Raw genomic sequence first — 72,089 nt, 5'->3', positions numbered from 1 at the left:
TGTCACCACACACGTTGCATTCTTTGGTAAGGAACAGATTCAGGTCTCCACTATTTTAACGTTCCTCAGGCATGGTGGGAAACCTCCCTCACAAAGGCCAGTAAACAGACCTCCTTCCTCAACTTGGGCGTTGGAACAAGTCACACGCAGGTGTTTTCTGTGCTGTCTCCAGCTCTTCCTGCATACTAGATCTCACAACCTTCAGCAACAACGCAACAAGAAATGGCTCAATTGTCACAAAATGGTGGGCATGGTGAGGAGCAATGGGCCCCCAATAGAAAACCGGATAGATGACTTCTCTTTCTGTCTAGTGGAAAACATACCCACTGAAGATGCATCGACAGGTGTAAAAGTTTATGATTTCCATAAATCCTCCACACCAGGACTGTCAAGACTCCAGGGGCGTGCGTGCTGCCAACATGATGAGGCGGGAAAAAATAGGGGCCGCCGCTGGTCATCGGTTCCTTGTTCAAAGAGATTAGCAGAGGCATTGTAAGTGTATCCGATGAGTGGCCTGGAGCCCTGGTCTGGAAGCCGTCCAGTTCATCTTTTAGTTGCTCCTTTTCCATTTTTCTCTTGGGTTTCTCATCACTGTGGGCAGGGCCACCATGCCCAGGAAGAGGGCGGCCTCGTGGCCTCAACACTGTAGCAGCAGCAGCACCAGCACTGGAAACCCAGGGTTTCCACGTGGATCCCTTAGCTCCCCTTACAGCCGCTCTGTGAGGGGTCTGCCCTTCCCTGGGATGCTGCCCGGGCTCATGACTGGGTCCATAGCCCCCTGGTATCCACAGACCCTCCCCTACCTCCGCCCCTTCCCAAACACCCCTTCCCAATTGTCTATAGGAACACTTTTCTCTCACTGCCTCTTTCAAAGACCTTCTGTGGAATTTAGCTTTGGAAATAAAAGTCCACAGGCTTCTTCTGCTTTCATCTGCAAAATGTCTTCCAAGAGATCAAGAAGCATAGAATGGATAATCTGAGGGAATGTGGGGAAGAGACAGGAGAGATTTCAGGAAAACCATCTATTATGAATACCATCGGTTTATCAAAGTCATTCTTCCTCCTAATGAAGTATTTGTTGCTTCGTGAAGAGAACGACTGATGTCTATTTTGTTCATCTCCCCGGGGGCTGGTGGCCAAGCCACAGAGCCTGATGTGCATTGGGAGAATGTCCCACAAATCCTCATGAGCTTTTCCTGTTGCAGGTTGACAACCGTGTCGTGCTTCGTGGTTTGGGAAATTAAAAAAAAAAAAAAGAGCTACCACTTCACATCCTCTAGGACCGCTGTAACAATAACAGCAACGACAGAACTAGAAAATAAATACCGATGATGATGTGGAGACACTGGAACCCTTGCACGCTGCAGGTGGGAATGTAAAATGGTGCCGCCATTTTGGAAGAGTTTGGAGTTCCTCCAAATGTTAAACATAGAATACCCATCCCAGCAATTTCACACCTAGGTATATACTCAAAATAATTGAAAACACGGACTCAAACAGAATATTGAACATGATGGTACATAACGGCATTCTTCACAATAGCCAGGAGTCTGACCCTTAACCGACTGAGCCACCCAGGTGCCCCAAAAAGGAATGAAATTCTGATAATGCTACAACCCTTAGTAAACCTTGCAAACATTATGCTAAGTGAAAAAGACACAAAAGGACAAATGCTGCATTATTCCACTTATATCTAGAGTAACTAGAGACACATGTAGAGTAGGTAAGTTCACAGAGATGAAGAGTAACTTCTAGTTACCCGGGGATTGGAGGAAGGGGGAAAGAAGGGTTTTTGTTTAATGGATCCAGAGTTTCTGTTTGGGGAACTGAAAGAGTTTTGGAAATCGATGGTGCTAAATGGTCTCACCACTTTGTGAATGCAATTAGTGCCACTAATCTTTTCTAAAAATGATTAGAATTGCAAATCTATGTTATATGTATTTTACACCCCCCCCCCCGAAAAAAAAAAAAAAAAAAAAGGAGTGAGGATTTTTGGTAAGAAAGCACAGTGATAGGAGGTATAGAAAGTCTATTTCCCTGAGAATGGTTAATGGTGGCCCGGCTGTCATTCAGTTTTCCAGGAAAGCACCAGATGCATTTTCCAAGTACTTGCTTAGTATTTTGTCTGGTTATCATTTTGCAGCCAGATTATCAGCGATTTATTTTTCATTCACTGGTAGTTTACAATATTTTTCAAATAGTTTTTTTTTTTTTTTAAGTTTATTCATTTTGAGAGAGAAAGAGAGTGAAAGTGAGGGAGGGGCAGGGAGAAAGAGAGAGAAAGGATCCCAAGCAGGCTCCACACTGTCAACATGGAGCCCAGCTCAGGGCTCAATCCCATGAACCATGAGATCATGACCTGAGCCAAAACCAAGAGCTGGATGCTTAACCATCTGAGCCACCCAGGTGCCCCCTAATAGATTTTTATAAAAGGAAAAATATAAGCCTGAGGACTGAAGGTGACATTTCAAATGGAAGAGGAAATCTTAGAAATTATGGCAAATTCTTTATCCTAATTGTTGTATTAGAGCTTTTTCCTGCACAGAGCCCCTTGAAAGGAAGTCCTGTCAACAATCTGAGCACAGTGGCTATTATTTTTAAAGTCACAGCATTTAAAGCATGATTCTATTAATTACCTAAAAAGAATCCCTGGGGGGCCCCTAGTGGCTCAGTTGGTCAAGCAATGGACTCTCTATTTTGGCTCAGGTCATGATCTCCCAGTTGTGAGATCTAGCCCTGTGTCTGGCTCCACATTGGGTATGAAGTCTGCTTAAGATTCTCTCTCTCTCTGTCTCTCCCTCCCTCCCTCTGTCTCTCCCCTGCTCACACAAGTGCTCTCTCACTCTCGCTCTCGCTCTCTCTCTTCAAAAAAAATATAAAAAGAATTCCCTGGAATCTAGACACAGGTTCCTAGATCAAAGTGTCACCTAAAAGAAGCACAGCTAATTCATAAGCCAAAAGATGACTTTACAGGATGGCATGGAAATCTCTCCTGAAAGAGGTGCTCAGGGGGCGCCTGGGTGGCGCAGTCGGTTAAGCGTCCGACTTCAGCCAGGTCACGATCTCGCGGTCCGTGAGTTCGAGCCCCGCGTCGGGCTCTGGGCTGATGGCTCAGAGCCTGGAGCCTGTTTCCGATTCTGTGTCTCCCTCTCTCTCTGCCCCTCCCCTGTTCATGCTCTGTCTCTCTCTGTCCCAAAAATAAATAAACGTTGAAAAAAAAAAAAGAAGAAAGAGGTACTCAGTACTATGATCTCAGCAAGAGACAGGGAGAGAAACTGTCCAAGACAATAGCCACAGTCTTTGTAAATCCTAATCCAAGAACTGATATCCCATCACTTGTGTCTTTTTTCTGTTTATTAGAAGTTAATAAATCCAGAGAGCACATGCTAAGAGGGAAGGGATTTCATAAGAGTGTAAATATCAGGAGGTGGAGGTCATGGAAATTATTTTGGGGCCTGCCCACTATAACATCCAAGTGGAGAATTTGATCAGGTAGTCAGACAAACAAATCTGGAATTCAGTGTGTTAATTCAGCCTGGAGATTAAGGTTTATCATCAATCCCTGAAGACACATATTGAGTGTGGAACTGGATGAGATCCTCGAGGAAGTAAGTATAGACTGAGAAGAAGACAGGTCCAACTACTGAGCTCTGGGGCCCTCTTATTTTTTTTAACTTTATTCATTCATTCTGAGAGAGAGAGAGAGAGAGAGAGAGGGCACATGAGCAGGGGAGGGACAGAGAGAGAGTAAGAGAGAATCCCAAGCTGACAGCGTGGAGCCCCATACAGGACTCAAGATCATGACCTGAGCTGAAATCAAGAGTCAAACAGTCAACAGACTGAGCCACCCAGGCGCCCCCATTTCCTCCTTTCTTTTTCCCTTGTTGCCTCTTCAACTCTTCCGTAGCACCTCAAGCCTTTCTCCATGTACGTATCTTATAATATTGCCATGTGTCTCTCTTTTTCTCACTGATCACAAGTGATCCCAGTTTTACACATTGCTGTATCCCTAGCGCTAGCACAGTAGAGATTCTCAAAAAATGTTATATAAATGATCAGTACTCTGAGGAAATAAACTCCTATGCCAGTTTACCACTCCTTTTGTCTTTGTCATTCACTCCTGTCCCCCAATTCAGGGACTGAAATGTCTGTAAGTTCCTGGTGTGATTTCACCCAAGACAGAAGGTCAGTTAGCAAAAGTTAATGTTTACACTGAACAATCCACTTGGTTTTAATTTAATCTAGGGTTGTGTTCATCAACTCCCCCCCCACCCCCCCCCCCCACTGTCTCTCCCCTTTTTTTGAAGATCCAAATCTAACCTCCTTGGGTGCCTGGATGGCTCATTCAGTTAAGCATCCAACTCCTGGTTTCCGCTCAGGTCGTGGTCTCACTGTATGTGAGTTCCAGCCCCACATTGGGCTCTGCACTAACAGTGTGGAGCCTGCTTGGGATTCTCTCTCTCCTTCTCTTTTTATGCACCCCCCACTCGTGCTCTCTCTCTCTCTCTCTCTCTCAAAAGAAATAAAAATAAACTTAAAAAAAATCTAACCTCCTTAAATCACTTCATCACTTTTTTCAAGATGAATAATTTTAGATTTACAAAAAAAAAAGTCCCCAGATAGTACAGTCTCAACAGATCACACATCCAATTTCCCTTTTTGTTAACACCCTACCCGAGTCTGGTGTATTTCTTAAGATTAATAAACCATTACTCCTCTCTCTTTACCCCTCCACCACTTGTGAGCTCTGTCTGTCTCTCTCAAAATAAATGAAAAACTTGAAAAAAAAAAAAAAGGTCGGGGGGGGGCCCCTGGGTGGCTCAGTCAGTTAAGCGTCTGACTCTTGATTTCAGCTCAGGTCATGGTCTCACAGTTCTTGGGGCCCAGACCCACATCAGGTTCTGCCCTGACAGTGCAGAGCCTGCTTGGGATTCTCTCGCTCCCTCTCTCTCTCTCTCTGCCCCTCCCCTGCTTGGGTGCTCTGTCTCTCTCGAAATAAATGAATAAACTTTCAAAAAAAATTAATAAACTATTATTACTATATTGTGGTTAAAGTCCATATTTTATTCACGTTTCTTTTGCATTCACCTTTTTCTATCGCTAGATCCAATCCATGAGACCATGCTCTATTCAGTGGTTATGACTCTTTATGATCCTCTCAACTGTGACACTTTCTCAGGCATTTCTTGTTTTTGATGACCTTACCAGTTTTTAGGAGTACTGATGGAGAATTTTGTAGAATACTGGAATTCATCTGGCATTCTTCTCATGAGAGTACTGGAGATATGTTTTTTTTTTTTTTAAAGAGTAAGAAAACAGATAAAGCATCGTTTTGGGGCCCCTGGGTGGCTCAGTTGGTTGAGCGTCAGACTCTTGATCTTGGCTGAGGTCATGATCTCATGGTTTGTGAGTTCCAGCCCTGAGTTGGGCTTTGCACTGACAGTGCAGAGCCTGCTTGGAATTCTCTCTCCCTCTCCCCCACTCATGCTCTCTCTTTCTCAAAATAAATAAACTTAAAAAAAAATTTTTAAGTACCACTTTCATTACATCTTAGCAATGGCACAGACTATCGGTATGACCACTGCATTTGCATGTTCTCTATCAGTCTAACTAAAAGGGTGTCAAGGAAGATGGTGGCATAGGAGGACGCTGGGCTCACCGCATCCTGTTGGTCACTTAGATTCCACCCACACCTGCCTAAATAACCCAGAAAACCACCAGAAGACTAGCAGAACGGATTCTCTGGAGCCAAGCATAGACGAGAGGCCCACGGAAGAGGGTCGGAAGGGTGGAGAGGTGGTGCACGCTACACGGACTGGCGGGAGGGAGCCGGGGCAGAGGGGCAGCCTGCCAGCCGAGCAGAGCCCCCGAGTCTGGCTGGCAAAAGCAGACGGGCCAGACGGAGTGTGTTCGGAGAGCAAGCGGGACTTAACATCTGGAAGGTTGTAAGTTAACAGCTCTGCTCGGAGAGCGGGAGGGCTGGAGGACAACGGGAGGGAGAGTTGTTGAGCCCCGGACGACAGAGCTCAGCTTGGCGGGGAACAAAGGCGCTGGGAAGCGCCATCTCCCTTGCCCATCCCCTAGCCAAAATCCCAAAAGGAGCCAGTTCCTATCAGGGAACTTGATTGCACCGTGCAAACACCCAACTCTGTGCTTCTGTGGATCCATCCCTCCGGCGGTGGGTCTGACTCCCTCCCGGTGCTGCAGGGCCCCTCCTGAAGCGGGTCTCTGAAGGAAAAGCGAGCTGAGCCTGCCCCTCCCTCCCCTGTGCACCTTGCCGATCCACCCCAGCTAATACGCCAGATCCCCAGCACCACAAGCCTGGCAGTGTGCAAGTAGCCCAGATAGGCCACGCCACCCTACAGTGAATCCCGCCCCTAGGAGAGGGGAAGAGAAGGCACACACCAGTCTGACTGTGGCCCCAGCAGGGGGCTGGGAGCAGATCACGGGTCTGACTGCGGCCCCGCCCACCAACGCAAGTTATTCAAGACAGCACAGGGGAAGTGCCCTGCAGTTCCACACCACTCCAGGGACTATCCAAAATGATGAAACGGAAGAATTCGCCTCAAAAGAATCTCCAGGAAATAGCAACAGCTAACGAACTGATCAAAACCGATTTAAACAATATAACAGAAAGTGAATTTAGAATAATAGTCATAAAATTAATTGTTGGGTTGAAAACTGTATAGAGGACAGCAGAGAATCTATTGCTACAGAGATCAAGGGACTAAGGAACAGCCAGGAGGAGCTAAAAAATGCTATTAATGAGCTGCAAAATAAAATGGAGATGACCACAGCTCGGATTGAAGAGGCAGAGGAGAGAATAGGTGAACTGGGAGATAAAATTATGGAAAAAGAAGCTGAGAAAAAGAGAGATAAAAAAAATCCAGGAGTATGAGGGGAAAAAGACAACTAAGTGATGCACTAAAGAGAAATAATCTACACATAATTGGTATTCCAGAGAAGGAAGAGAGAGGGAAAGGTGCTGAAGGTATACTTGAAGAAATAATAGCGGAGAACTTCCTTAATCTGGGGAAGGAAAAAAGCATTGAAATCCAAGAGGCACAGAGAACTCCCTCCAGATGTAACTTGAATCAATCTTCTGCACGACATATCATAGTGAAACTGGCAAAATACAAGGATAAAGAGAAAATTCTGAAAGCAGCTAGGGATAAACGTGCTATAACATATAAAGGGAGACCGATAAGACTCATGACAGATCTCTCTACTGAAACTTGGCAGGCCAGAAAGGAATGGCAGGGAATCTTCAATGTGATGAACAGAAAAAAATATGCAGCCAAGAATCCTTTATCCAGCAAATCTGTCATTTAGAATAGAAGGAGAGATAAAGGTCTTCCCAAACAAACAAAAACTGAAGGAATTCATCACCACTAAACCAGTCCTACAAGAGATCCTAAGGGGGATCCTGTGAGACAAAGTACCAGAGACATCGCTACAAGCATGAAACATACAGACATCACAATGACTCTAAACCCATATCTTTCTATAATAACACTGAACGTAAATGGACTAAATGCACCAACCAAAAGACATAGGGTATCAGAATGGATAAAAAAACAAGACCCATCTATTTGCTGTCTACAAGAGACTCATTTTACACCTGAGGACACCTTCAGATTGAAAGTGAGGGGATGGAGAACTATTTATCATGCTACTGGAAGTCAAAAGAAAGCTGGAGTAGCCATACTTATATCAGACAAACTAGACTTTAAATTAAAGGCTGTAACAAGAGATGAAGAAGGGCATTATATAATTATTACAGTGTCTATCCATCAGGAAGAGCTAACAATTATCAATGTCTATGTGCCGAATACAGGAGCACCCAAATATATAAAACAATTACTCACAAACATAAGCAACCTTATTGATAAGAATGTGGTAATTGCAGGGGACTTTAATACCCCACTTACAACAATGGATAGATCATCTAGACACACGGTCAATAAAGAAACAAGGGCCCTGAATGATACATTGGATCAGATGGACTTGACAGATATATTTAGAACTCTACATCCCAAAACAACAGAATATACTTTCTTCTCGAGTGCACATGGAACATTCTCCAAGATAGATCACATACCGGGTCACAAAACAGCCCTTCATAAGTTTACAAGAATTGAAATAATACCATGCATACTTTCAGACCACAATGCTATGAAGCTTGAAATCAACCACAGGAAAAAGTCTGGAAAACCTCCAAAAGCGTGGAGGTTAAAGAACACCCTACTAAAGAATGAATGGGTCAACCAGGCAATTAGAGAAGAAGTTAAAAAATATATGGAAACAAATGAAAATGAAAATACAACAATCCAAATGCTTTGGGATGCAGCGAAGGCAGTCCTGAGAGGAAAATACATTGCAATCCAGGCCTATCTCAAGAAACAAGAAAAACCCCAAATACAAAATCTAACAGCACACCTAAAGGAAATAGAAGAACAACAAAGACAGCCTAAATCCAGCAGAAGAAGAGAAATAATAAAGATCAGAGTAGAAATAAACAATATAGAATCTAAAAAAACTGTAGAGCAGATCAATGAAACCAAGAGTTGGTTTTTTGAAAAAATAAACAAAATTGATAAACCTCTAGCCAGGCTTCTCAAAAAGAAAAGGGAGATGACCCAAATAGATAAAATCATGAATGAAAATGGAATTATTACAACCAATCCCTCAGAGATACAAGCAATTATCAGGGAATACTATGAAAAATTATATGCCAACTAACTGGACAACCTGGAAGAAATGGACAAATTCCTAAACACCCACACACTTCCAAAACTCAATCAGGAGGAAACAGAAAGCTTGAACAGACCCATAACCAGCGAAGAAATTGAATCGGTTATCAAAAATCTCCCAACAAATAAGAGTCCAGGACCAGATTGCTTCCCAGGGGAGTTCTACCAGACGTTTAAAGCAGAGATAATACCTATCCTTCTCAAGCTATTCCAAAAAATAGAAAGGGAAGGAAAACTTTCAGACTCATTCTATGAAGTCAGTATTACTTTGATTCCTAAACCAGACAGAGACCCAGTAAAAAAAGAGAACTACAGGCCAATATCCCTGATGGATATGGATGCAAAAATTCTCAATAAGATACTAGCAAATCGAATTCAACGGCATATAAAAAGAATTATTCACCATGATCAAGTGGGATTCATTCCTGGGATGCAGGGCTGGCTCAACATTTGCAAATCAATCAACCTGATATATCACATTAATAAAAGAAAAGATAAGAACCATATGATCCTGTCAATCGATGCAGAAAAAGCATTTGACAAAATTCAGTAACCTTAATAAAAACCCTCGAGAAAGTCGGGATAGAAGGAACATACTTAAACATCATAAAAGCCATTTATGAAAAGCCCACAGCTAACATCATCCTCAATGGAGAAAAACTGAGAGCTTTTTCCCTGAGATCAGGAACACGACAGGGATGTCCACACTCACCGCTGTTGTTTAACATAGTGTTGGAAGTTCTAGCATCAGCAATCAGACAACAAAAGGAAATCAAAGGCATCAAAATTGGCAAAGATGAAGTTAAGCTTTCATTTTTTGCACATGACATGATATTATACATGGAAAATCCAATAGACTCCACCAGAAGTCTGCTAGAACTGATACATGAATTTAGCAAAGTTGCAGGATACAAAATCAATGTACAGAAATCAGTTGCATTCTTATACACTAATAATGAAGCAACAGAAAGACAAAGAAACCGATCCCATTCACAATTGCACCAAGAAGCATAAAATACCTAGGGATAAATCTAACCAAAGATGTAAAAGATCTGTATGCTGAAAACTATAGAAAGCTTGAAGGAAATTGAATAAGATATAAAGAAATGGAAAAACATTCCATGTTCATGGGTTGGAAGAATAAATATTGTCAAAATGTCAATACTACCCAAAGCTATCTACACATTCAATACAATCCCAATCAAAATTGCACCAGCATTCGTCTCAAAGCTAGAACAAGCAATCCTAAAATTCATATGGAACCACAAAAGGCCCCGAATAGCCAAAGTAATTTTGAAGAAGACCAAAGCAGGAGGCATCACAATCCCAGACTTTAGCCTCTACTAAAAAGCTGTAACCATCAAGACAGCATGGTATTGGCACAAAAACAGACACATAGACCAATGGAATAGAATAGAAACCCCAGAACTAGACCCACAAACGTATGGCCAACTAATCTTTGACAAAGCAGGAAAGAATATCCAATGGAAAAAAGACAGTCTCTTTAACAAATGGTGCTGGGAGAACTGGACAGCAACATACAGAAGGTTGAAACTAGACCACTTTCTCACACCAGTCACAAAAATAAACTCAAAATGGATAAAGGCCCTGAATGTGAGACAGGAAAACATCAAAACCCTAGAGGAGAAAGCAGGAAAAGACCTCTCTGACCTCAGCCGTAGCAATCTCTTACTCGACACATCCCCAAAGGCAAGGGAATTAAAAGCAAAAATGAACTATTGGGACCTCATGAAGATAAAAAGCTTCTGCACAGCAAAGGAAACAATCAACAAAACTAAAAGGCAACCAACAGAATGGGAAAAGATATTTGTAAATGATATATCAGACAAAGGGCTAGTATCCAAAATCTATAAAGAGCTCACCAAACTCCACACCCGAAAAACAAATAACCCAGTGAAGAAATGGGCAGAAAACATGAATAGACACTTCTCTAAAGAAGACATCTGGATGGCCAACAGGCACATGAAACGATGCTCAACGTCGCTCCTCATCAGGGAAATACAAATCAAAACCACACTCAGATATCACCTCACGCCAGTCAGAGTGGCCAAAATGAACAAATCAGGAAACTATAGATGCTGGAGAGGATGTGGAGAAATGGGAACCCTCTTGCCCTGTTGGTGGGAATGCAAACTGGTGCAGCCACTCTGGAAAACAGTGTGGAGGTTCCTCAAAAAATTAAAAATAGACCTACCCTATGACCCAGCAGTAGCACTGCTAGGAATTTACCCAAGGGATACAGGAGTACTGATGCATAGGGGCACTTGTACCCCAATGTTTATAGCAGCACGCTCAACAATAGCCAAATTATGGAAAGAGCCTAAATGTCCATCAACTGATGAATGGATAAAGAAATTGTGGTTTATATACACAATGGAGTACTACGTGGCAATGAGAAAGAATGAAATATGGCCTTCTGTAGCAACATGGATGGAACTGGAAAGCGTTATGCTAAGTGAAATAAGCCATACAGAGAAAGACAGATACCATATGGTTTCACTCTTATGTGGATCCTGAGAAACTTAACAGAAACCCATGGGGGAGGGGAAGGAAAAAAAAAAAGAGGTTAGAGTGGAAGAGAGCCACAGCATAAGAGACTCTTAAAAACTGAGAACAAACTGAGGGTTGATGGGGCGTGGGAGGGAGGGGAGGGTGGGTGATGGGTATTGAAGAGGGCATCTTTTGGGATGAGCACTGGGTGTTGTATGGAAACCAATTTGACAATAAATTACATATATTGAAAAAATAAAAAATAAAAAAATAAAATAGTAATTATATGCTGTCTACAAGAATTGCACTTAAAATACTATAGGTTGAAAGTAGTGACAGAAAAAGATACACACTTCAAATAGTAATAAGAAGAACACTGGAGTCTTTATATTAATATCAAATAAAATAAATTTCAAAACAAAATACATTTCCAGAAATAATGCTCAAAATTTCAAATGTATATAAATTCAAGAAAATTGCAAAGCACATGAAACAAACTTGACAGAATTAGACACACAATTCACAATAATAGTTGAATATATTTTTTGTGGTAAGATATATGCCATACAAAATGTGTCATTTTGATCATTTGTAGACATACAATTCAGTGGTTAATTACATTCATCATGTTTTGTGATCGTCACCACTATCTGTTTCCAAAACATTTTCATCACCCCAGACAAAAACTCTATAACCAGTAGCAATAACTCCTCATTTTCCCTCTCTCTTATCCTTCTAATAATCTCTAATCTAGCTGCTGTCTCCATTAATTTGCCTCTTCTGGATATTTCATAGAAGATAATGCATACAAAATTTGCCTTCTTTGCCTCTTTTGTTTCATTTAGCATAATTGTTTTGAGGTTTATTTGTGTTGTACTTACTTTAACTTACTTTTCAGATGGTTCACTGCAGGTATATAAGACAACAACTAATTTGTGTGTCTTTATCTTGTACCCTGCAATTTATCTGAGCTCATTTTTTAGCTCTAGTAGCTTCTTTGTGGATTCCTTGGAATTTTCTATACAGGATCATGTCATCTACAAATAGAAGCAGATTTAATTCTTTCTTCCTGATTTGGGTGATTTTTACTTCTCTTTCTTGCCTAATTGCTCTAACTAGATTCTCCAGTACAATGTTGAATAGTAGTAGTAAAATCAGACATCCTTGTCTTGCTCCTAACTAGTGTGAAAGTTTTGATTCTTCCACCATTAAGTATAATGTTAGCTGTGGAATTTTTCTTAAATAAACTTTAATATGTTGAGTAAGTTCCCTTCTATTCCTAATAATCATATTGTTTTTATCATAAACAGTGTTAGATTTTATAAAATCCCTCTTCTGTATCATTTGACATTATGGTTGTGTATTTGGACATATTTTTTCACTCATTCTACTTATTATTTTTATTTAATGATTTATTTATTACTCAATTTATTTTTTAAATTTCCATCCAAGTTAGTATATAGTGCAACAATGATTTCAGGAGTAGATTCCTTAATGCCCCTTACCCATTTAACCCATCCATCCTCCCACAACCCCTCCAGCAACCCTCTGTTTGTTCTCCATATTTAAGAGTCTCTTCTGTTTTGTCCCCCTCCCTGTTTTTATATTATTTTTGCTTCCCTTCCCTTATGTTCATCTGTTTTGTATCTTAAAGTCCTCATATGAGTGAAGTCATATGATATTTGTCTTTCTCTGACTGATTAATTTCGCTTAGCATAATACCCTCTAGTTCCACCTTTCTAGTTGCAAATGGCAGGATTTCATTCTTTCTGATTGCCGAGCAATACTCCATTGTATATGTATACCACATCTTCTTTATCCATTCCTCTGTCGATGGACATTTGGGCTCTTTCCATACTTTGGCTATTGTTGATCGTGCTGCTATGAACATTGGGGTGCATGTGCCCCTTTGAAACAGAACACCTGTATCCCTTGGATAAATACCTAGTAGTGCAATTGCTGGGTCATAGGGTAGTTCTATTTTTGATTTTTTGAGGAAGCTCCATACTGTGTTCCAGAGTGGCTGCACCAGTTTGCATTCCCACCAGCAGAGCAAAAGAGATCCTCCTTCACTGCATCCTCGCCAACATCTGTTGTTGCCTGAGTTGTTAATGTTAGCCATTCTGACAGGTGTAAGGTGGTACCTCATTGTGCTTTTGATTTGTATTTCCCTGATGATAAGTGATGAGCATTTTTTCCTGTGTCGGTTGGCCACCTGGATGTCTTCTTTGGAGAAGTGTCTATTCATGTCTTTGGCCCATTTCTTCACTGGATTATTTGTTTTTTGAGTGTTGAGTTTGAGAAGTTTTTTATAGACTTTGGATATGAACCCTTTATCTGATATGTCATTTGCAAATATCTTCTCCCATTCCATCGGTTGCCTTTTAGTTTTGCTGATTGTTTCCTTTGCTGTGCAGAAGCTTTTTATTTTGATGAGGTCTCAATGGTTCATTTTTGCTTTTGTTTCCCTTGCCTCTGGAGATGTGGAGACGTGTTGAGTAAGAAGTTGCTGCGGCCAAGATCACAGAGGTTTTTGCCTGCTTTCTCCTCGAGGATTTTGATGGCTTCCTGTCTTACATTGAGGTCTTTCATCCATTTTGAGTTTATTTTTGTGTCTGATGTAAGAAAGTGGTCCAGGTTCATTGTTCTGCATGTTGCTGTCCAGTTTTCCCAGCACCACTTGCTGAAGAGACTGTCTTTATTCCATTGGATATGCTTTCCTGCTTCATCAAAGATTAGCTGGCCAAATGTTTGTGGGTCCATTTCTGGGTTCTCTATTCTGTTCCATGGATCTAAGTGTCTGTTTTTGTGCCAGTACCATACTGTCTTGATGATTACAGCTTCGTAATACGTCTGGAAGTCCGGGATTGTGATGCCTCATGCTTTAGTTTTCTTTTTCAAGATAGCTTTGGCAATTCGGGGTCTTTCCTGGTTCCATACAAATTTTAGGATTGTTTGTTCTAGCTCTGTTAAGAATGCTGGTGTTACTTTGATACGGATTGCATTGAATATATAGATTGCTTTGGGTAGTTTTGACATTTTAACAATATTTGTTCTTCATATCCAGGAGCATGGAATCTTTTTCCACTTCTTTGTGTCTTCTTCAATTTCTTTCATAAGCTTTCTGTAGTTTTCAGTGTATAGGTTTTTTCACCTCTTTGGTTAGATTTATTCCTAGGCACTTTATGGTTTTTGATGCAATTGTAAATGGGATCAATGCCTTGATTTCCCCCTTTATGTCGCTTTATTATTGGTGTCTAGGAATGCAACCGATTTCTGTGCATTGATTTTATATCCTGCAACTTTGCTGAATTCGTGGATCAGTTCTAGCAGTTTTTTGGTGGAATCTTTTGGGTTCACCATATAGAGTATCATGTCATCTGCGAAGAGTGAATGTTTGACCTCCTCCTGGCCAATTTGGATGCCTTTTATTTCTTTGTGTTGTCTGATTGCAGAGGCTAAGACTTCCAATACCATGTGGAATAACAGTGGTGAGAGTGGACATCCCTGTCTTGTTCCTGACCTTAGGGGGAAAGCTCTCAGTTTTCCCCATTAAGGATGATATTAGCATTGGGTCGTTCATATATGGCTTTTATGATCTCGAGGTAAGATCCTTCTATCCTACTTTCTTGAGGGTTTTTATCAAGAAAGGATGTTGTACTTTGTCAAATGCTTTCTCTGCATCTATTGAGAGGATCATGTGGTCCTTGTCCTTTCCTTTAATGATGTGATGAATCACATTGATTGTTTTGTGGGTATTGAACCAGCCCTGCATCCCAGGTATAAATCCCACTTGGTCATGGTGAATAATTTTTTTAATGTATTGTTGGATCCGGTTGGCTAGTATCTTGTTGAGGAATTTTGCATCCATGTTCATCAGGGAAATAGGTCTATAGTTCTCATTTTTAGTGGGATCTCTGGTTTTGGAATCAAGGTAATGCTGACTTCATAGAAAGAGTTTGGAAGTTTTCTTCCATTTCCATTTTTTGGAACAGCTTCAAGAGAATAGGTGTGAACTCATCTTTAAATATTTCATAGAATTCCCCTGGAAAGCCATCTGGCCCTGGACTGTTTTGGGGGAGATTTTTGATTACTAATTTGATTTCTTTACTGGTTATGGGTCTGTTCAAATTTTCTATTTCTTCCTGTTTCAGTTTTGGTAGTGTATGTTTCTAGAAATTTGTCCATTTCTTCCAGATTGCCCATTTTATTGGCATATAATTGCTTGTAACATTCTCTTATTATTGTTTGTATTTCTGCTATGTTGGTTGTGATCTCTCCCTTTTCATTCTTGATTTTATTTATTTGGGTCCTTTCCTTTTTCTTTTTGATCAGACTGGCTAGGGGTTTATCAATTTTGTTAATTCTTTCAAAGAATCAGCTTCTGGTTTCATTGATCTGTCCTACTGTTTTGTTGTTGTTGTTGTTGTTGTTGTTGTTGTTGTTTGTTTTGTTTCAATAGCATAGATTTCTGCTCTAATCTTTATTATTTCCTGTCTTCTGCTGTTTTTGGGTTTTATTTGCTGTTCTTTTCCAGTTCTTTAAAGTGTAAGGTTAGGTTGTGTATCTGAGAATTTTCTTCCTTCTTTAGAAAGGCCTGGATTGCTATATACTTCCTTCTTACGACCACCTTTGCTGTGTCCAGAGGTTTGGGGCTGTGGTATTATCATTTTCATTGGCTTCCATGTACTTTTTAATTTACTCTTTAACTTCTTGTTTAGCCCATTCATTCTTTAGTAGGATGGTCTTTAGTCTCCAAGTATTTGTTATATTTCCACATTTTTTCTTATGGTTGATTTTGAGTTGCATAACATTGTGGTCTGAAAATATGCACGGTGTGATCTCGATCTTTTTGTACTTACTTAGGGCTGATTTGTGTCCCAGTATATGTTCTATTCTGGAGAACGTCCCATGTGCACTGGAGAGGAATGTATATTCTGCTGCTTTAGGATGAAATGTTCTGAATATATCTGTTAAGTCCATCTGGTCCAGTGTGTCATTCAAAGCCATTGTTTCCTCGTTGATTTTCAGATTAGATAACCTGTCCATTGCTTTAAGTGGGGTGTTGAAGTCCCCTACCATTACGGTATTATTATCAGTGAGTTTCTTTATGTTTGTAATTAATTGATTTATATATTTGGGTGCTCTCACATTTGGAGCATAAATGTTTACAATTGTTAGGTCCTCTTGGTGGATAGACCCCTTAATTATGATATAATGCCTTCCTTCACCTCTTGTTACAGTCTTTATTTTGAAGTCTAGATTGTCTGATATAAGTATGGTCAGTTTTGTTGAATCTAATTGGAGTCCTATGTGCTTCCTGGATTTTGATATCTGTGTCTTTCCCCAGGTTAGGAAAGCTTTCTGCTAGCGTTTGCTCACATAACACTTCTACCCCTTTTTCTCTCTCTTCATCAGCTGGGACCCCTATGATTCTGATGTTGTTCCTTTTTAATGAGTCACTGATTTCTCTAATTCTTAAATTGTGCTCTTTTGCTTTAGTCTCCCTCTTTTTTTCTGCTTCATTATTCTCAATAAGTTTGTTCTCTGTATCGCTGATTCACTGCACTGCCTCATCCATCCTTGCTGCCGTGGCATCTGTTGGAGATTGCAGCTCAGTTATAGCATTTTTTATTTCATCCTGAGTAGCATTTACTTCTTTTATCTCCACAGAAAGGGATTCTAACCTATTTTTGACCCCAACTAGTATTCTTATTATCATGATTCTAAATTTGGTTCAGACATCTTGCTTGGATCTATGTTGATTAAATCCCTGGCTGTCGTTTCTTCCTGTTCTTTCTTTTGGGGTGAATTCCTTAATTTCATCATTTTGAAGGAAGAAAAGGAATTAATAAGGTAAAAAAATTAAATTAAAAAATTAAAAACAATACATACACACAAAGAAATCAAATAAATAATACTAGATGCTAGGTGTGTTTTCATCTGGGTGTTGATAGATTAGAGAAAAAATGGGGGAAAAAAGAAAAAGAAAAAATAAAATAAAAGGAAAACTTCTGAAAATTAAAAAAATGAATACAATGAAATGGAATAAAATGAAATGATGGAAGTAAAATCAAATTTGAAAAATTTACAAGAAAGTAAAAAATATTGTAGAAAAGAAAGAAAAATATTTTTAATAAAAATTGAAAATAAAAATAATTCTTTTCTCTTTCTGTATTCAAGAAAAAGAAAAGAAATGAAAAAGAACAAAAAGAAAAGAAAACTGAATAGATGGACCAGAGGACAGACTGAAATATGATTGAAATTACATCAGTTTCCCCTAGAAGTCAAACTATGAAGCCCTTTATAGTCCTTAAACTAAGCAGGCAGAGAGACTTGTGTTCCTGAAGAGTCAGGTTGGCCAGTTGGGCAGCGCTTAATGTAATGCCTCTGTTCTCCACTAGACGGCGCTGCTTAGTTTACTGGGGTGGATTGTTATGGCGCTTGTAGGTGTATATGCACATGCGCTGGAGGGGTGAAAATGGCATCACTCAGCTACCCAGTCTCTAGTATCTGAACTCTGTTCTCCCCAATCAGCAATTGCGCACCCATATTTGTCTCTGGCTTCCATCTACTCCCTGCTTTTACACTGTCCATGACCAAGCGATTAGCTTGCCTGACGAGTTTTATCTCAGATGCAGCTGTGTTTCCTGACCCCTCACTTCAGAGGGACTGCAGCTTTGACCCGTTCTGACCCTCTGTGGGAGGGTCTCACCCAGCAATGGCCAGGTGCCAGCTGCACCCAGAAACATTTGCGGGACTGTGCTGCTGCCAATGCCCAGAGACAGCAGCTGGGTGCCAACCTGCCCCAGAGAAAGTTCACGCAATCATGTAGCAGCAGCATTTCAGGTATTATGGCAAATCACAACTCACATCTGGCACCGGGCTTCACCCTTAACATCCTCACTCCAACACCAGTGGATTTGGCCATTTTCTGGGGTCTGCTGGGAACTTTGCGGGTAGGAGGCCACACTGCCTCTATCAAATGTCCTCCCAGCAGGAGAGCCGCCTTTCCTCATGTGGCCCAAGGGCCCCCCCCCCAGACTTCATTCCACTCCTGGGGACTCACCCTTTCCACCAAAACACCTCCAGATATCTAGCTAAGGAGTTTCAGACTCTGAGCTCCCACTGTTTATAGCGTCTTAGTGGAATTTAAACCTTCTCCTTTCTCCTTTATCCCTTTTTAGTTCAGTCCCTGTGGCTGTTTCCACTTTTTCATTTTCTCTCCATGTGCTTTTGGAGGAGGTGCTTTTCCCATACTCCCCCCCCCCCATCTCTGTCCTCTCTCCACCCGCAAAACCAGCTCCCTGCCCTCTGCAGCTTCTCTCTCCCCCAGTTCACCTCTCTGCACTGTGTTCCTGCTGAGTTGTGTGGTTCAGGTTGTGCAGATAGTTGTGTTATCCTCAAATCAGTTTTCTGGGTGTGCAGGATGGGTTAATGTTGATCTGGCTGTATTTCAATGATCACAAGACGCAAAAAAAATTTCCATGTTGTTCTGCCATCTTTGCTCCTCCCTCCCTCATTCTATTTAAAGTGGTATATTACAGGGGCGCCTGGGTGGCGCAGTCGGTTAAGCGTCCGACTTCAGCCAGGTCACGATCTCGCGGTCCGTGAGTTCGAGCCCCGCATCGGGCTCTGGGCTGATGGCTCGGAGCCTGGAGCCTGTTTCCGATTCTGTGTCTCCCTCTCTCTCTGCCCCTCCCCCGTTCATGCTCTGTCTCTCTCTGTCCCAAAAATAAATAAACGTTGAAAAAAAAAAATTAAAAAAAAAAAAAAAAAAAGATTCTCTCTGTATCTTTAACTTTTGTCATTTTAATTTATGTGTCCTGGTGTGGACCTCCTTGAGTTCATCTTGTTTGTAACTTTCTGTGCTTCTTGGACTTAGATGTCTATTTCCTTCCCCAGGTTAGGAAAGTTTTCAGTTGTTAGTCAAATAAGTTTTCTGCACCTTTCTTTCTTTTTTTCTTCTGGGACCCCTATAATGTGAATGTTTGTTTGCTTAGTGTCGTCCAAGAAATCACTTGACCAATCCTATCACTTTTTTTTTATTTAAATTCAAGTTTACATACAGTGTAGTGTTGGCTTCAGGAGTAGAACCCAGTGATTCATCTCTTACATATGACACCCAGTGCCCATCCCGAAAAGTGCCCTCCTTAATGTCCATCACCCATTTAACCCAACCCCTCCACACTCCCCTCTCCAGTAACCCTCAGTTTGTTCTCTGTATTTAAGACTCTCTTCTGGTTGGCCTCCCTCTCTGTTTTTATCTTATTTTTCCTTCCCTTCCCCTACGTTCATCTGCTGAGTTTCTCAAATTCCATGTACAAGTGAAATCATATATCTGTCTTTCTCTGACCTATCTTCATTTTTTAAAAATCCTTTCACCTGTTTTTGCTGTTCAGGTTGGATGCTTCCCATTACCTTGTCTTCCAGATTACTGGTATGTTCTTCTGCATCCTCTAACCTACTGTTGATTCCCTCTAGAATATTTTTATCTCAATTATTGTATTCTTCAACTCTGACTGGTTCTTTTTAATATTTTCTATCTCTCTATTGAAGGTATCCGTGAGTTCTTCCCTTCTCCCCAGTCTGGTGAGTATCTTCATCATTATTGCTTTAAATTCTTTAACAGACATAGTGCTTATTTCCATTTAATTTTGTTCTTTTCTGAGGTTTTTTTTTTTCTCTTGTTTTTTTTTCCCTTTAGAGAATGTTCCTCTGCCTCCCCATTTTGCTTGACTTCCTGTGTTTGTTTTTACGGATATGGCAGAACAGCTACTTCTCCTAAACTTGAAGGAATAGTCTTGTGTATGGTTGTCCCCAGTGTAGACTGTGTGTGCCTGGTGGCTTTTGCCAGCTGCCTGGACCTGTGGCTGGTGTGGGCTGGGTGTCCTGGAGCTTTCCACATAGCAGGCACCCTGTCAAAACAGCTAAAGCTCAAGTGGATGCGGGCTGGGGTATCCCAGGGTTCTCTGTGTCGAGGGCACCCTAGCAGGACAGCTGAAGCTGAAATGGGTGCAAAACAAGGGTGTCCCAGGCATGCTGTGCAGGGGGTACCTTGGCAGGGTGACTAGAGCTGATGTAGTATGCGGGCTAGGAGGTCCCTGAGCTCTCTATGCAGAGGGGCCCCTGGCAGGATAGCTGAAGCTAAAGTGAGTGCAAGCTGGGGGAGGGGGAGAGCCGAGGCTCTACCCACAGAGGTCACCTTGGCAGAATCGCTGCAGCTGAAACGTATGTAAACTGGAATGTTCCAGGACTTTTTGCACAGCGGGCACACAGAAGAAGTGGCTGGAGCTGAGGCAGCTACTGGGGCACCATGCACAAGGGGGATCTTGAAAGGACAGCTAAAGCTAAAATGGACATAACTCGGGGCGGTCCCTGGGCTCTTCATGCAAAACGTGCCCTGGCAGGACACCTGGAGGTGAAGTAGCTGCCAGCTGGGTTATGCCGGGACTGTCCACCCTGAGGGAAACCTGGCAGGACAGCTGAAGCTGAACTGGGTGCAAGCCAGGGTGTCTCAAGGTGTTCAGTGCGGGGGGATGCCCTGGCCAGGTGACGCCAGTCACCTGAGACCAGTGTGAGTGCAAGTGTCCTGGGGCACTCCAGACAGGGGGCGCCCTGGCAGGGTGGCTGAAACTGATGCAAGCATGGGCCTGGGGTTCCCAGGGCACTCGATGCTGGGAGCACCCTGGCACAGCAGCTGAATCTGAAGTGGACATCAGCTGAGAGGTTCCAGAGAACTCCGGACCATCCTGCACCGGGGATGTCCTAGCAAGCCTACTGGAGCCAAAGTGCTCTGTGGCCCTTTGTCCCTGTGTTCCCTTAGAACAAAGGTTGGGGGCTGTAGTGATCAAACAAACTAATTAGACCGGAATTAAAACAAAACAAAACAAAAAAGATAAACACATAAATAAAATAAAAACAAATAAAACCAGTGCACACTGCCCTGCAGCCACCCCGGTAGGATGCCTGGGGCTGGTGTGGGCTAGAGGCCCAGGTCTCACCGAGGTGACGCGGTAACAGTGCCCAGACTATGCTCCCGTGTGTGCTTTTTCAAGGTGGAAGGGAGTGTGGACCGTTTCCATCAGCCCCACCCTCCTGGAGAGCATTCTAGCAGCTCCTTTCCACCCTGTTTGGCAAAGCTCTAGGGCTGGCTCTTCGATCTGCTAGTTTCTTTTTTAAGCCATGGCCTTTTAAGGAAAAAAGAAGGGGAAAATGAAAGAAAAAAAAAAATCTACGGCTTATTTTCTGTGCCCCAGCTCAACCAGGGCTGGTGGGGGCCTGTGGATCCAGGGCTTTCCAAGGCAGCAAGCCGGTTATGGCATCCAGACCCTGCCCTCCTCTGGGCTTTTAAGGGCGAAGGGGAGCATGAACCCTGTAATTCTCCAGCCCCCCTGGCCTGGAGGGTATTCGCACAGCTTCACCTCTTTGGCTGGCGTAATCTTAGTACTGTCTTTCATCTGCTAGCCGCTCTGCTTTTTTACTTTTTTTTTAATGATTTTTTTTCTTTTTCAAGGTTTTACTTAAATTCCGGTTAGTTATTATACAGTGTAATACTAGTTCCTTTTTTTTTTTTTTTTTCCCCCTCTGTGCCCAAGGACAGAGGAATCGTTCCTAGTCCTTCAGCACTGTCTGTCCCCACTGCCATTCACAGTGTCGGGGAAGGGGTTCCCTTTGTCGCCACCGTCTCCAGTCTCCCCTGCTGTTTTCTTGGCCTTTTTGTCTGTCTTCTGTTGTGCAGAAGCTGTTCGGTTGGCCCTCAGTTCTTCTTCAGGGGGAACTGTTCTGTATCTATAGGGGTATTTTGGTGTGTTCCATGGAAGGGGGACTTCAGGGTCTTCCTCTGTCACCATCTTGGACCAGAAACTCCCTCACCCTGCTATAAACTTTCTTGCTGTTTGTTTAGTGCTCTTTTGTTCCAACTTGAAGAAATTCCTTCAGCACATCTTGTAAGGCGGGTCTCAGAGTAACACATTCCTTCAGGTTTTTTTTAAGTTTATTTATTTTGAGGGAGAGAGAGAAAGAGAACAGAGAAGGGGCACGAGAATCAAAGCGGGGCAGAGAGAAGGAGAATCCAAAGCAGGCTCCACACTGTTCCAGAGCCTGACATGGGGCTTAAACTCATGAACCGTGAGATCATGACCTGAGCTGAAACGAAGAGTCGGACGCTTAACTGACTGAACCACCCAGACACCCTCACATTCACTCAGTTTTTGTCTAGGAAAGTCTTTCTTTCTCTTTCATTCTTTTTTTTTTTTTCAGGTTTTATTTGTTTTTATTTTATTTGTTTATAGTTTTTTAATTAATTTTTAATGTTTATTTACTTTTGAGAGAGAGAGAGACAGAGCATGGGTGGGGGAGGGGCAGAGAGAGAGGGAGACACAGAATCCGAAGCGGGCTCCAGACTCAGCTGTCTGCACAGAGCCTGATGCGGGGCTCGAACTCATGAGCTGTGTGATCATGACCTGGGCTGAAGTCAGAAACTCAACCGATGGAGCCACCCAGGCGCCCCTTTGTTTATAGTTTTTAAAATTCCAGTATAATTAATTTGTTTTAATCATACAGTGTTTGTTAGTTTCAGGTGTACAATATAGTGATTCACCAATTCTATACGTTACTCAGTGTTCTTCACGGTAAGTGTGCTCTTAATCTCCTTCACCTATTCCACCCTGCCCTCTGGCAACCACCCATTTGTTCTCTATAGTTAAGAGTCTTTTTTGTTTGTCTCTCTTCCTTTGTTCATTTGGGTTTTTTTCCCAAATTTCACATGTGAGTGAAATCATATGGTATGAAAAGACAGTTTTGCCAGATAAAGTGTTCTTGGTTGGCAGGGTTTTTTCTTTCAATATTTTAAATACATCATCTCACCCTCTCCTGGCCTGCAGGGTTTCTAAGAAACCTACCAATGGTCTTCTGGGAGCCTCCTTGTATGTGACAAATTGCTTTTTTCTTGCTGCTTTCAAAATTCTCTCTTTATCTTTAAATTTTCAGAATTTAGATCTACTGGACTTGGCATTGACCCCTTTGGGTTCTACCTATTTGAGAACTTTGGGGCTTCATGAATCAAGATGTCCATTTCCCTCCCTAGATTTGGTAGATCTCAGTCATTCTTTCTTTAAGCTTTCCACCCCTTTCTGTCTCTCCTCTCCTTCTATGACACCAATGATGCATACATTATCTCATTGTCCCCCATACATTATGTGATTTTGCCCCATACATCTCATATGCTTTTTGAACTATTGTTCAATTTTTTTTTCTTTCTCTTCCTCTAGCTGGGTAATTTCAAAAGACCTCTCCTGAAGTTCACTTATTTTTGTCTTCTGCATTATCAAGTCTGCTGTTGAAGCTCTCTATTGAATTTTTCAGGTCAGTCACTGGATTCTTCAGTTCCAGGATTTTATCTGGTTCTTTTTTTTTGTTCTCTGTTGCTTTATTACACTTCTCATTTTGTCCATGTACTGTTTTCCTGATTTCATGTAGTTGTTTATCTGTCTTTCTTATATTTCTTGAACTTCTTTAAGATAATTACCGTAAAACCTTGGTTTGTGAGCATAATTCATTCTGGAAACATGCTTGTAACTCAAAACACTTATATATCAAAGCGAATTTCCCCATGAGAAATAATGGAAACTCTGATGATTTGTTCCACAACCCCAAAATATTCATATAAAAATGATTACAGGGGCGCCTGGGTGGCGCAGTCGGTTAAGCGTCCGACTTCAGCCAGGTCACGATCTCGCGGTCCGTGAGTTCCAGCCCCGCGTCGGGCTCTGGGCTGATGGCTCGGAGCCTGGAGCCTGTTTCCGATTCTGTGTCTCCCTCTCTCTCTGCACCTCCCCCGTTCATGCTCTGTCTCTCTCTGTCCCAAAAATAAATAAACGTTGAAAAAAAAAAATTTAAAAAAAAAAAATGATTACAATATAATATAAAATAACAAAGAAAACACAAAATGTAAAGAAAAATAAACAAATTAACCTGCACTTACCTTTGAAAACCTTCATGGCTGGTGTGAGGGAGATAAGAGAGAGGAGGGTTATCGTGTAGGACAACTGTCACTAACACTAACGGAATCACTGGTATCTGTTGGCTCAGTGGAATCTTTTTCTTTTTATGCAGCTTTAACAAGGAACCTATCCAATGACTCTTGCTTTTGCCTCCTTTTGAGGATTTCACACAAATGTGACATTGCATTGTCACTAAACATCACTCTCACTGCTACAGTCTTATTTGGGTGGTGCTTTTCTACAAAATTTTTCACTGTTTCCCACATTTTACTCATCTCTGTAATGTCATATGAAGCGAGGGATTCCTCTGCCTCTTTCTTCTCTTCCTCTGCAGATGAGATGCAGAGGTAGACTTCTCATAAAATCTTGCAATTTCAGCCATCGCATACCTCATTCATACTTCTCAGTCATTTCCTTCTTAATTTCCACCATAGTCATCTGTTTCTTACCATCTTTCTTTTCAACCTTTTTCCGCATAGGGGCCATTGAATACACTTACATGGATGTTGACTACAATACGGTATTAATAAACTTTTGTCATATACCGTATTTAATGTAACTGGCAATAAGGCAGCAGAGGAAAGGGTCTACATCTGCAGGAAGCCTGACAAAGAATGAAGCAAAGCATTCCTCAGCTTACTCTCGTATAGAAAAGCAAAGGACTGTCTATAGGTGCTTTGAAGTGACAAAAAAATACCCTAGGGCCAGTTGTGGGCACCTTCCAACATTCTGAAAAAGCACTGATTTTTGCCAAACACTGTGGCCTGAGATCAAGCATCTGAGCATGGGAGATAATCATCCACAATCCCACAGTGAGAAAGAGAGAAGAACCATTGGTTCAGTTGTGATCATGTGACATTTGGTATCACATACTACTCATACTGCAAGACATCACTCGTTTACCAAGTTCAAATTTGTTAGAAAGGTTTGCTTGCCTTGTGGAACACTCACAGAACAAGTTACTCAGAATCCAAGGTTTTACTGTATTTTGAATTTTCAAGAAGTTGATGGGAAAATTTTTAAAAATGGGGCACCTGGGTGGCTCAGTCAGTTAAGTGTCTGACTTTGGCTCAGGTCATGATCTCATGGTCTGTGGGTTTGAGCCCCCCGTCTGGCTCTGTGCTGACAGCTCGGAGCCTGGAGCCTGCTTCGGATCCTCTGTCTCCCTCTCTCTCTCTCTGACCCTCCCCCCACTCATGTTCTGTCTCTCTGTCTCTGTCTCTCTCTCAGAAATAAATAACATCAAAAAATATTTTTAAGAAAAATTTAAAAAATAATAATTTAAAAAAAGGGGAACTCCTGGGTCAGTCGGTTGAGCATCCAACTCGATTTCGGCCTCAGCTCATGATCGCAGGGTTGTGGTATGGAGCCCCACGTTGGGCTCCATGCCGAACGTGAAGGCTGCTTAAGATTCTTTCTCCCTCTCTCTCTCTCTCAATAATAATTAAAAAAATAAGTTGATGACTCTCCATTTCTTTAGGGGCAGTTACTGGGCTTTATTAGTGTCTCTTGGTGGTGTCTCATTTGCCTGATTCTTCATGATCACATAGCCTTACATTTAAAGGAGCAGACACGTCCTGACTTCATAGACTGGTTTTGTCAGATAAAGACCTTCTCCTGAGTCCCCCAGACTGATAGGACTGCTTCCGAGATCATGGTTGGGTGAAGCTGAAGCTGGGTCGTGCGGCTGCTGTGGGGTCCACAGTCAGGCCAGGTTAGTGGGCTTTTTACTGGTGATATGGGTTGGTGTGGTTCCTGCCAGGCCCTTGGTCTGGCAAGACTGCCCTGGACCCTGGAGAGCAGGGCCACAGGGCTGCTTCAAGGTCTGTGGTAAGGTCTGAGATCAGTGGGTCTGTTATCAAGGTCACCAATGAACAGGGCGCTTCCTGGGTCCCTTGGTGGATGAGGCTTGTGGCAGGATCACAGAAAAGTGGGTCTGGAACTGGGTCTGTAGGGGGCAGGCTCCTTTCAGGTCCCTAGCCAAGACCATGATCAGTAGGCCTGCTGCTAGAGTGTAGGCCTGCCTTCTCAAGGCTGCTCTTCTCAGTCTTGGCCTCTACTGAGCTTTTGAAACCTCTGACCTGAATCCCATGGTTCCCACAAAGGCATTTTGTCTGTGGATGACCATTATATCCTTGTTACTATGTGGAGATAAGGCTGGGGCCCCCTCTTCTTCCCTCTTGTGGACGTGGTGTTTCTCTTTTTTCTCTTTCAATGTAGGTATTTATAGCTATCAATTTCCCACGGAGCATTGCCTTCACTACATCCCATAAGTTTTGGTACGTTGAATTTTTTATCTAATTCATCGCTGAGTATTTTCTAATTTCCTTGGTGCTTTCTTCCTTGACCCACTGGTATTTTGTAAGCATGCTGGCTGATGTCCATGAATTTGTAAATTTTCCAGTTTTGCTTCTGCTGCTGATTTGTAGTTTCACTCTGTTGGAATCAGAGGCAATGCTTTGAATAATTTTGATCCTTTGAACTCTACTGATTCCTGGTTTTGAGCCTTAAATGCAGTCTAGCTCCACATACACTTGGAAAGCATGTGTAATCTGCTGTTGTCAGGTAGAGAGTTCTGCACATGTCTGTCAGCCTTGCTGAAGTCTATGCTGAAGATCTCTATCTCCTTACTGTGCGGTATCTCTGTCTTCAAACAGGCTGAACCCCCGTCTTGGAGTACCTTTCCCTCCCTGCCCATAGTTTACTCCTTCTCATCTTTCTAAATGGAAAGTATTATGGTACCTCCCTATAAATACTGTTCTGAAATGCCCCCAGGTCTGTCTCATGGAGATATCATTTCTGTGTCCTGTACAGAGATATCTGTGCAGCAAAATGGCACTTATCACACACTCTAATTCTCCACCTCCATCTCTAGCTCCCTGGGAACCGAGGCAACCCACAACGGTATAAACTGTACATTGGAACTCAGTAAAGACTTCTTTATGAAAGAGTTCATTATAAGCTGATGAAAACACCATAGAATAAGGGCAGCAGTGAGCTGGAGACACTCACCTGTCCGAGAGATGGCCGTATATGAAGCCTCCCACCAACATTCCAGCCATGAATAGGAATTGAACAACTGATCTCTGTGACTGATAATTACATTCGAGGTCCCACTGGAAGAGAAGGAAACCAGCACAGGGGAGTTTCACAGCAGCTCACAGTCCCTCAGTGTTCACTTGCTGCCACAACCATCAGCGGACATGCTCTCCAGCCTCCCTCTCCTACATTTACTTACCTATATCATCCAAGTCTCAATTTAAGCATGACTTTCTCTAGAAATCCTCAACTAAATCTTCTAGGTTATATTAGGGACAATCTTTATGTTCACTTAGCATTCCATACCTCAGGGGTTCTCAATCTTGGTCACACACTGAAAACATTGAGGAGATTTTCTAGAATACCGATGCCTGCATTTCTCACCTAGAGTGAAATACACTGATTTGCTTGTCTGCGAAGTATCCAGGGCATGGAGATTTTTTTTTTAATTAATACAGGTATTTGCAATTTGCGACTAGGCTGAGAACAAGTGACCAAAAAATAATACATTATATCAAGTATTTACTTGCCAAATCATTACTATTCACCTTACATTTAAAGACCCCTGATATGGAATTCACGTCTAGTTGGTTGATTTCACTGGCCTCAAATTCAATGTAAGTGCTTGCCAATTAAGAAGATAATAATCACAGGGCACCTGGGTGGCTCAGTTAAACATCCGACTTTGGCTCAGGTCATGATCTCATAGTTCGTGGGTTCAAGCCCCGTGTCAGGCTCTGTGCTGACAGCTCAGAGCCTGGAGCCCGCTTTGGATTCTGTGTCTCCCTCTCTCTCTCTGCCTCCTCCCCCTCTCAAAAAGAAATAAACATTAAAAAATGTTTTAGGGGCACCTGCATGGCTCAGTCGGTTGGGCGTCCGACTTCGGCTCAGGTCATGATCTCATAGCTTGTGAGTTTGAGCCCCACATCAGGCTCTGTGCTGACAGCTCAGAGCCTGGAGTCTGCTTAGGATTCTGTGTCTCCCTCTCTCTCTCTCTGCCCCTAACCCACTCACATTCTGTCTCTGTCTCTCTCAAAGATAAATAAACATTAAAAAAATGTTTTAAAAAAGAAGATAAGCAATCACTATTTGCTAAAACAATGAAAGAGAGCTGACTGACTGCAATACCTACACAATAACTGAACACTTGAATCATGCTTATTCTGTCATCCTAAATACCCAGACTTAGTAGTCACAAGAGGTAAAAGGGGCCTCTTACCGCAGACACAATGGTAGAGAGGAAGGAGCTTTGGTCATCAACCCAGCCATCCAGACAGGCCTCTGTGTCTGGCTCAGTCATGTTGGTGAAGGTTCCATTCAGATGAAGAAGGTGCCACTGGGGATGGATAAAGCGCTGACATTTCTCTGGCCTCGATTCTGAGTTCAATGCGATGGAGATTCTGAGGAGGGCCTCAGGGCTGAGGATCCCAGTATCATTATCAGAGACTGTGTCATTGTCAAGGATGTTCACCCAGCAGCGATGACCAGGAATGGCTGCAGTGAAGTTCTCCAAAATCATATGGCATAATAGCATCAGCATGAAGGGAAGAACTAAAATTATCTGAAGGATATGGAATTTCCCCAGGCCACCATCCTGATCCAGGAGCTCCTGAAAGGCCATTGAGTATGAACAGGTGATCCTCCAGAGGAGACACAATGACTTTATGGAGATAAATTCAAAGGGACAAAAAGGCTTCCTTTTATTAACTCACACTACATCAGTGTGACCTCACACCAGCTTCTTATCAATGGACCTCACTCGCATCACTCCTGCAGCAGAGCAGTGGAAACGGGATCCCCAGACCTTTTGGAACCAGGAAGTGTTAATTTTTCAGCAGAGCCAAAGAGAAAATTATATACCAGGGACACTTCTGTTGACAAAGAAATCTGTTTAAAATTTTAATCTCTGAATGTGCTTCCCCTTAGTGACCTTTCACAGCAGCTTCTGAAATTAGCATTGGACTTTGTCGTGTATTTAACCCCCCAAATAAACTAAAATAAGCCTGCTGTGCAGACTTCAACCATTTCCGGAAAATGAAACTTGAGCGACAAAAAAAAGAATGGTTGTGTAGAAAAATCAAATACTTTTCTTGTTTAGCGCTGAATTTAGATTAAGATAATAAATAAGATCCTTTGTTGTTAATCAAAACACAGTGAAATGTGGTGCAATTACTACATTTTGGTAACTGATACGACACTTCAGTTTCAATCACCTTAGGAATCTTAGATTCCTTGCAATGTAGATACAGAAGGAAGGCAGTGGTAAGTTCACATAAGGGTTTCTTTTCTCAAGCTTTTTTTTAAATTTATGTAATATACTTGAAGATCTTTTCAGGGCTAGTGTTTAGAGTCCTGATTAACTGGCGATTTCATCATTATGAATGAGGCTTCTTTATCTCTGATAGTGTTCCTTGACTTTAAGCACGTGTTTTCTCATACTTACATAGCCATTCCAAGCTTCTTGTACTTACGGTTTGCATATAAACTTCTAATCCCTTAGGTATTTTTTATTTTTTTTATTTATTTATTTTAATGTTTATTTTTAAGAGAAAGAGAGAGACAGAGCACGAGCAGGAGAGAGGCAGAGAGGGATCAAGACACAAAATCTGAAGCAGGCTCTAGGCTCTGAGCTGTCAGCATAGAGCCAGATGTGGGGCTCGAACCCAGGAACCACATGATCATAACCCGAGCCAAAGTCGAATGCTTAATAATGACTAAGCCACCCAAGCGTCACTAGTTAATATTTGATTGAAATGTTTGTTGAGGGGTGCCTGGGTGGTTCAGTGGTTTGAATGTCCAACTCTTGATCTCAGTTTAGGTCTTGATCTTAGGGTCGTGAGTTTGAGCCCTGTGTTGGGGTCCACACTGGCGTGAAGCCTACAAGAAAGAAAGAAAGAAAGAAAGAAAGAAAGAAAGAAAGACAAGAAAGATTTATTGAGATTATTGTAGAATCACATGTAGTTGTAAGAAATATGAGAAACTGTGTGCAGTTCCCCTAGCTTCCCCCAATAGTAATATTTTGCAAAACTATAGTATAATATCACAACTGGGATATTGGTACTGATACAAACCCACTGATCTTATTCAGATTTCCTCAGTTTTACCTGTACTTGTGTGTGTGTGTGTCTGTGTGTGTGTGTGTGTGTTTACTACTATATGGTTTTTATCACATGTGCAACTTAGTGTTCCCACCACCTCAATCAAAGTAACAAACAGTTCTATCTCCACTCGTATCCCTCATGTACTGTTATAAGTAATACCTCTTTGCTGCTTCTGTCATTCCCTTTTCTACCTTTGGCAACTACTAAACTATTTCCCATTTTTTTTAAGCTTCTGCTAATTAAAAATTGTTTTATATACAAAAAAATAATATGGGAGAGTGACGTCATCAAAATGGTAACATAAGCTGTTCCCAACTTCAGTCCCCCACAAAAGAAGATCAACTGGCAACTGTCCATAGAAAGACACCATTGTGAAAATCCCAGAACCCAGAAGTGAGGCTGAAGCAACACTGGAACCACAAGATCACATTAGAAGAGCAAGAGGAGTGGCTACACTCTGACCATATTGCCCCACCTCCATGCCAGCACGACACCACACTGAGAAACTCCATCCTGAGCCTACAGTTTCTCCAGGGAGAAAAAGAGAACTCAAGGTAGACATCAGTTCCCTGAACATTGGGAGTTGCTTCCCAGAAAGTCCAGCCAGGTATCACCTCATGGGGATTACTGGGGAAAACTGCAGGGCTCCACCACTGGGATTCAGATAGGGATGAAGAAGGGACAAACCTTACATTAACCAGTGCTTAGATCTTGACAGACCATATTCCTATTTGCAGTGGCATCGAGAAGAGAACCCAGCCAGTTTTTCTGCCCATCTGCAGAGCTGAGCTGGAGGCCCCATCTTGACAGAGAGCTCAGTTGGTAGCTCTGCCTGATTTGGGTCCCCAGCCAACAAACTATACCAGCTGTGGAGCTGGTTATGCGGCCCTGCCCGGGAAGGAAAGCATATTCACAGTCCTGCCCAACTGCTGGGTGTAGCCTCCATTCCCATTAAGCCAGGAAGTCTAGCAAGGGAATCCAGGTATCCATAGAGCCCATCCAGTGGTCTCACTTGGATAGGCATCCAAGACCAAGTCTTTCTCAACTGTTAAGAATAGCCTCTGGCCAGGACAAACTTATGGAGAATAACGAAGCAGAAAAAAAAAAAAAAAAAAAAAAAAGAGGGAAACTAAGGGAAAGAGCAAGATTTAAGAATTGGAGAAATCAGTGATCATTAAAAAGGAACAACATCAGAATCATAGGGATCCCAGCCGATGAAGAGAGAGAAAAATGGGTAGAAGGGTTACGTGAGCAAATCATAGCAGAAAACTTTCCTAACCTGGGGAAAGACACAGACATTAAAATCCAGGAAGCACAGAAGACTCACATGAGATTCAACAAAAACTGACCATCAACAAGGCATATCATAGTCAAATTCACAAAATACTCAGGCAAGGAAAGAATCATGAAAGCACCAAGGGAAAAAAGTCCTTAACCTACAAAGGGAAGACGTTTCAGGTTTGCAGCAGACCTATCCACAGAAACTTGGCATGCCAGAAAGAAGTGACAGGATATATTCAATGTGCTGAATTGGAAAACTATGCAGCCAAGAATTCTTTATCCAGCAAGGCTGTCATTCAAAATAGAAGGAGAGATAAAAAAATTTCCCAGACAAACAAAATTAAAGGAGTTTGTGGCCACTAAACCAGCCCTGCAAGAAATTTTAAGGGGGACTTTCTGAGGGGAGAAAAGATGTATATATATACCCAAAGCAACAAAAGATTAGAAAGGACCAGAGAACATGACCAGAAACTCCAACTCTACAAGCATCATAATGGCAATAAATTCCTATCTTTCAGTACTCACTCTAAATGTCAATGGACTAAATACTCCAATCAAAAGACATAGGGTAACAGAATGGATAAGAAAACAAGATCCATCTATGTGCTGTTTACAAGAGACCCACTTGAGACCTAAAGACACCTTCAGATTGAAAGTAAGGGGATGGAGAACCATCTATCACGCTAATGGTCAACAAAAGAAAGCTGGGGTAGCCATACTTATATCAGATAATCTAGACTTCAAAATAGGGACTGTAACAAGAGATGAAGAAAGGCATTATATGATAATTAAGGGGCCTATCTACCAAGAAGACCTAACAATTGTTTTTTGGGTTTTTTTCAATATATGAAATTTATTGTCAAATTGGTTTCCATACAACACCCAGTGCTCATCCCAAAAGGTGCCCTCCTCAATACCATCACCCATCCTCCCCTCCCTCCCACCCCCCATCAACCCTCAGCTTGTTCTCAGTTTTTAAGAGTCTATTATGCTTTGGCTCTCTCCCACTCTAACCTCTTTTTTTTTTTTTCCTTCCCTTCCCCCATGGGTTTCTGTTAAGTTTCTCAGGATCCACATAAGAGTGAAAACACATGGTATCTGTCTTTCTCTGTATGGCTTATTTCACTTAGCATAACACTCTCCAGTTCCATCCACGTTGCTACAAAGGGCCATATTTCATTCTTTTTTTTTTTTTTTTCAACGTTTATTTATTTTTGGGACAGAGAGAGACAGAGCATGAACGGGGGAGGGGCAGAGAGAGAGGGAGACACAGAATCCGAAACAGGCTCCAGGCTCCGAGCCACCAGCCCAGAGCCCGACGCGGGGCTGGAACTCACGGACCGCGAGATCGTGACCTGGCTGAAGTCGGACGCTTAACCGACTGCGCCACCCAGGCGCCCCGGCCATATTTCATTCTTTCTCACTGCCACGTAGTACTCCATTGTGTATATAAACCACAATTTCTTTATCCATTCATCAGTTGATGGACATTTAGGCTCTTTCCATAATTTGGCTATTGTTGAGAGTGCTGCTATAAACATTGGGGTACAAGTGCCCCTATGCATCAGTACTCCTGTATCCCTCGAGTAAATTCCTAGCAGTGCTATTGCTGATCATAGGGTAGTTCTATTTTTAATTTTTTGAGGAACTTCCACACTGTTTTCCAGAGTGGCTGCACCAATTTGCATTCCCACCAACAGGGCAAGAGGGTTCCTGTTTCTCCACATCCTCTCCAGCATCTATAGTCTCCTGATTTGTTCATTGTGGCCACTCTGGCGTGAGGTGATATCTGAGTGTGGTTTTGATTTGTATTTCCCTGATGAGGAGTGACGTTGAGCATCTTTTCATGTGTCTGTTGGAAGACCTAACAATTGTAAACATTCATGCTCCAAATGTGAGAGCACCCAAATATATAAATTGATTAATCATAAACATAAACAAACTCATTGATAATAATATCATAATAGTAGGGGACTTCAACACTCCACTTACAGCAATGGGCAGATAATCTAAACAGAAAATCAACAAGGAAACAGTGACTTTGAATGACACACTGGATCAGATGGACTTAACAGATATATTCAGAACATTTCATCCTAAAGCAATAGAATACACATTGCTTTCCAGTGCACATGGAACATTCTCCAGAATATTTCACATACTGGGACACAAATCAACCCTCACCGAGTACAAAAAGATCGAGATCAACCATGCATATTTTCAGACCACAGTGCTATGCAACTCAAAATCAACCACAAGAAAAAATGTGGAAACATAACAAATACTTGGAAACTAAAGACCATCCTACTAAACAATGAATGGGCTAACACCAAGAAGTTAAAGAGTAAATTAAAAAGTACATGGGGGTGCCTGGGCGGTTCAGTCAGTTAAGCATGTAACTTTGGCTCAGGTCGTGATCTCACAGTTTGTGAGCTTGAGCCCCGCGTTGGACTCTGTGCTGACAGCTCAGAGCCTGGAGCCTGCTTCAGATTCTGTGTCTCCCTCTCTCTCTCTGCCCTTTCCCCACTCACACTCTGTCTCTCCCTCCTTCAAAAATAAATAAACATTAAAAAAAATTTTTTTTAAGTACATGGAAGCCAATGAAAATGATAACATCACAGCCCAAATGCTCTGGGATGCAGCAAAGGCAGTCATAGGAGGGAAGTATACAGCAATCCAGGCCTTTCTAAAGAAGGAAGAAAGTTCTCAGATACACAACCTAACCTTATACCTTAAAGAACTGGAAAAAGAACAGCAAATAAAACCCAAAAACAGCAGAAGACAGGAAATAATAAAGATTAAAGCAGAAATCAATGCTACTGAAACAAAACAAAATAAAACAAACAACAACAACAATACAGTAGAACAGATCAATGAAACCAGAAGCTGATTCTTTGAAAGAATTAACAAAATTGACAACCCCCTAGCCAGTTTGATCAAAAAGAAAAAGGAAAGGACCCAAATAAACAAAATCAAGAATGAAAGAGGAGCTATTACAACCAACACAGCAGAAATGCAAACAATAATAAGAGAATATTACAAGCAATTATATGTCAATAAAATGGGCAATCTGGAAGAAATGGACAAATTCCTAGAAACATATACACTACCAAAACTGAAACAGGAAGAAATAGAAAATTTGAACAGACCCATAACCAGTAAAGAAATCAAATTAGTAATCAAAAGTCTCCCAAAAAACAGTCCAGGGCCAGATGGCTTTCCAGAGGAATTCTATGAAACATTTAAAGATGAGTTAACACCTATTCTCTTGAAGCTGTTCCAAAAAATGGAAATGGAAGAAAACTTCCAAACTCTTCCTATGAAGCCAGCATTACCTTGATTCCAAAACCAGAAAAAGACCCCAGTAAAAAGTGGAACTATAGACCAATTTCCCTGATGAACATGGATGCAAAATTCCACAAGATATTAGCCAAGCGGATCCAACAATACAATAAAAAAATTATTCACCATGACCAAGTGGGACTTATACCTGGGATGCAGGGCTGGATCAATATCCACAAAACAATCAATGTGATTCACCACATCATTAAAGGAAAGGACAAGAACCACACGATCTTCTCAATAGATGCAGAGAAAGCTTTTGACAAAATACAGCATCCTTTCTTGATAAAAACCCTCAAGAAGTAGGGATAGAAGGAGCATACCTCGAATCATAAAAGCCATATACGAAAGACCCAACATTAATATCATCCTCAATGGGGAAAACTGAGAGCTTTCCCCCTAAGGTCAGGAACAAGACAGGGATGTCCACTCTCGCCACTGTTGTTCAACATAGTATTGGAAGTCTTAGCCTCTGCAATAAGATAACACAAAGAAATGAAAGGCATACAAATTGGCCAGGAGGAGGTCAAACTTTCACTCTTTGCAGATGACATGATACTCTATATGGAAAACCCAAAAGATTCCACCAAAAAACTGCTAGAACTGATCCATGAATTCGGCAAAATCGCAAGCTATAAAATCAATGCACAGAAGTTGGTTGCATTCCTAGACACCAATAATGAGGCAACAGAAAGAGAAATCAAGGAATCGATCCCATTTACAATTGGATCAAAAACCATAAAATACCTAGGAATAAATCTAACCAAAGAGGTGAAAAACCTATACACTGAAAACCATAGAAAGCTTATGAAAGAAATTGAAGAAGACACAAAGAAGTGGAAAAAGATTCCATGCTCCTGGATATGAAGAACAAATATTGTTAAAATGTCAAAACTGGGGCGCCTGGGTGGCGCAGTCGGTTAAGCGTCCGACTTCAGCCAGGTCACGATCTCGCGGTCCGTGAGTTCGAGCCCCGCGTCAGGCTCTGGGCTGATGGCTCAGAGCCTGGAGCCTGTTTCCGATTCTGTGTCTCCCTCTCTCTCTGCCCCTCCCCTGTTCTTGCTCTGTCTCTCTCTGTCCCAAAAATAAATAAACGTTGAAAAAAACATTTAAAAAAAAATGTCAAAACTACCCAAAGCAATCTACATATTCAATGCAATCCCTATCAAAATAACACCAGCATTCTTCACAGAGCTAGAACAATCCTAAAGTTTGTATGGAACCAGGAAAGACCCCGAATTGCCAAAGCAATCTTGAAAAAGAAAACCAAAGCTGGAGGCATCACAATACCAGACTTCAAGCTGTATTACAAAGCTGTAATCATCAAGACAGTATGGTACTGGCACAAAAACAGACACTTAGATCCATGGAACAGAATAGAGAACCCAGAAATGGACCCACAAACATACGGCCAACTAATCTTTGACAGAGCAGGAAAGAACATCCAATGGAATACAGTCTCTTCAGCAAGTGGTGCTGGGAAAACTGGACAGCAACATGCAGAAAAATGAACCTGGACCACTTTCTTACACCACACACAAAAATAAACTCAAAATGGGTGAAAGATCTAAACATAAGACAGGAAGCCATCAAAATCCTCAAGGAGAAAGCTGGCAAAAACCTCTTTGATCTTGGCCGCAGCAACTTCTTACTCAACACGTCTCCACATCTCCAGAGGCAAGGGAAACAAAAGCAAAAATGAACTATTGGGACCTCATCAAAATAAAAAGCTTCTGCACAGTGAAGGAAACAATCAGCAAAACTAAAAGGAAGCCAATGGAATGGGAGAAGATACTTGCAAACGACATATCAGATAAAGGGTTCGTATACAAAAGCTATAAAGAACTTATCAAACTCAACACCCAAAAAACAAAATCCAGTGAAGAAATGGGCAAAAGACATGAATAGACACTTCTCCAAAGAAGACATCCAGATGGCCAATGGACACATGAAAAAATGCTCCACACCACTCATCATCAGGGAAATACAAATCAAAACCACAATGAGATACCACCTCACACCTGTCAGAGTGGCTAACATTAACTCTGACAACAACAGATGTTGGCAAGGATGTGGAGAAGGAGGATCTCTTTTGCTCTGCTGGTGGAAATGCAAATTGGTGCAGCCACTCTGGAACACAGTATGGAGCTTCCTCAAAAAATTTAAAATAGAACTACCCTATGACCCAGCAATTGCACTACTAGGTATTTATCCAAGGGATACAGGTATGCTGTTTCAAAGGGGCACATGCACCCCAATGTTTATAGCAGCACGATCAACAATAGCCAAAGTATGGAAAGAGCCAAAATGTCCATCGACAGATGAATGGATAAAGAAGATGTGGGAGGGGCGCCTGGGTGGCTCAGTCAGTTAAGCGTCCGACTTCGGCTCAGGTCATGATCTCGCGGTTCATGAGTTCAAGCCCCGCGTCGGGCTCTGTGCTGACAGCTCAGAGCCTGGAGCCTGTTTCAGATTCCGTGTCTCCCTCTCTCTCTCTGACCCTCCCCCGTTCATGCTCTGTCTCTCTCTGTCTCAAAAATAAATAAACGTTAAAAAAAATAAAAATAAAAAGATATGTGATATACACACGCACACACACACACACACACACACACACACACACACACACAAAATGGAGTATTACTCAGCAAGCAAAAAGAATAGAGTCTTGTCATTTGCTACTACACGGATGGAACTGGAGGGTATTATGCTAAGCGAAATTAGTCAGTCAGAGAAAGACAAATATCATATGACTTCACTCATATGAGGATTTTAAGATACAAAACAGAGAAACATAAGGGAAGGAAAACAGAAAGAATATAAAAAAAGGGAGGGAGACAAAACGGAAGAGACTCTTAAATATGGAGAACAAACATAGGGCTACTGGAGGGGTTGTGAGAGGCAGAATGGGCCTAATGGGTAAGGGCATTAAGGAATCTACTCCTGAAATCATTGTTGCACTATATGCTAACTTGGATATAAATTTAAAAAATAAATTAATTTTAAAAAGAATGCTTGCAATAATAGAGAAAGAAAATAAAGAAAATAAAAGAATAGCCTCTGGCCCCCAGATAACCAGGGGCCCTGAACAATGACCCTAGTCAGCCTCAGAACCCAGACCATGACACCTCACAGCCACAGAGCTCAGACAACCACTCCACCCCACAGCAGAATCCAGTCTATGGCCTTGCCTCAGGTAAGGCTTATCTAGTGACACCACCCTATTATGGAGCATTGCCGGTAGCCCCACACAACAAGGAAGCCCAGACAGCAAACCTGCTGAACCACGTGCATAGCCTCTAATCCTATCCAACTGTGCAACACACCTGGTAGCCCCTCCCCAACCAGAGACCCAGCCAGCAAACTTGCTCAACAGTGGACCAAAGTCAGTGGCCTACTTGATCATGAAGTCCAGCCTGCATACTCACTCAAATTTGGGCATAACCTACAGCTCTGCTTAATCATAGAGTACAGCCTAAGGCCTCATCCAACTGTGAAGCTCTGCCTATGGCCCACTTGAACACAGGGTCCACCCAAAAACTCCATCCAGTTGGGGAGCACAGCCTAAGATCCCAACAACCAAGAGCAATTGCATAACTTAGTTTGAAGCCCTGTCCAACCACAAAGTCCAATTAGTGGCACCACCTTACCAAAGAATGGTCTGCGACTTCACCCAACCAGCGGTAATTGCAGAGCCCAGCTAGTGGCCTCACCTGATCACAGAGCAAATCCAGCTGCTTCGCCCAATAGGGAGCCACCATCCCCACTTATAGGTGGAGCCCAGCCAGAAGAAGCCCTGCCCCAACCTCAGAGAATAGTCAGTGGTCTTGTCCACTAGACATGCCAATAACAGACCCCACCTGCCCATGTGTGCTATCAAGTGACCCATCCAGTACTCCAAGCTGAGCTGATTAGTGAAAATCTTTTCTTGCCAAAGTAAACCTATAAATCTGGAAGAGAAGAAATTCAACAAAGGAATAGAAACTGTCCAAAGAAACCAAATAGAAATCCTAGAGCTAAAGAATATAATGAGTTAAATAAAGAATTAAATAGAAATTTTCAACAGAAGACTCAACCATGCAGAAGAAAGAATCAAAGAACTAGAAAATAAGCCCAGTTATATAAGAAAAAAAGAATGAAAAAGAGTAAAGAAAGCCTATGGGCTCTATGATACAACCAAGGAAATAATATATGTGTTATGGGAATCCAAGAAGAAGAGAAAAGGACAAAAGTTAACTTGAAGAAATAATGGTTGAAAACTTCCCACACTTGAGGAGAGAAATGGACATCAGATTCATGAGACCCAGAAGACCCCAAATAGGTTAAACCTGAAAAGAGCTTCACTGAAACGAATTATAATGAAATTGTTGAGGGTCAAACACAAAGAGAATTTTGAAAGCAGCAGAAGAAAAGTGATTCATCACATTCAAGGGAGCTGCCGTAACACTATGACCAGAAACCTGAACTGAAACCTTGCAGGCAAAAGAGAGTGAGATGATATACTCAAAATAATAAAAGAAAAATATTAATCAAGAACACTATACCCAGCAAAACTGTCTTTCAGAAATGAAGGAGATAAGGACTTTCCAAAACCAACAAAAGCTAAGGGATTTCAACATCACTAAACCTGTCTTACAGGAAATGCTACGTATATCAATACTTGTTTTGTTTTGTTTTGTTTTGTTTATTGCTAAATACATGGCATGTGTATACAAAAGCTGGTTTAACCATTCACCTGGTGAAGGCCATATGGATTGTTTCTAGTTTTTGTTTGTTTGTCTTTTAGTGACATTTAATGACATATAATAATGTGTAAGTTTAAGATGTAGGTCATGTTGATTTGATACATTTGTATGTTGCAAAATGATTACCATCATAACCTTAGCGAACACCTCATTTGTGGCACAAAATTATAATTACTTTTTTGTGTTGAGGACATTTAAAATCCAGTCCTTTACCAAGGTTAAAATCTATAATACAATATTTGCTATAATCACTTGGGTATGCATTAGAACTCCAGAACTTATTTATCTACTACTTGCAAGTTTGTATCCTTAAACAGCTCACCAATTCCCCCACTGCCCAGATCCTGATAACCACCATTCTACTCTCAGTTTCTAAAAGTTTGGCTTTTTTAGATTTGACATACAAGTTATATACAATATCTATCATCCTCTCTCTGACATATCACATAATATAGTGCCCCCAAAGTTCAACATGTTGTCTCAATTGGCATAATTTTCTTCTTTCTCGTGGCTGAATAATATCCCATTGATACATATACCAAATCTTCTTTATCCATTCATCCATCAACAAACACTTAGGTTTTTCCACATCTTGGCTATTTTGAAGCATGCGGCAATAAACATGAGAGTGCAAACATCTTTTCAATATCTTGATTTCTTTCGGATATATACCCACAAGTGGGATTGCTGGATCATATGGTAGTTCTATTTTTAACTTTTTGAGAAACGTCCATATTGTTTTCCATGGTAGCTGCACTAATTTACATTGCCACCAACAGTGTACAAGGGTTCCCTTTTCTCCACCACCTCGCCAGCACTTACAGCTTGCCTTCTTGATCCTAGCTATTCTAACAAGTGTGAGGTGATATCCCACAGTGGCTTTGATTTGCATTTCCGTGGTAATTAGTGACGTTGAGCATCTTTTCAGTATTTGTTGGTTATGTGGGGTATCTTCTTTTAAAAAAAAAAATCTCTGTTTAGTTCATCTGCCCGTTTTTAAATCTGTTTTTGTTTGTTACTGAGTTATATGAGTTCTCTACATATTTTGGATATTAATGTCTTATCCAATATATCGTTTGCAAATATTTTCTCCCATTCCGTAGGTTGTTGCTTTTTCATTTTGTTTATTGTTTCTTTTGTTATGAGGAAGATTGTTAGTTTGAGTACTCTTACTTGTTTATTTTTGCTTATGTGTTTGTGCTTTTGTTGTCATATCCAAATAATCATTGCCAAGACCTATGTCAAGGAGCTTCTTCTCTATGATTTCTTCTAAGAGTTTTCATTTATTGGGCTTTATATTTAAGTCTTTCCTCCATTTTGGGTTAATTTTTGTGAGTGGTATATGGGCCCATTCATTTTTCTGCATTTGGTTATTTACCACCATTTGTTGAAGAGACTTTCTTCCACCATTGAGTATTCTTGGTTTTCTTGTCAAATATTAGTTGACCATATATGTGGGCACTTATGTCTGGAGACTCTATTCTATTCCACTTTACTGTGTGTCTACTTTTATGCCAGTACCATGATATTTTAATTACTCTTTGTAATATAGCTTGATATCAGGAAGTGTGATGCCTCACAGAATTTCTTTGGCTATTTAGGGTCCTTTGTGGTTCCATATGAATTATAAGATTGTATTTTCTATTTCTGTGAAAAATGCCATTGGAATTTAGTAGGGATTGCATTAAATCTATAGATGGCATGGGGCGCCTCGGTGGCGCAGTCGGTTAAGCGTCCGGCTTCAGCCAGGTCACGATCTCGCGGTCCGTGAGTTCGAGCCCCGCGTCGGGCTCTGGGCTGATGGCTCAGAGCCTGGAGCCTGGAGCCTGTTTCCGATTCTGTGTCTCCCTCTCTCTCTGCCCCTCCCCCGTTCATGCTCTGTCTCTCTCTGTTCCAAAAATGAATAAACGTTGAAAAAAAAAAATTTAAATCTATAGATGGCTTTAGATAGTATGGACATTTAAAAATGTTAATTTTTCCCATTCGTGAGCAAGTAGTATCATTCTATTTATTTGTGTCTTCTTTAATTTCTTTCATCAGTGTCTTATGTTTTTCATTGTACAGATCTTTCTCTTCCTTGGTTAAACTAATTCCTAAATATTTATTGTTTTTTATTTTAATATGAATGGGATTTTTTTTTTCTTCATATAATTCATTGTTAGTGTATGGAAATGCCACTAATACCTGTGGGTGGACTATTGAATTCCTTGATTAGTTCCAAAATTCTTTGGTTGAGTTTTAGGATTTCCTATATATAAGATTATATCATTTGCAGACAACAACTTTACTTCTTCCTTTCCAATTTGAATTCCTTTTATTTCTTTATCTTGCCTGAATGCTTTATCTAGGATTTCCTGTATTATGTTGAATAAGAGTGTTGAGAGTAGGCAACTTTGCCTTGTTCCTGACATTAGAAGAAGAGTTTGTTTTTAGCCCTTTACTGTTGACTATGATGTTAGCTGTGGGTGTTTCACATATGACCTTTATTATGTGGAGGTATGTTCCTTCTATACTCAATTTGTTGGGGTTTTTTATCATGAAACCGTGTTGAATTTTGCCAAGTATTTTGTCTACATCTATTGAGGGTGTCCTATAATTTTTATCATTTATTTTATTAATGTGGTATATCATATTTAATGTTTTGTTTATGTTGAACCATCCTAGCATCCCACTTGGTTATGGAATATAATCCTTTGATGTGTTGTTGAATTTTGTTTACTACTATTTTGCTAGGAATTTTTACATCTATATTCATCAAGGGTATTGGTCTATTGTTTTCTTGCAGTGTCCTTATTTGGCTTTAGTATCAGGGTACTGCTGGTCTCATAAAATGAGTTTGGGAGCGTTCCCTTGTCTTCAATGTTTTGAAGAGTTTGAGAAGGATTGGCATTAATTCTTCTTCAAGTTTTTGGTAGAATTCACCAGTAAAGCCATCTGGTCCTGGGCTTTTCTGTACTGGGAAATTTTTGATTACTGATTCAATCCCTCTATTCATTATTGGTCTGTTCAAGTTTTCTATTTCTTTCATTCAGTCTTAGTAGACTGTATGTTTCTTAGAATCTACCCATTCTTCTAGGTTATCTAATTTATTGGCATATAATTGTTCACAGCAGTCTCCTGATCCTATGTTTTCATGTAGTATCAGTTGAAACGCCTCCTCTTTCATTTCTGTGTCTTAGTCTTCTTTTTTTTCTGAGTAGTCTAGCAAAACGTTTGTCAGTTTGTTCACATTTTCAAAAAAAAAAAAAAAACAGCTCTTAGTCATTGATCTTGATCTTTTCTATTGTTTTTCTTTTTTCTTTTTTTTTTAATATAATTTATTGCCAAGTTAGCTAACATACAGCGTATATACAGTGTGCTCTTGATATCGAGGGTAGAGTCCTGTGATTCATCACTTACATACAACACCCAGTGCTCATCCCTTTTCTATTGTTTTTCTAGTCTCTATTTCATTTATTTCCATTCTGCTCTATTATATCCTTCCTTCTATAACAAACCGTGGCTTAATTTGTTCTTCTTTTTCTAGTTCTTTGTGATGTAAAATTAGGTTGCTCGAGACTTTTCTGTTTTTTAATATATGCTTGCATTTCTTTAAACTTCTCTAAGAACTGATTTGCAGCATCCATAGGTTTTGGTGTGTTGTGTTTTCATTTCTGTTTGTTTCAAGATTGTTTTTACTTTCCTTTCGATTTCTTCTTTGGCCCCTTGGTTGTTCGGGAGTATGTTGTCTAGTTTCCACGTGCTTTTAAACTTTCCAGTTTTCTTTTTCCTTTAATATTTGTATAACGTATTTTTATTGTAGAATTTCTAAAATAGAAATATAATTCATGTGCTATAAACTGATCCTTTTAGAGTGTACAGTTCGGTGGCTTCTAGTATATTCACAGAGCCATGCAGCCATCTCCATGGCCTTAATTTCAAAACATTTTCATCAGCCTTGTCCCCATTAGCAGTGACTCCCTAATCCTCCCTATCCCCTTCACCCCCTGCCCTGAAACCACTAATATGATTTCCTTGTGGATTCCTCTGGACATTTCATATACGTGGAATCATATAAGGTGGCTTTTTGTTTCTGGCTTCTATCACTTAGTATAAAGTTCTGAAGGTTCATCCACATTGTAACATGCATCAGCATTTCATTCCTTTTTATGGCTAAATATAGCTATGTTATTTTTGTTTATCCATTCACTGATTGATGGATCTTTGAGTTAGTTATGTTCACTTTTTGGCTATTATGAATAATGCTGCTATGAACATTCCTATACAAGTTTGTTTTGTCTGTGATATTTTAATATTTATGCTGTGCTTTCAGATCTGATTTGGTCCTCATAAACACTTTGAGAGATAAGGCCAGTCATACTATTTCCATTTTATAGGTAGAGAAACAGAGGATCTCAGATATAATAGCTTCATACATGCTAGAGTCAGGGTGGGGGGGATGGGTGAAGTAGGTGATGGGAATTAAGGAGTGCACTAGTCATGATGAGCACTGGGTATTGTATGGAAGTGTTGAATCACTAAATTGTACACCTGAAACTAATATTATACTGTATGTTAATTAACTGGAATTTAAATTAAAAACCTAAAAAAGAACAAAATAAAAGCAAATAGAACCAGCTTTATCTTTCTTGTTGATTTCTAGTTTCTAACTTTCTGTTGTTTCTAACAACAGAACTGAAACAAAATACTTTGTGTTGTTTAAGCCACCCAGTCTGTGTAATTTTGTTATGGTAGCCCTAGAAGACTAAGATATCCCTCTTTCAAAAGCTTTACAATAGCACCCAATGATTCAAGAAATTTCATCTTTGCAATTGTTCCATTTAAGTCATTTCCTGAAAAGGAATCTCTGCAGGCTGGACATAGATCTACTTTCTAAGGTGTCCCACAAGTGATGAATTTGAAATTCAAGAATGAGACTCTGAATAGCCAAAACCACCTTGACAAAGAAAAGCAAAGCTGGAGACATCACGTTCTGGACTTCAAGTTATATTACAAAGCTGTGGTGATCAAAACAGTATGATACTGGCACAAAAATAGACACACAGGTCAATGGAACAGAATAGAAAACCTAGAAATGAACCCACAACTATATGGTTAATTAATCTTCAACAAAGCAGGAAAGAATATCCAAAGGGAAGAAGACAAGTTCCTTCAACAAATAGTACTGGGAATACTGGACAGCAATATCCAGAAGAATGCAACTGGACCACTTTCTTTCACCATACACAAAAATAGACTCAAAATGGATGTAAGACCTAAATGAGAGACAGGAAACCATTGAAATCTTAGATAACACAAGCAGTGACCTCTTTGACATCAGCTGTAGCAACTTCTCTCTAGATATGTCTCCTGAGGCAATGGAAACAAAATAAATTAAATAAACAAATAAACTATTGGGACTTCATCAAAACAAAAAGCTTCTGCACATCAAAGGAAACAATCAACAGAACTAAAAGGTAACTGATGGAATGGGAGAAGATGTTTGCAAATGACATGTCTGATAAAGGGTTAGTATCTAAAGCCTATAAAGAACTTATCAAGCTCAACACCCAAAAACACAAATAATCAATTAAAAATAGGCAGAAGAGATGAATAAACATTTCTCCAAAGAAGACATCCAGATGGGCAACAGACATATGAGAAGGTGTTCAACATCATGACCATGTTCAACATCATGATCATTCCCTGATCATCAGGGAAATATAATTCAAAACTTCAATGAGCTATCACCTCACACCTGTCAGAATGGCTAAAATCAAGAACACAAGAAACAACAGGTGTTGGCAAGGATGTGGAGAAAGGGGAGCCCTCTTTCCCAGTGGGAAAGGGGACTCCCACTGTTGGTGGGAAGGCAAACTGGTGCAGCCACTCTGGAAAACAGTATGGAAGTTCCTCGAGAAACTAAAAATAAAACTACCCTACAATCCAGCAATTGCACTACTGACTATTTACCCAACGAATACAAAAATACTAACTTAAAAGGATACATGCACCCCGATGTTTATAGCAGCATTATCTACAACAGCCAAATCATGGAAACAGCTCAAGTGTCCATTGACTGATGAATGGATAAATATGTGGCATATATATATGTGGCATGATATAGATATAGATAGATAGATAGATAGATATAGATATAAATAATGGAATATTATATATTATACATATAATGAAATATTACTCAGCCACAAAAAAGCATGAAATCTTGCCATTTGCAATGACATGGGTAGAGCTAGAGAGTATTGTGTTAGGCAAAATAAGTCAGTCAGAGAAAGACAAGTACCATATTATCTCACTCATCTGTGGAATTTAAGAAACAAAACAAATGAGCAAAGGGAAAAAAGAGAGAGAGAGGCAAACCAAGAAATAGACTCTTAACTATAGAGAACAAACGGACGGTTACCAGAGGGGAGGTGGGCAGGGGGATGGGCAAATAGGTGATGGGGATTAGGGAGGGCACTTGTCATGGTAAGCACCAGGTGATGCAAGGAACTGTTGAATCACTATATCGTGCACCTGCCACTAATATTACGCTGTATGTTAACTAACTGGATTTTAAATAAAAACTTTAAAAAATTTTTAAAAAGAATAAGAAACTCTAGTCTGCAGAATAAATTCTAAAGATTTTTAAAAATCAACCTACCTTCTGCCATTATTGCCCTGTATATCCTGTAGATTCCATCTTTTGAATATCTTATAAGTGCACAAATATTATTTACCTTTTCCTATGATTGTATGCTTATTATTCTCTTGGTTATAAACTGTTTTTTTTTTCAATTGTTCACCTACTGCTTTATTGTCTCAAGAATCTTCCTTCAAGAGTAGTTAAAAGTTCACTTCTATAAAGACCATTTCCTTGGCCCATGGCGTCTCCCCGGGAATCCTGAAACGTTGTCTTTTTCATTTTTCCACAGCACATTGTGTATTTCTCTTATAATTATCTTACGACATTGCAGTGTAATTATTTATGTATCTATCTCTTATTAACTGGATTATAAGACCTTGAAACACTGACCTCAAGTTTCACTTAGAAACTTAAAAATATAATACACAAATACATATAAACACATGACATTGGTTTATTTACAGCAATAGCAAAGAAAGTTAGTCCAAAATGCTATTCGGATGACTCAGTAACTCTGGGAAAACAAACCATTACAGGAAAAATACAATTTCCTTCCCCCATTTTGAAATTTCCTCATTTCAAAAATCTTAAAACCGCTGTTACGGTGTGATTTAAACTGTAGCAGGACTTCAGTTACCAAAAGTTAGCATTCGTTCACAACATTCCACTTTGATTTATTTTTTTTTTTAATTTTTTTCAACGTTTATTCATTTTTGGGACAGAGAGAGACAAAGCATGAACGGAGGAGGGGCAGAGAGAGAGGGAGACACAGAATCGGAAACAGGCTCCAGGCTCTGAGCCATCAGCCCAGAGCCTGATGCGGGGCTCGAACTCACGGACCGCGAGATCGTGACCTGGCTGAAGTTGGACGCCTAACCGACTGCGCCACCCAGGCGCCCCCATTCCACTTTGATTTAACTGAGGATGGGTTTCTTTAATCTTTAATAAAAATGCAGTTCTAATCAAGACAAATCCCTGCTCTCTGCTCTTTACACAGGCGTATCACAAAGAAGTTCACCCTTGGGCCTCCATACATCCCTTTTCTGAAAATACTAGATGATTGAACAGGTGTGTTTTAGGTTATATGCCAAACAGGGATATTTCCTTCTAAACTCTACTGACTTCCGAAGAGCCTGTAAGGTCAGGATCATTCACTGAGTAGCTTTTAAGCAAGTTTAGTTGTCAACAGCTAAGTCTCTTTGCCAGATACATGTATCTGTGACTTTATGGAAACTATCTAGCTGCCTCAAAAGACTTGGGGTAAAACCTCCCACTACTCTTCTGTGTCGGTCAGGCAGGGCCCACTAAGGAGAAAGTGGGGTCAGGATCCATATGCACTTAGTGTGGGGGCACCTGGGTGGCTCAGTCGGTTGAGCTTCTGACTCTTGATTTCAACCCAAGTCATGATCTCATGGTTCCTGGCTTCAAGGCCCATGTCCAGCTCCGTGCTAACAGCAGGGAGCCTGCTTGGAATTCTCTCTCCCTCTCTCTCTGCCCCTCCTTCATTCATGTGTGCACACAGACACACACTCTCTCTCTCTTTCAAAATAAATAATCATTAAAAAATATATGCACTTAGTGTGACATAGCGAAAGGAAATATTTTCTCCCTTTGAACTTATTTCAGTAAAGTCATAGTGCCATCTCTTACAGATCGGCTCTTCAGCCTCCATGGCCCTTCAGTGCCTCCTGGATCAAGTTGGAGGCCTGGGGAGATTCCAGATCCTTCAGATAATTTTCCTTTGTATCTCCAGCCTCGTAGTGAAAACTCATATTTTATTGGAGAACTTCACTGCAGCCATCCCTGGTCACTGCTGCTGGGTCCACATCCTTCACAATGACACGGTCTCTGCTAACAGCACTGGGATCTTCAGCCAAGAGGTACTCCCGAGAATCTCCATCCCACTGGACTCAAACACGAAGCCAGAGAAATGCCATCGCTTCATCCATCCCCAGGGGCAGTTCCTTCACCTGAATGGTACCTTCTGCAACACGAGTGGGCCAGACATAGAGCCCTGTGTGGAATGCTGGGTGTATGACCAAAGCTTATTCCCTGTCACCATTGTAATTGAGGTAAGAAGTCCCATTTAAATCTTCCACTTATATGATCAAAGTGTTTAGAAATACACAAAAAATTGGGGCGCCTGGGTGGCTCATTCGGTTGAGCGTCTGACTTCGGCTCAGGTCATGATCTCACGGTTGATGAGTTCGAGCCCCTTGTTGGGCTCTATGCGGGCAGCTCAGGTCCTGGAGCCTGCTTTGGATTCTGTGTCTCCCTCTCTCTCCGCTCCTCCCCTGCTCACTCTCTGTCTCTCTCTCAAAAATAAATAAAGATTAAAAATAATTAAAAATAAATTTAAAAAAGAACTACACAAAAAAGAGACTTGCTTTATACATTTAGTCCCAACGTGGACATTGCAGCCAGACTTTTCTTCATTCGTTCAGCAGATAGTAATTGTTTATCTATACTATGACAGTCAAGAGTATTGGTATTGAGGTTAGTGAACAATCTAAACACGTGCCTGCTATCACATCATTCAATCTACTGAGAGAGACCTATAATTTAAAAAGTAATGTTATGCTATAGGAGCCTGGGTGGCTCAGCCAGATAAGCACCGGACTTCAGCCCAGGTCATGATCTCACGGTCCATGGGCTCCAGCCCCACGTTGGGCTCTGGGCTGACAGCTCAGAGCCTGGAGCCTGCTTCAGATTCTGTGTGTGTCTCTCTCTCTCTCTATCTCTCCCTCTCTCCCTCTCTTTCAAAAACAAATAAACATTAAAAAGAAATGTAAGTAATGTTACGCTAGATCAGTGGTTCTCAATACTCATTGAAAACTGATTTCCAGAGTAGAGCAAATCAGAACTTCTGGGCAAAGGATCCAGGCACCAGCACTTTTTAAGCTTTCTCAAGTGATTTGATGTGTGGCCAAAGATAAGAGTTACCATAAAGGTGAATGTAGATTGCTAAGTGAAGTCCAAGGCAGGGCTTCTGTATTACCTATAGGATGAGAGTAGGTTTCTTGAAAAAATTGTGTTGGGCACAATACCTGAAAAATGTGTATAAGTTAATGCAACAAAGGGAATTGGTGGTCTAAGAGGAAAATGAATAGAGATATACAGGCAAATGGATGCAAATGATTCAGAGGATATGAGGCACAAGAGAGTGAACCAGCCTCATTTCAAGCGTTGAAGCAAGCTCAGTATTCTAGCTGTGAGACACCAGGGGAGAGTGGTTGGAAACAAAGGCAGGACCACAAGGGAGAGGATCCCATCCATCACATGTAAGAGTTTGGAGTCAATGTCTACTAAAGGGTTTCAACTCTTCTAAAACTGCTGTGCTGCTTTCCTCCTCTTCCAGTGGGAACCGATATGTGAATCTCAGTCATGAAAATCAGTGGCCCAATTCCTATTTATAGCTGGGGCGCTGAGTTAAGTTTATTCTAGGGAAGTGTTGCAACCGGCGCAACAAACACCGAGATCAGGGTCCTGAGGGTAGGGGAATGTAAGAAAAAAAAGAGAGAAGAGAAGACAGTTTGGGAACAGGAGGGTCCCCTGGGCTGATGGCCCAAGTGACGGCTTTATTGTTGCTGTACACAATCTTTTATAAGACTCTTATGGATCAGGTCATTCTAAGAATAAACAGGTTTCACATGATCACTGCCAGCCAAAACATTTAGTTCTGTGTACCTTGTGAACTTTCTGAACGGGTCACAAGTCTTTGTTGATAGATTGCTAGCAAAATACAGTTCCCATGTTTGTTTCTATTTGACCCGGGGTAGAAAAAAGGGAGGTAGCATTACTGCCAACACCTGCAGAGCACAGGCTTCAGGAATTAACTTTCTCAGCCTTGACAAGGCTTTCGTATGCCCTTGAAAGTGGGGGAATGGGAGGGGGAACCACCGGGTTGGCTGAGTCGACGGGGAACCGTTGCTCGACCCGGTCTCAGCCTGGCACCGGGGCCCGGCCCCCCACAGGGAAGGAGCAGGGAGATAAAGAGAAGGGAGGGAAACAAACCACAAGAGTCTCTTTATGATAGAGAACAAACTGAGGGTCGATGGAGGGAGGTGGGTGGAAGATGGACTAGATAGGTGATGGGTAATAAGGAGGGATGAGCATTCGTTGGGATGAGCACTGGGTGTTGTATGTAAATGATGAATCTCTGAATTCTACTCCTGAAACCAATATTGCGCTGTATGTTAACTAACATTGAAATTTAAAAAAGAAACCTTTACTGAGATCTCACTGTAGGTTCTGCATCATGCTATGTGCCGACCTCTATCTCTGACTCCAGGGAGCCACAACCTAATGAGAGTACTTAATAAATTATAGTGTGGTGTGATAAATGTGTTCCTTGTATTGCCTGAAGGAGGTCAGAGAAAGGCATCTAACTCAGATTGAAAGAAGTTTCAGGGAGGGATTTTCAAAGCTGATGCCAGGCCACAAGGTTTATGTCTAGGAGTTATTTGAATGCAGGGAGAGGACGAGGTTTTGAGGCAGAAAGTACCAACATGTTTGAAAGCGCAAATTTATGAATTATTATTATTATTATTATTATTATTAATTGGCCTTGAAAATGTTCTCAACTACCTAGACCAGTAAGATAAATGGTTTTGAATGCTGCCAGACTGGTCATCACTGCATACCTACAATGCAGGTATTCATGTGCAACAAGTAATAATCTTTACACAATCTGTGGGTTGTGTAGCAATGTGGCACCGATGGGATGGTAAGATATTGCACCTGTCACCTGGGTGCTGATCTCCGTGAAATAGCTTTAATACATAATATTTGTAACCATGTAAGGTAAATAATATTAGGAACCCAGGAGGACATGGCTTGGGGAAATGAGAAGTTTGGGACCTCCTACATCTTGACAGAGCTCCTTTTGAAGGAGGCAGTCAACCATTGCTGTCACCCATGAGAGCACTAAGGGAACTTTATATGCCCCTGAACATCCGTCCATCAGTGTGATGCCACTTGGTAGTGTTAACTAAAAATTGTGACCTTTGAGTTGGTCACCGTTAAACATTGCCTATGTAGATCTTCGGATCAGAGTCCAGCCTCTGAGCCAGTGTGTACCACTTTCCCCAGTGTTCAGACTCCAGCTAACCCCCACGAAATGTTTAATAAGAGATATAATAATAACGGGGATGCGACAGTTGGGTTGGAAGGATAACTTGAGTAAGAGATAACAGTGGCAGCCAGAAGACCAGTTGTAAGAGGGTTGATTTCAATACCTATGGCTCAGATCATCTTACCAGATGTTAAATTGGAAAGGATATTTTAGAAGATATTCAAAGGAACTTTGAAGTTACTGAGTTCTGCTCCCTGTCAGATGAAAAGCAGCCCAGCACTTCTGATTAATAACCATCCGGTTTCTGTTGGAAAACTTCTGAGAATGTGTAGCTCCTGCCTTTAAAAGGCAGCACCCGCAAGTATTTGACTATTGTTAATGTTACACATTTCATCCACTTGCCAGGCTTTTCAAGCTTGAACTTCTTTCTGTCTCTCTTACCCCAGGACCCCCGTGACGCTCCAATGATATTCCAGTGTACTTAAAATAAAATCCAAGACTTTTTTTTTAATGGTTATTTATTTTGAGAGAAAGAAAGAGAGAGCAGGGGAGGGGCAGATGGGGGGGAGAGAGAATTGCAAGCAGGCTCTGCACTGCCTGTGATCCCACAAACCATGAGATCGTGACCTGAGCCGAAATCAAGAGTCGGATGCTTAACTGAGCCACCCATGCGCCCCTAAAATCCAAGTTTCTTAGCAAGCCCTGCCAGGCATGAGATCTGGCCCCTGCATCCCTTTCCCACCTCATCTCCTACCACCTTCTCCCGTTCCCTGCTAATCTTCAGAACATCAAGCTGGTTACCTCCTCACAGTTTTCACACTTGCCATTTCTTCTGCCCCAAACACTCTCTTCCCTCTACATTGCTCATCCTATACCTTCTAATTTCTCAAATTCAGATATTACCTCCTCAAAGATCTCTTCCCTGACTCCTTGTTTACTCCTGTTCTATATCCCAGCCTTTATTTTTTCAAGGGAAATTTGATAACATGGCCTTTTAAAAGTCACACCTCTCCACTGAGGGGTAGCAGGAACCATTCGGGAGACTATTGAAATCGTCCAGAAAAGAAATGGCAGGGGAGTAAATTTAAGAGGTGTCCATGAAGATGATAAGACGTAGCTGGACTGGGGAAATGTTTTAGAGGTAGAGGCAATAAAACTTGGTAGTGGTTTCGATTATTATTGGTTTGGGGGGGGGGGGCGGGGTTGTTTTTTTGTTTTTGGTTTTTTTGGGGTTTTTTTACAATTGGAGAGCTTCTAGTGAGAGAAATAGATGTATCCAAGGGAATATAGGCTCTGGCCTGAACAAATGAGTAAATTCTGATGCCAGTATACAAGGTGGGAGAACACTAGGATAGAAGCAAATTTGGGGAGATAATCAAGATGTGTGTTTTGACTTCCTGAGTTGGAGTTCCCGAACAGACATGCATACGGAGGTTCAGGCAGATATGTGCTTTTATGGATATTAAGGTCACAGAAGAGGTCAAGGCTAGGTATCCGCTTGGATGTTATTAGCATATAAATATTTTTATAATTATGAGAGTGGAAGAGGTAACTCAGGAAAGAAGTGCAGCTAGATATCAAGTAGATTCAACCCCGCCTAAAGCAATAACTCACCATGTGATCACCATTTTTTTATTTTTAATTTAAAAAAATTTTTTTTTTATTTTTTTTTTCAACGTTTATTTATTTTTGGGACAGAGAGAGACAGAGCATGAACGGGGGAGGGGCAGAGAGAGAGGGAGACACAGAATCGGAAACAGGCTCCAGGCTCCAGGCTCTGAGCCATCAGCCCAGAGCCTGACGCGGGGCTCGAACTCACAGACCGCGAGATCGTGACCTGGCTGAAGTCGGACGCTTAACCGACTGCGCCACCCAGGCGCCCCAAAAAAAGAAAAAAAAATTTTTTTTTAACATTTATTCATTTTTGACAGACAGAGCATGAGTGGGGAAGGGGCAGAGGGAGGGAGACACAGAATCCGAAACAGGCTCCAGGCTCCGAGCTGTCAGCTCAGAGCCCAACGCAGGGCTTGAACTCACGAACTGCAAGATTGGACGCCCAACCAACTGAGCCACCCAGGCACCCCAAGACTTCTTTCTTATATGCATATCTGAATACATGTATTCGTGCTCACTTAGGTAGCACATATACTAAAATTGAATATATGTATTCACATTTGTCTTCATTCCCATCCTTCACCATAGAGACCATTCTCATGTGCTTCCTAATTAGTTATCTCTTTATTTGTATATGTTATCATAAATGTGTACTATCATGGGGTATGCAGGTATCTTAATGTACATAAAAGGCATCATGTTATTTATCCAATCTCTTTCTTACTTTTTACTATTCACCAATAGATTTTCGAGGTCTGCGTGCATTCCTGTGTGTATACCCGGTCTGTTGCTTCTTACTACTCCATAGCTTTCTGTGGTGAGCTCCACCTTTTACCCTATTCTCTTTCCCAGTGATAGACTCCCTGACTCCCACAACATTCCTAACACCACGCCTATCTCTAACCTTGATATATGTCCCTTTACCATGAGAACTTTTCTTCACAACCAGGCTTTAATTTTTAGAGCAAGTTTAGTTTCACAGAAACACTGAGTAGAAATAGAGGATTCTAATTTCCCCCTCTCTCACACTTGCCCGTATTGTTAATGTCTTGTATAAATGTGGTAGGTGTATTGCAATTTTTGTATTTCAAGTTTTTATTTAAATTCCAGTTAGTTCCCATGTAGTGTAATATTAGTTTCAGGAGTAGAATTTAGGGCTTCATCACTTCCATACAATACCCGGTGCTCATCCCAACATGTGCCCATTTGTTACAATGGATTGGCCAATATTGATACATTATTAAGTTCAGAGTTTAATGGGCACAGTCTTTGTGTTGTATGGTCTTAGGGGCAAATGTAGAATGTTATGCATCCACCATTGAGCATCTCTCTAAAAATGACCTGTGCTCTACCTAGTCGTTCCTCCCTCTGATCCTCTGGCAACCAGAACCATGAGAATCTATTTAGGATATTTAGAGTCTTGTTATATATAGTTACCGTATTTTTATTTCTCAGTTTTCCAATGATTGCCTTTCCATCATGTCCTCAATCATAGCTCTTTTTACTTTTTTTAAAATTTTTTATTTATTTTTATTCTCAAGTTAGTTAACATACAGTGTAGTCTTGGCTTCAGGAGGAGAACCCAGTGATTCATCACTTACATAGAACACCCAGTGCTCATCCCAACAAGTACCCTCCTTAATGCCCATCACCCACTCTCCCCACCTCCGTCAACCTTCAGTTTGTTCTCTGTATTTAAGAGTCTCTTATGGTTTACCTCCCTCAATCATAGCTCTTTTTTAAAAAACAATTCTATTCCGGGGCGCCTGGGTGGCGCAGTCGGTTAAGCGTCCGACTTTAGCCAGGTCACGATCTCGCGGTCCGTGAGTTCGAGCCCCGCGTCAGGCTCTGGGCTGATGGCTCAGAGCCTGGAGCCTGTTTCCGATTCTGTGTCTCCCTCTCTCTCTGCCCCTCCCCCGTTCATGCTCTGTCTCTCTCTGTCCCAAAAATAAATAAACGTTGAAAAAAAAATAAAATAAAAAAAACACAATTCTATTCCATTACAAGTTCTCTGATACAGACACAATAGTAAAATATATATTGTAAAAATAGTCAAATATATACAAACATTTCAAGCATTTTACAAGACTTATAATGACTGAAATATACTTAGGTATCAATTGTTTCAGAGAAGATATCCAAAACTAATGCTTGTCCATATGTTAATACTACCAGGAATTTTGTATCAGCTCATGTAATTTTGTCCACATCGACTCCAGAAAGAACCCTTTTCCTGCCACTCCCTGACATACAGAATTCCCTTCTTGTTTATCCTTTTTTTTTAATTCCATATTCTCTCTCTCTCTCTCCACTCTGAACTTTCTATCAGTCCCTGCACTGAAATAAATGGTTTCTGTGCTGTCTTCTGCTTGAGCTAAAACATATTCCTCAAGGCCTTTAAACCCAGACAAAGCTGAACGGCTCTTGTGCAGTCTATCTGCAACCTTGATGTATTGGAACCCCATATTCCTTTCAAATAAGTTTGGTCTTTACCTTGATAATTCAGACTCAAGTACAAATCTCTTTTTCTTAGGTCTTTTTTTTAAGTATAGTTGACATACAATATAATGTTAGTTTCAGCTGTACAATAGGGTGATTTGACAATTGTATACAATATGAAATGCTCACCACAATAAATGCAGTTACCATCAGTCACCTCACAAAATTATTGCAATATTATAGAGTATATTCCCCCATGCTGTATTTTTCATCCTCTTGGCTTATTTTAACCTGGAAGTTTGTACCTCTTAATCTCTTCACCTATTTCATCCATCCCTCACTGAACTCCCCTCTGGCAACCCCAGTTAAGTCTATAGTTTTCTGATTTATATTTGTTTTTTATTTATTCGTTCATTTGTTTTGTTTTTAAGATTCCACATATAGGTGAAATCTTATGGCATTTGTCTTTTTCTTTTTGACTTATTTAACTTAACACTATACCATGTAGGTCCATCCATGTTGTCACAAACAGCAAGGTCTCCTTCTTTTTTATGGCTAATATTCCAGTGTGTGTGTGTGTGTGTGTGTGTGTGTGTGTGTGTAATCCTCTTTCTCCATTCGATCAATCAATGAACATGGGCTGCTTCCATATCTTGGCTATTGTGAATAATGTTACTATAAACATAGGGGTGTCTATACCTTTTCAAATTAGTGTTTTCGTTTACTTTGGGTAAATACCCAGAAGTAGAATTACTGCATCATATGGTATTTCTATTTTTACTTTGTTGTGATTTTTTAAGTTTTATTTGAATTCCAGTTAGATAACATAGTGTTTTATTAGTTTCAGGTGTGCAATATAGTTTCGTTTTTCTGAGTGAAAAATAACTCAGTAGGGTTTTCCATGGCGGCAGCACCAATTTATATTCCCACCAACAGCGCACAAGAGTTCCCTTTTCTCCACATCCTCACCACTGTTTGTTATTTCCCGTCTTTTTGACGCTGGCCATTCTGACTAGTGTGAGGTGATATCTCATTGTGGTTTTGATTTCCACCTCCCTGATAACTACTGACGTTGAGCATCTTTTCGTGTGTCTCTTGGCCATCTCTATGTCTTCTCTGGGAAAATGCTTTTAATGGGCCTATGCTCTTTTTTTTTTTTTTTTTTTTTTTTGAGGGGGGAAGGGGCAGAGGGAGAAGGATAGGGAGAGTCTTAAGCAAGATTGGAGCTCAACACGGGGCTCAATCTCATGACGTGAGCGGAAGTCAGATGCTTAACTGACTGAGCCACCCAGGCGCCCCTTTTTTGTTCTTTTTAGTTCATTTAGGTGGAAGGTTACTTTGTTTATTTGAGATTTTTGTTTCTTGAGGTACACCTGTATTGCTATAAACACCCCTCTTAGAACTGCTTTTGCTGCATCCCAAAGATTTTGAAATGTTGTGTTTCCATTTTCCCATTTGTTTCCAGGTTGTTGTTTTTTTTATTTCTTTTTTGATTTCCTCATTGACCTATTGGCTGCTTAGTAGCATGTTGTTTAGCCTCTAGGTGTTTGCGTTTTTTCCCAGGTTTTTTTTCTCATAATTGATTTTTAGTTTCGTACCATTGTGATTGGAAAAATTGCTTGATTTGATTTCAATCTTCTTACATTTATTGAGATTTGTTTCATAGCCTAACTTGTGATCTATCTTGGAGAATGTTTCATGTGTGCTTGAAAAGAATGTGTATTACGTTGTTTGGGGATGGAATGTTCTGTATGTCTGTTACATCTCTCTGGCCCAATGTGTTGTTCAAAAGCACCGTTTCCTTGTTGGTTTTTGCCTGGATGATCTATCCATTGATACAAGTGGGATATTAAAGTCCCCTGCCACTATCATATTATTTTTAATTTTCCCTTTATATTTGTTAATATTTGCTTTATATATTTAGGCACCCCTATGTTGGATGCATAGATATTTACAATGTTATATCCTATTATTGGATTGATCCCTTTATCGTTATGTAATGCCTTTTGTGTCTCTTGTTGCAGCCTTTGTTTTAAAGTCTATTTTGCCTAAGTACTGCTGCTCCAGCTTTTTTTTTTTTTCTGCTTCCATTTGCATGGAATATCTTTTTCCATCCCTTCACTTTTAATCTGTATGTGTCTTTAAGTCTGAAGTGAGTCTCTTGTAGGCAGAAATGGATGAGTCTATTATTGTTGTTCTCTATTCTTCCACCCTATGCGTTTGATTGGAGCAGTTAGACCATTTACATTTAAAGTAATGGTTGATAGGTATGTACAAGTTGCCATTTTGTTCATTGTTTTCCGGATGTTTTTGCAGTTCTCTGTTCTTCTCTTGCTCTCTTCCCTTGTGATTCATGTTATGTTATTCCTTTTATGTTATGCTTGGATTCCTTTCTCTCTTTTTTGTGTGTCTCTATTATAGGTTTTGCTTCTTGATGACTATGAAATTCGTATATAAGATCCTAAGTATAGCAGTCTATATTAAATAGATGATCACTTAAGTTCAAACCCATTCTTAAAGTGTTACATTTTTACTCTCCCTCTCCATGCTTTATGTATATAATGTAATATTCTACATCTTTTTAGTTTATGAATCCCTTAACTAATTTCTTAGATATAATTGATTTTGCTACTGTTATGGTTTAACCTGCATACTAGCTATATAAGTAATTAACCTACTACTTTACTATATTTGCTTTTACCCATGGAATTTTTTCTTTTACAATTTTCTCACTTCTAGCTATGGTTTTTTCTTTTCTACCTTAAGAAGTCCATTTAACATTTCTTATAAGGCCAGTTTAATGGTGATGAACCCCTTTAACGGTTATTTGTTTGGGAAACACTTTACTTCTCCTTCAATTATGAATAATTCTCCCAGGCAGAGTATTCTTTGTTGTAGGTTGTTTTCTTTCAGCACTTTGAATATATCATACCACTCCCCTCTGGCCTGCAAAATTTCTGCTGAAAAATCAGTTGATAGCCTGATGGGCTTCTTCTTGTGCATAACAAGTTGCTTTTCTCTTGCCTCTTAAGGTTCTTTGTTTATGTTTCAATTTTGACATTTTCATTATTATGTGTCTTGGTGTGGACGTCCTTGAGGTCATCTTGTTTGGGCCATCTCTGTGCCTCCTGCACCTGGCTGTCCGTTTCCTTCCCCAGATTAGGAGAATTTTCAGCTCTTATTTCTTCAAATAAGTTTTCTCACCCTTTTTTTCTCTTCTCTCCTTCTGAGATCCCTAATATCCTGCAAATGTTAGCACACCTGATGTTGTCCCAGAGGTTCCTTAACTTATCACCACTTTTTAAAATTCATTTTTATTGTCGCTGTTCAGCTTGAACACTTTCCATTACCCTGTCTTCCATTTCGCTGACCCATTCTTCTGCATCCTCTAATCTGCTGTTGATTCTCTCTAGTGTACTTTTCACTTCAGTTATTGTATTCTTCAACTATCCGCACTTCTTGTTTATATTTTCTACCTCTTTACTGAAGCTCTCACTAAGTTTATCCACTCTTCTCTGAAGTCTGGTGAGCATCTTTATGACCACTGCCATGAATTTTTTATGAAGCAGATTGCTTATTTCCATTTCGTTATTTTTCTAAAGTTTTGTCTCATTCGTTCATTGCAGCGTATTCCTCTCTCTCCTCGTTTTGGTTGACTTCCTGTATTTGTTTCTATGAATTAGACAAAACAGCTACACTTCCCAGGTTTGAAAGAGTGTCCCTGTGTGGGAAAATCCCCTGTGTAGACTATGTGAGACTAGTGGTTTGGGGCGACTAACTAGAGCTGGAGCAGGTGTAAGCCAGTTTGACTCAGGACAACTCAGCACTGGGGCTACCTGGAAAAATGGCTGGAGCTGAATCAAATGTGGGTCATGGTGCTCTACACAGGGGACCAAGTACTGATCTCTTGATTTCACTGATCAACTCTCTAAACACAACACACAAATCCACTATCCTAAATGCATGTATTTTATAGTAAACATTTGTGACAACGTCCCATATGTCATCTTCTTTTATATGGTTTCACATGGCATTAAGAGGTCTTCTGGTAATAGATTGATGAGAGAGCTTTGACAACAGTCTCATATCAACAAATAGGGAGAGTTACATCTGTGATTTCTGCTCTTGATAAATATAATTATTCCCCCAGGGCTCTAGTGCAATGTTTCACTTATTAAACGGTTACTCTAAATTTCAAAATGTGTCCACTTTTGTAATATTCCACATATTATTTTTCTTCCTAAATAATCTTACCTGGTTCGCAATCCCTATGAAAATAACACCGGCATTCTTCACAGAGCTAGAACAAACAATCCTAAAATTTGTATGAACCAGGAAAGACCCCGAATTGCCAAAGCTATCTTGAAAAAGAAAACCAAAGCAGGAGACATCACAATCCCAGACTCCAAGCGGTGTTATAAAGCTGTAATCTTCAATATAATATGGTAGTGGCACAAAAACAGACACTCAGATCCATGGAACAGAATAGAGAACCCAGAAATGGACTCACAAACATACGGCCAACTAATCTTTGACAAGGCAGGAAAGAATATCCAATGGAATAAAGACCGTCTCTTCAGCAAGTGGTGCTGGGAAAACTGGACAACAACATGACAAAAAACGAATCTGGACCACTTCCTTACACCATACACAAAAATAAACTCAAAATGGATGAAAGACCTAAACATAAGACAGGAAGCCATCAAAATCCTCAAGGAGAAAGCAGGCAACAACCTTTTGACCTTGGCCGCAGCAACTTCTTATTCAACACATCACCAGAGGTAAGGGAAACATGCAAAAATGAACTATTAGGACCTCATCAAAATAAAAAGCTTCTGCACAGTGAAGGAAACAATCAGCAAAACTAAAAGGCAACCGACGGAATGGGAGAAGATATTTGCAAATGACATATCATTTAAAGGGTTAGTATCCAAAATCTATAAAGAACTTATCAAACTCAACACCCAAAAAACAAATAATCCAGTGAGAAAATGGGCCAAAGACATGAATAGACACTTCTCCAAAGAAGACATCCAGGTGGCCAACCAACACATGAAAAAATGCTCAACATCACCCATCATCAGGGAAATACAAACCAAAACCACAATGAGATACCACCTCACACATGTCACAATGGCTAACACTAACAACTCAGGCAACAACAGATGTTGGCAAGGATGAGGAGAAGGAGGATCTCTTTTGCTCTGCTGGTGGGAATGCAAACTGGTGCAGCCACTCTGGAACACAGTATGGAGCTTCCTCAAAAAATTAAAAATAGAACTACCCTATGACCCAGCAATATCACTACTAGGTATTTATCCAAGGGATACAGGTATGCTGTTTCGAAGGGGCACATGCACCCCCATGTTTACAGCAGCACTATCGACAATAGCCAAAGTATGGAATGGAATGAGCGCAAATGTCCATCAACAGATGAATGGATAAAGAAGATGTGGTATATATATACATATATATATATGTATATATATATATATATACACACACACACACACACACAGTAGAGTATTACTCGGCAATCAAAAAGAATGAAACCTTGCCATTTGCAACTACATGGATGGAACTGGAGGGTATTATGCTAAGCGAAATTAGTCAGTTAGAGAAAGACAAATATCATATCACTTCACTCGTATGAGGACTTTAGGAGACAAAACAGATGAACATAAGGGAAGGGAACCAAAAAGAATATAAAAACAGGGAGGGGGACAAAACGGAAGAGACTCTTAAATATGGAGAACAGAGCGTTGCTGGAGGGGTTGTGGGAGGGGGGATGGGCCAAATGGGTCAGAAGCATTAAGGAATCTACTCCTGAAATCATTGTTGCACTATATCCTAACTAATATGGATGTAAATTTTAAAAAATTAAAAAATAGAAAATAAAAATAATAAAAATAAGCTCAGAGCCTGCTTGGGATTCTCTCTCACCCCATCTCGCTGTCCCTCCCCCAGTCTCTCAAAAATAAATAAATAATTTTTTTTTAAGAAAGAGCATTAGGGGCGCCTGGGTGGCGCAGTCGGTTAAGCGTCCGACTTCAGCCAGGTCACGATCTCCCGGTCCGGGAGTTCGAGCCCCGCGTCAGGCTCTGGGCTGATGGCTCAGAGCCTGGAGCCTGCTTCCGATTCTGTGTCTCCCTCTCTCTCTGCCCCTCCCCCGTTCATGCTCTGTCTCTCTCTGTCCCAAACATAAACGTTGAAAAAAAAAAAATTAAAAAAAAGAAAGAGCATTAAACATTAAAAAAGAAAAACCCCTGCCTCATCGCTCCTCACTCTTCCTCTTACACCTGCTCTGTGGTTCTTTCCCTATCCCTGGATGAAACCTCCGACGAGCCACAAATAGTAATAAAAAAGCCCCCATCCTTTCACTCACAAGAATAGCTTCATTTTAATAACTACTATACCCCAGCCAAGACCAAAAATTAAACCTGAGGCCTTCATTCAGAGTTATAGCTTCTCTGCCTCCCTAGTTTGAACCTGCCTTGGAAGTGTTAAGGGTTGATAAGGCAACGGGGAAAAGATACTCTTGACTATTTCTCTGTTTAGTTGTGCCGTGCGTCCTCTTTGTCCCCCTAATTTACGGGCCAGGGTTCTGAATTCCACCTACTCAGAGCTTGGCAAAGAAAAGTCGATACGAAGGATGGGTGTGAGCGTTGGTAAGTGTTCGGAGCTGGACGTGATAGATGATCAAAGCAGATTCCTTTCCTTGGAGTACCCTATGTAGGTTCTCTAAAGCTTTCCACTGGAACCATTTGGCATTTTACCCTATCTCCTACCATACAAGAAATGCATTTTCCTCTGGCTCCTTGCCTCCAGGCCCTGCAAATCTGGGCCATGTATTGCCCTATTATCGGTCACTTTGCCCACTCCAGCTCCCTTTCCCCCTCCCTCTTCCCACACAAGAATTAAAATGACTCCAGACCAGCTCTGCCCTCCAGAACCTAATCTATTAGCAAATTCATGTATCCTGTATTCATGCATCTGTTACTGGAAATATCGTTAGATGCCAGTCTCTTTACCTCAGTTCTGACGCTTCAGGTTAATAGCCAATTGCTTCCAGCTCTTAGATTTCTTAGAAATGTCATGCCACTGTACTCCTCAATCCAGGAAACACACATCAGGCTCTCCCCTACAGTGTCCTTGAAGCTTCACTCACTCGGACCTCCACGCTGGGGAGCAAAGGAAAAAGATTCACACAATGCTGAACTTCTGCAAAGAAATCATTTCCTAACTTTTGACATCTAGCCCTATCATTTTCAGCACTTTATACCATCCAGTTGAGTGATGAGCTCAGATTTCATATTACTTTCTTCTGCATGGGTGGTTTTATAACTTTCAGTAGAATATGTAGGTATTTACCATCTCTTTCTCGGGGCCTCAGTATAAACCATAACCATAAACGGCCCAATTTAACGTCATGTTCCGCGATAATTTTATGTTAAGATCACAGCCCTAAAAATAAAAGTCCTGTGAAAATTAATAAAGGGAACCCTTACAAATGTCGACTCAGGATGCTAGAAGGGGAGAGTACAAGGGGGAGCTATACCACTCCGTGTCAATTACAGGAAGAATTGTCAACAGGAAAGAATCACCAATTACAGGCTCCAACAGTGAAAGATGTACATTGCATTTTCTATAATAAATTGGCCACCCCTGCAACTCAGTAAATGAAAAACCATCATCACCCTGAACTCTTGTTTTCTTCAGTGGACTTGATTCTAAACAACCTTTCTCAACTTCCTCCTTCTTGTCCTTAAAATAGCATTCCTCTCCTTTCTTTATTGGACATCCCTATGGTTTAGCTAGTAGCCTGCTTGTCCCAGATTGCAATTCTCTGCTATTCTTGAGCAAACCCATTTTTAAAAACTTTTTTTTAATGTTTATTTCTGAGACAGAGAGAAAGAGAGCATGGGGTGGGGGTGGGGGGCAGAGAGAGAGGGAGACACAGAATCAGAAGCAGGCTCCAGGCTCTGAGCTGTCAGCACAGAGCCCGACGCAGGGCTCGAACTCACAAACCATGAGATCATGACCTGAGCCCAAGTCGTTTTCTCAGCCGACTGAGCCACCCAGGTGCCCCAAGCAAACCCATTTTTGCCGGTAAAATAACTTCCAGATTTTTTAAAAGTTCTATAAAACAGGATGAGCCGTTTTCTTTAACAGACCATAAATCACCTGGACCAATACTGTCATCAATTGTTAAGGCTGTCTTAGAAATCTTAGGGAACGTCTCTTAGGCTCTAAAGCTTATGAAGTATGTCTACTCCTTTTATTCACTGCAAATTGGCACTCACTGTACCCTTTTATGGCCTGATACTCAACCTACAGCATTTTGGGAACAATATTTTCTTGCTCCAGATTCTCTTTAGAGCTCTTACCCTCACATCCAGATATGCTTCTCTTTTGACAACAAATCATATGGGACATCGGATAAGCCATATATTGTTCATGTTCCTGGGGGGGTGTGGGGGGGGCAGAATTTCTGTTCTGGTCAACACCTCTTTGCCCCAAGGTGAGAGAGGGAAGAGTTTGGGGAGAGGTGGTTTTCCCTCCATTCCTGAGGGATTACACTGATCTTAACTACCCCATGTGAAAATAATGGCATTTTCCACTGAAAGCCAAGGGATTATTCTCTGAAATCAGAATGAGGGCTTTTAGGGGCGCCTGGGTGGCGCAGTCGGTTAAGCGTCTGACTTCAGCCAGGTCACGATCTCGCGGTCCGTGAGTTCGAGCCCCACGTCGGGCTCTGGGCTGATGGCTCGGAGCCTGGAGCCTGTTTCTGGTTCTGTGTCTCCCTCTCTCTCTGCCCCTCCCCCGTTCATGCTCTGTCTCTCTCTGTCCCAAAAATAAATAAATGTTGAAAAAAAAAATTTTTTAAAAAAAAAAAAAAAAGAATGAGGGCTTTTAGAACTGAGTCTGACAAAAAGTTGTTAGCAAGACTTAGGCTTTCACAGAACAAATGTCAGCAAGGAGTGAATCAGACACATCATTGTCTTCAGCACATGCAAGATACATCTGGCTATTGTTGAAAGCCAACTACACCTAACAATTTCTCTAGAACGATAACCAACCATTTGTCTTTTGGCCAACCACACTTAAAAGTTTTTTTAACGTTTATTTATTTTTGAAAGAGAGACAGAGTGCGAGCAGGGGAGGGGCAGAGAGAGAGGCAGACACAGAATCTGAAGCAGGGTCCAGGTTCTGAGCTGTCAGCATGGAGCCCGACCCCGGGGCTCAAACCCACAAACCATGAGATCATGACCTGAGCTGAACTCGGACGCTTAACCGACTGAGCCACCTAGGCACCCCTGGCTTTGTATTTTAAAAGATCAACATGAATCATTTAAAAATATTATAAATACTATCAAGTGTTAAAGGGCAATTAGCGTGATAAATGATTCTAAAATGTGAATGGATATGCATGGGTACATATTTAATAAAATATCATTATAAATAAGATTCTACTTCAACACAAAAAGCGAGCAAAGAGCAAGAACAAATAATTTCCAGGGCGGAAAAAAACCACATGAATAACAATCCTATGAAAAGAGGCTCATATTTAATAGTGATCAAAGAAATATACACCAAAATGAAATGCCAACTTTCATTTGCCAAAGCTGCAGAGACTGTTAAATGTGCAGTTCATTCCGAGAATGGGTGACGCACAGGGAAATGGATACTCAGGTGGTGCTGGAGAAGCATAAAGTGAAGCGGGTGATAAAGAGGCTAAAAAAAATAGTGTGACTTTCTTACCAAAAACCCAGTACAATTTTATTCACTCAGCAAACATTTATTGAGCTCATACAACCTACTGTGCTGGTTCTGCTCACCCACTAATAGTTTCCTTTTTATTCTAGATGCCCTTTCTTCTCTTTGCCTTGTTGCCCTGGTGAGATACACCAACACAATATGGAAGTGAGAGTGGAAATCTTTGTCTTATTCCTGATCTTTGTGGGAAAAGCATTCAGTATTTCAGTATTAACTATGATATTTGGAAATTTTATTTTATTTATTTATTTATTTATTTATTTATAATTATATATAATTATGTATATATATATATATATAATTTATTGTCAGATTGGTTTCCATGCAACACCCAGTGCTCATCCCAGCAGGTGCCCTCCTCAATGCCAATCACCCACTTCCCCCTCTCCCCCATCAACTTCAGTTTGTTCTCAGTATTTAAGAGTCTCTTATGGTTTGCCTCCTTCCCCCTCTGTAACTTTTTTCTCCCTTCCCTTCCACCCTGGTCTTCTGTTAAGTTTCTCAGGATCCACATATGAGTGAGAACATATGGTATCTGTTTTTCTCTGCCTGACTTATTTCACTTAGCATAATACTTTCCAGTTCCATCCACATTGCTACAAATGGCCATATTTCATTCTTTCCCATTGCCAAGTAGTATTCCATTGTATATATAAACCACGTCTTCTTTATCCATTCGTCACTTGATGGACATTTAGGCTCTTTCCATAAGTTGGCTATTGTTGAAAGTGCTGCTATAAACATTGGGGTACAAGTGCCCCTATGCATCAGCACTCCTGTATCCCTCGGGTAAATTCTTAGCAGTGCTATTGCTGGGTCATAGGGTAGATCTATTTTTAATTTGGGGGGGAACCTCCACTGTTTTCCAGAGCGGCTGCACCAGTTTGCATTCCCACCAACAGTGCAAGAGGGTTCCCGTTTCTCCACATCCTCTCCAGCATCTTTGGTCTCCTGATTTGTTCATTTTAGCCACTCTGACCGGTGTGAGGTGATATCTCAGTGTGGTTTTGATTTGTATTTCCCTGATGAGGAGTGACGCTGAGCATCGTTTCACGTGCCTGTTGGTCATCTGGATGTCTTCTTTAGAAAAGTGTCTATTCATGTCTTCTGCCCATTTCTTCACTGGATTATTTGTTTTTCAGGTGTGGAGTTTGGTGAATTCTTTATAGATTTTGGATACTAGCCCTTTGTCCACTATGTTATTTGCAAATATCTTTTCCCATTCTGTCGGTTGCCTTTTAGTTTTGTTGATTGTTTCCTTCCCTGTGTGGAAGCTTTTTATCTTAATGAGGTCCCAATAGTTCATTTTTGCTTTTAATTCCCTTACCTTTGGAGATGTGTCAAGTAAGAAATTGCTGCAGCTGAAGTCAGAGGTTTTTTCCCTTCTCCTCTAGGGTTTTGATGGTTTCCTATCTCACATTCAGGTCCTTCATCCATTTTGAGTTTATTTTTGTGAATGGTGTAAGAAAGTGGTCTAGTTTCATTCTTCCGCATGTTGCTGTGATATTTGAAAAATTTCTATAAGGTTCCCTTTATCTGTTTGAAGAATTCCCTTTTGTTCCTACAATGCCAAAAGTTTTTATCAAGAACAGATGCCATTTGCCAGATATGTTGAAATGATCTTTTTTTTTTCTTTTTTGGTGTCCTAATAGAGAAAATTATAGCGATTCATTTTCAAATGTTAAAGCACCTTTGTAATTATGGGATAACCTCCATACAGTCTTAATATATTATTTTTATACAATGTTGGATGTTGTTTTCTTAAATTATATTGAGATATTCTGCGTCTATATTCATGAGGGTATGGCTCTGTAGTTTCCTTTTCTTACAATATTGTCATCTTGTTTTTGTATCAGAGTAATTCTGGCCTTACAGAATTGGTTTCAAAGTGTCTTTCCCTCTGTGAGAGTTTGTATAAAACTGAAATTACTTCTGGGGCGCCTGGGTGGCTCAGTCAGTTAAGTGTCTGACTTTGAGGTCATGATCACACGGTTCATGGGTTCAGAGACCCACACCGGGCTCTGTGCTGACAGCTCAGAGCCTGGAGCTTCGGATTCTGTGTCTCCCTCTCTCTCTGCCGCACCCCCACTTGTGCTCTCTCTCGCTCTCTCTCTCTCACTCTCTCTCTCTCTCAAAAATATATAAAAACATTTTCTATGTTTCTATGACAACATAGGAGTTCTCTAAGATGATGCCGGTTTTTCCCACCGTGTTCTTCACCTCTTTGAGTCCTCACCAGAAGTATTATTAACAGCCATCTTTCAACTAATACTCAAGGCAAATTAGGCTTTTCGTATCATGCTCCTCAAATTCTTCCAGCCTCTGCCCATCACACAACAGCTAAGGCAAGAAGAGTTTTAAACAAACAAAGAGATAAACCACTAATTCAATACAATATGAAGCTCAGTAGGCCAAGATGTTCTACACGGATGTTGGCGAAATTATGTGCGGGTCACTGAGAAAATTAATTGGACAAATTTACAAAGCCAGTGAAAATGTAAGGTATTTAAAGCTTATGGTGGATAATTCTATTGCTCATCAACAGGAATTTTGCAGAAAATATTTGAAAACGTTGTGTGTTGTCGAATTACACTTTCTCCACCACGTGCTAATTTTGCCACACCTTTAGGCGTGATAAATTTTTATTACAATTTTTTGAGCTTAGGGCCAAGGAAATTTCTCTGAATGAAGGGAAAAACATTTGTATTTCCCTCATGATGAGTGATGTTGAGCATCTTTTCGTGTGTCTGTTAGCTATCTGAATGTCTTCTTTGGAAAAGTGTCTATTCATGTCTTCTGCCCATTTCTTTTTTTAAAAAAAGTTTTGTTGGGAATGCAAGCTGGTGCAGCCACTCTGGAAAACAGTATGGAGGTTCCTCAAAAAACTAAAAATAGAACTACCCTACAACCCAGCAATGGCACTACTAGGCATTTATCCAAGGGATACAGGTGTGCTGTTTCAAAGGGACACATGCACCCCCATGTTTATAGCAGTACTATCATTTTTTTTAATGTTTATTTATTTTTGAGACAGAGAGAGACAGAGCATGAACGGGGAAGGGTCAGAGAGAGAGGGAGACACAGAATCAGAAGCAGGCTCCAGGCTCTGAGCTGTCAGCACAGAGCCCGACGCGGGGCTCGAACTCACGGAGCGTGATATCATGACCTGAACTGAAGTTGGACGCTTAACCGACTGAGCCACCCAGGTGCCCCTATAGCAGCACTATCAATAATAGCCAAAGTATGGAAAGAGCCCAAATGTCCATCGCCAGATGAATGGATAAGGAAGATGTGGTCTATAGACACAATGGAGTATTACTCGGCAATCAAAAAGAATGAAATCTTGCCATTTGCAACTATGTGGATGGAACTGGAGGGTATTATGCTAAGCGAAATTAGTCAGTCAGAGAAAGACAAATATCATACGACTTCACTCATATGAGGACTTTAAGAGACAAAACAGATGAACATAAAGGAAGGGAAACAAAAATAATATAAAAACAGGGAGGGGGACAAAACAAAAAAGACTCATAAATATGGAGAACAAACTGAGGGTTACTAGAGGGGTTGTGGGAGAGGGAATGGGCTAAATGGGTCAGGGGCACTAAAGAATCTACTCCTGAAATCACTGTTGCACTATATGCTAACTAATTTGGATGTAAATTTTAAAAAAATAAAAAATAAAACAAGTTAAAATTAAATAAATAAATAAATAAATAAAATTTTCTTAAAAATTTGTGGTGTTTATTTATTTTTTTTTTCAACGTTTATTTATTTTTGGGACAGAGAGAGACAGAGCATGAACGGGGGAGGGGCAGAGAGAGAGGGAGACACAGAATCGGAAACAGGCTCCAGGCTCTGAGCCATCAGCCCAGAGCCTGACGCGGGGCTCGAACTCATGGACCGCGAGATCGTGACCTGGCTGAAGTCAGACGCTCAACCGACTGCGCCACCCAGGCGCCCCGGCGTTTATTTATTTTTGAGAGAGAGACAGAGTGTGAGTAGGGGAGGGGCAGAGAGAGAGGGAGACACAGAGTCTGAAGCAGGCTCCGAGTTGTCAGCACAGAGTCCAACGTGGGGCTTGAGCCCGTGAACCACAAGATCATGACCTGAGCCCAAGTCAGATGTTTAACCAACTGAGCCACCCAGACACCCCAGTAAATAAACTTTTAAAAGGGCTCTGCAATGACAGTGCAGAGCCTGCTTAGGATTCTCTCTCTCTCTCCCTCTCTCTCTCTGCCCCTCCCCGGCTCACACACACACTCTCTCTCTCTCTCTCAAAATAAATAACTAAACTTTTTTCAAAAATTTTAAAGTGGAATCACTCTAACAACAACTAACGTTGGTTGAATCACATGTCAGTCTGTTTTATACACTTCTTGTGTTGCCAAACATTAAAGCAAGAAGCGAGAACCATATTTCCACACAAATTTGCAGCAAATGTATTTTCCGAGTTCAAATTACAGCTTAACTGCATTCTTCACACCTCGTTGCAAGTGCTGAGGCAATTTCTATGTTTAAATATCCATTTCACTGAGCAGCTGAGGAGTTTCCACCTAACCTAATATCAAGAGAATGCTTGGATAGAATTCTGTAAACGCCTTTCAAGTAATACACGTTCAACTATCATATGCCCACGGATTAATATCAGTATTTAGCTGTGTATTTCAAGATGAAATATACAAAATCTCATTACAAATCATCATTAATAAATAACATTTGCAATTGATTTTGATGATAGGTAAAACTCACTTTGAACCCTAATTAAATGAAATGTTATCTCAAAAAAAGAGAGAATCCCATTCTTCTCATTGACAGACTTGCTTTGCAAACACTTGTACTCAATTACTATTATTATATTTTGAACTTTGTCAATCAAAACATTTGTGGGGGGCACCTGGGTGGCTCAGTCAGTTAAGTGTCTGACTCTTGATTTCGGTTCAGGTCGTGATCTCACGGTTCATGAGTTCAAGCCCCACATCAAGCTCAGTGCTGACAGCACAGAGCCTGCTTAGGATTCTCTCTTCTCTCTCTCTCTCCCTCTCTCTCTCTCCCTGTCCCTCCCTGGCTCGTGCGCTCTCTCTCTCAAAATAAATAAACATTTTTTCAAAACACACAAAAAATTGGGAATTTGTTTATCTTTTGTTATATAATTTCTATATAATACCTATATAATATCTTCAATTTTGCCTGTTGGCCTATAAACCCTAAACTGCTTACTATGTAAAAGCGCATTTGCTACACCTTACAGGAAACACTTGCGAATCCACCGCCTAAAGAGCAAGTGACACTTCAAGTTTAAGCTTTGAACCTCCCACCTCAGAATAATTTACTGAACAGAATCTTCATTACACAACTTGTCCCAGAGGTGACTATTATGAAACTAAGGAATGAGAGCCTCTGATGCGCAGGATAAAGCTCAATTCTTTTTTTTTTTTTTTTTTTTGATGTTTATTTATATTTGAGAGAGAGACAGAGTGCAAGCAGGGGAGGGGCAGAGATAGAGGGAGACACAGAATCCCAGGCAGGCTCCAGGCTCTGAGCTGTCAGCACAGACAACCCACAAACCATGAGATCATGACCTGAGCCAAAGTCAGACGCTTAACCGACCGAGCCACTCCGATGCCCCTCAACTTCAATGTCCTTTGAAGAGCGCCTGAATCAAGGGAATTCCCCAATCCTTCGGATGGCTTCCTTATTACTTCAAACACGATATATTCTCATTCCACTGGAGAACTTCACTAAAGGCATTCCGGTTACTGCTGCCAGATCCACACCCTAAACCATGACACCCTTTGCTAATGACGCTGGGATCTGGATCCCAAAGGCCTTCATGTGAATCTTGATCACACAGAACACAAAGCTGAGGCTAGAGAAGTGTCACCATTTCTTCACCTCCAGTGACACCTCCTTCGTCTGAATGGGATCTTCACCAACATCAAGTGAGGTCAGTTAAATAAGAAACTAGGCATGGGCTCGAGGATTTGGATTTTTGAAATTTACCGAGGAAATTGAAACATGCCAATGCTGAGAATCACTGTGCTACGTGACAAACAGAATGTAAAATGATAACGTAGCAGGGTTCCTAATATAATCTCCCGAGATCGGGATGGCTTCCTGGAAAAATGTGTGTTTAAACTGACACTTGAAAGATATTTATCAGTTCTTGAAGTATTGAGAGTTGGTGGGGTAATCATTGATGGAAACGTTACTCAGCTAAGAGAAGCAGGTTGTTTGAGGGTTCGTAGATGGGAGAGAGCCTGGGCATTTGAAGAGCTGGCACAGGTCATTTGAAGAGCCTGGGCATCTGAAGAGCTTCCCACAGGTTTAGTGGGAAGGCCGAGGTCCCACAGGTCAGTGGGAGGCTGAGAAAGAGTGACCTGAACTGGAGCTAGGGAAAGAGAAAAGGTTGTGCTAGTTTCCTACAACTACCATAATAAAGTACTACAAACTTGGTGGCTTAAAACCACAGAAGTTTATCCCCTCACAATTTCAGAGACTGGAAGTCCAAGTTCAAGGTGTCAGCAGGGCGGTACCCCATCTGAAGTGTCTAAGGGAGAATCATTCATTGCCTCTGGCTGTTTCTGACAATTCTTGGGTTTCTTTAGCTTGTAGAAAATACCATCATCACATGGTATTTTCCCTATGTGCTTCTGTGTCCCAAATTTCTCTCTTCTCAGAAGGACACCAGTCATTGGATTAGGGTCTACCCTATCTCTATTTGACCTATCTCTATTTGGTTACATTAGCTCGAAGAAAACAGGGGGAAGGAAAGCTCCTTGAC

At 40.9% G+C, this 72,089-nt stretch overlaps 1 protein-coding gene and 1 pseudogene across 1 annotated transcript; one reads left to right on the top strand and one right to left on the bottom strand.

The window, feature by feature from the left end:
* Positions 1–23,264: 23,264 nt before the first annotated feature.
* On the bottom strand, positions 23,265–28,928 carry LOC123600556 (solute carrier family 22 member 10-like). The gene is made up of 3 exons (XM_045482583.1): positions 28,527–28,928; positions 27,281–27,384; positions 23,265–23,310 (listed from the first exon to the last, which is right to left on the bottom strand). The coding sequence occupies exons 1-3, from the start codon at positions 28,926–28,928 to the stop codon at positions 23,265–23,267; spliced, it is 552 nt and encodes a 183-aa protein (XP_045338539.1).
* Positions 28,929–48,071: 19,143 nt separating this feature from the next.
* On the top strand, positions 48,072–49,834 carry LOC123600555 (annotated as a pseudogene).
* The last annotated feature ends 22,255 nt before the right edge of the window (positions 49,835–72,089 follow it).

This window comes from Leopardus geoffroyi, chromosome D1 (assembly GCF_018350155.1).
Source record: "Leopardus geoffroyi isolate Oge1 chromosome D1, O.geoffroyi_Oge1_pat1.0, whole genome shotgun sequence".
In the NCBI taxonomy this organism is placed as follows: Eukaryota; Metazoa; Chordata; class Mammalia; order Carnivora; family Felidae; genus Leopardus; species Leopardus geoffroyi.
The sequence above is the reverse complement of the archived record's forward strand: the minus strand, read 5'-3'. Positions and strand labels throughout refer to the sequence as shown.

Excerpts from the sequence above, each read along its gene's own strand:
- LOC123600556 (XM_045482583.1), bottom strand. The coding sequence starts at position 28,928 with ATGGCCTTTCAGGAGCTCCTGGATCAGGATGGTGGCCTGGGGAAATTC. Across the intron at positions 27,385-28,526 it reads TCTCTACCATTGTGTCTGCG|TGGGACCTCGAATGTAATTA; the intron begins GTAAGAGGCCCC and ends CTTCTCTTCCAG. Across the intron at positions 23,311-27,280 it reads TACGGCCATCTCTCGGACAG|TTCTCAAATAGGTAGAACCC; the intron begins GTGAGTGTCTCC and ends GAAGCCCCAAAG.